At 36.9% G+C, this 71,696-nt stretch overlaps 4 protein-coding genes and 1 long non-coding RNA gene across 5 annotated transcripts; 3 read left to right on the top strand and 2 right to left on the bottom strand.

Annotated features, from left to right (window-relative positions):
- Positions 1-174: 174 nt before the first annotated feature.
- LOC126691788 (lipid phosphate phosphatase gamma) lies at positions 175-9,167 on the bottom strand. The gene is made up of 2 exons (XM_050386950.1): positions 8,177-9,167; positions 175-519 (listed from the first exon to the last, which is right to left on the bottom strand). The coding sequence occupies exon 1, from the start codon at positions 8,882-8,884 to the stop codon at positions 8,195-8,197; it is 690 nt and encodes a 229-aa protein (XP_050242907.1). The 5' UTR covers positions 8,885-9,167; the 3' UTR covers positions 175-519; positions 8,177-8,194.
- Positions 9,168-24,115: 14,948 nt separating this feature from the next.
- Positions 24,116-33,737, top strand: LOC126691787 (importin subunit alpha-9). The gene is made up of 11 exons (XM_050386949.1): positions 24,116-24,350; positions 24,931-25,156; positions 25,651-25,804; positions 26,118-26,220; positions 26,984-27,168; positions 27,665-27,744; positions 29,276-29,426; positions 29,977-30,058; positions 30,157-30,215; positions 30,293-30,598; positions 33,193-33,737. The coding sequence occupies exons 1-11, from the start codon at positions 24,299-24,301 to the stop codon at positions 33,355-33,357; spliced, it is 1,563 nt and encodes a 520-aa protein (XP_050242906.1). The 5' UTR covers positions 24,116-24,298; the 3' UTR covers positions 33,358-33,737.
- Positions 33,738-39,715: 5,978 nt separating this feature from the next.
- On the top strand, positions 39,716-44,354 carry LOC126691786 (DEAD-box ATP-dependent RNA helicase 57). Its single transcript, XM_050386948.1, has 12 exons — positions 39,716-39,892; positions 39,999-40,131; positions 40,237-40,370; positions 40,485-40,576; positions 41,167-41,263; positions 41,438-41,518; positions 41,598-41,830; positions 42,320-42,514; positions 42,624-42,714; positions 42,907-43,029; positions 43,318-43,468; positions 43,743-44,354. Exons 1-12 carry the CDS (start codon positions 39,812-39,814, stop codon positions 43,940-43,942), a joined length of 1,611 nt encoding a protein of 536 aa, XP_050242905.1. The 5' UTR covers positions 39,716-39,811; the 3' UTR covers positions 43,943-44,354.
- Positions 44,355-46,359: 2,005 nt separating this feature from the next.
- LOC126690787 (uncharacterized) lies at positions 46,360-52,157 on the bottom strand. Its single transcript, XR_007644739.1, has 3 exons — positions 51,915-52,157; positions 51,686-51,837; positions 46,360-46,618 (listed from the first exon to the last, which is right to left on the bottom strand). It is a non-coding gene; the product is annotated as an uncharacterized LOC126690787 (long non-coding RNA).
- A 15,050-nt stretch (positions 52,158-67,207) lies between these two features.
- LOC126691785 (elongation factor 1-alpha-like) lies at positions 67,208-70,635 on the top strand. Its single transcript, XM_050386947.1, has 3 exons — positions 67,208-67,370; positions 68,732-69,213; positions 69,287-70,635. The coding sequence occupies exons 2-3, from the start codon at positions 68,752-68,754 to the stop codon at positions 70,166-70,168; spliced, it is 1,344 nt and encodes a 447-aa protein (XP_050242904.1). The 5' UTR covers positions 67,208-67,370; positions 68,732-68,751; the 3' UTR covers positions 70,169-70,635.
- Positions 70,636-71,696: the final 1,061 nt, after the last annotated feature.

Here is a 71,696-nt window from a genome sequence, read left to right as displayed (position 1 = left end):
TATAGCTAGAATTACTTAATTTTCTATATACTTATGCTGTGATAGTCCAACTAGGCTTGCAAGAAATCTCGACACAAAATGAGTTTCACTGAGATGCAATACCAACCTACCTCATTTTGCTGCTGTAGCTAGTTACTGGATGCAGTTAAATTGATGACAAGAAATACATGCAACTGTTATCAACGACCAGGTTTATAGAACTCCTTGTAGCCAAAGTGTAATGAAAAAGATAATACCCAACCAAATACTTCCCTTCAATGAGTTGAAACAATTTTTGAACGATCCAAGTGATTGCTAAACATGTTAAATGTTGGAAGTTTCTACATGTATCCAAAAATATATATTTCTACAATACTTCTTCAGCATGGTAGAATTTATGCAAGTATTAGAATATGTGGTCTTTACAAACATAAAACAATCTAGACTCCAGTATTGATCCCTCAAACAGCTGCCTTTCCTCGCCCCCAAATGAAGATCAAACCAAAAGTAACATTTATTGAATCATGTCATTCAATTTACCTGACAAGAGAAACAAAGAACAGTGATTTCAATGATAAACATATATCAAGATCCAAAGAATTCTTTATCCTCAAACACATGGTACAACGGAAATTCATGAAATAGGAAAGACTTTTTCTTGAGAGCTTCAGAATAACAGGATCAATTTAACTTGTTACCCCTGCCATATATTAAAGGAACTAAAATAGTCAGATATTCTCCAAGCTTTCCATTGTTAGTTCTAGCTAAGTTGGGTTGTAATCAAGAAGAGGCTTTTGTATGTTATTCTAATCCTCCTTCAGTAATTCAACCTATTTGGATTTTGAAACCTCGGATGTAATAACTTCCCAAGTTATTCGGGGTTCTCTGTTTAGTCTCTATCCTTTTCTACCAAAAAATGGGGGACATAATATTGCCCAACCACAAAGTCAGTTAAAATAAATAAATTTTCACTTCGTTCTCATCTTGGATCTTATGTTTAGTTTAAAGCATTACTTATATCCTCAATCTAGTATAGTACCTTTAACTCAAAAAAAAAAATACATAAATATATATATATATATATATATATATGAAAATACTACTAATCTTTATATTAAATAGGACTATGATTTTTGAAAATACTACTAATCTATCCTCAATCAGCATTATCTATAACTAGTTAGAGGCACATGCTCTATTTATACTCATCTTGTTTCCCACATCCACTTCAACATCTGTCATCAAACTATGCTCTTTCCATAGATATGTTATTTCTTAACCGTCCAACACAGAGCATTAACCCAAAATTCTACTCATGCTTCTTCACCACATTTGCCCTTTACTGTTCACTCCATGAAAACGTCCTTCAAATGCTCTTGATAACACCCCCTCCCCCCCCCCCCCCCCCCCCCCAACCCCCACAAAAAAAAAAAAAAAAAAAAAAAAAAGTCCTTTCTTGTAGGATGGAAATGTTGCTTATTATCACCTTACTTTTTGGTATGGCATGAACTTGTTTATTTTTTTTATAGGTAAGAAACATCAATATTCAAAAAACTGCTAAGTGCAAAGAAGCACTAGTAGAACAAACGTACAAGAAAAGACAGAAAGGTACAAACATAAAAGAAGAAAAATACTAAGAACAAACGAGAAGAGAACTAAGGAAAAAAGGAAGAGAATCACTAGATGTGAGTCCCCAAGTCCTAGCCCAATCAAAAAGAGAACTGGAAAAGAGAGCGAGCATTTGGTCATCGGATCTATCCAAATCCTCAAATGTCCGCTGATTGCGTTCCCTCCAAATACACCACATCAAATACAATGGAACTAAATTTCAAATGTGAGATAAATGTTTCCCCAACCAATTCCACTAGCCAAAAAGAAGATCAGACACCCTACCAGAGGGGACCCAAGAAATCCCAAAGGTTCTATAGACAAAACACCACAGCCAATAAGCCTTACCACAATGTAACAACAAGTAATCCACTGTCTCCCCACAACAACGACACATAATACACCAATCAACGAAGTCAAAGCCCTTAAGCCTCAATTTATCTCCTATAAGAATCCTATCCCATGTCGCTGTCCAAACAAAGAAAGAGACACGCCAGGGTGCCTTAACTTTCTAAATACCTTTCCAAGGAAAAACGAAGGGACAAGAACCAAGTAACTTGTGATAATATGATTGGATAGTAAAATCCCCGTTCTTTGTCAAGTTCCATCTCATTCAATCACTGTCAGTGACAAGAGGAGAATTGGATTCCAAGAGACGGAAGAAATCATTCACCACATCTGCCTCCCAATCATTAGGACCCCGAATGAAACGAACATCCCAAGTTCTCCTATTCCCCGCTCCTTGGCACAACAAAGAAGATCCTACGGAAGCTTCTTTGTTTGCAGCAAAAGAGTACAGGATCAGAAAAACCAAATGTAGAGGAAGATCTCCACACTAACTGTCTATCCAAAATTTCACTCTATCCCCCACCCCCACCTTAAAGTGGACATTTTTGCGAAACACTTCCCATCCCATCCGAATACTTCTCCACAAACCACACCCATGAACACCCCTTCCCAACTTAGAGGTCCAACCCCAACCCCCCCCCAACCCCAACATTCTTCCCCAAATTTCAAGGCTACCACCCTCCTCCATAGCCTATTCTCCTCAATCCTAAAACACCATAGCCACTTTCCAAGTAAGGCTTTATTGAAAGTGGTCAACTTCCTAATACCCAACCCGCCATTAGCAATAGGCACACACACCTTATCCCAACCCAACAAATGTGTCTTAGTGTCACCCCACAAGAAGTCCCTTTGCAGCTTCTCAATTTTGTTCGCCACATGTGTAGGAATGGTGAAAAGAGATAAGAAATAAGTAGGGAGGCTAGAAAGTGTGCTTTTAAGCAATGTCAGTCTGCCACCTTTTGAGAAGTACAACTTCTTCCACCCTTCTAACTTTTTTTCAATTTTTTCTAATATAGGGTTCCAAATAGAGGGGGATGGCATGAACTTGTAAGAGGACAGAACACCCATTTTAATGCTTTGTACTGTAGTAGGCTTATTTCAATGATGCCATCAAACATTGAAAAGACCATATCTAGTAATACCATTTTTTAAGAGTAAGTTACACATGCACTAAGTGGTCTTGAGTGTTTACCTCATCCCCTTCCCCTACCCTGTTTTGGTATGTGAGGAGGAATTATTATTTGAACTACGACATGTTTACAATATCCAAAAGCACCAATTGAGCATAAAATCATATTATATATATATATATATATTAAATGAACATTAAATCATTCTTTAGATATTTGAGCCTTTCCATTTTAGCTACGACATAAATGGAAAAGGATCACCTAGAAGCAGTAGGAATGGTGAAAAGAGATAAGAAATAAGTAGGGAGGCTAGAAAGTGTGCTTTTAAGCAATGTCAGTCTGCCACCTTTTGAGAAGTACAACTTCTTCCACCCTTCTAACTTTTTTTCAATTTTTTCTAATATAGGGTTCCAAATAGAGGGGGATGGCATGAACTTGTAAGAGGACAGAACACCCATTTTAATGCTTTGTACTGCAGTAGGCTTATTTCAATGATGCCATCAAACATTGAAAAGACCATATCTAGTAATACCATTTTTTAAGAGCAAGTTACACATGCACTAAGTGGTCTTGAGTGTTTACCTCATCCCCTTCCCCTACCCTGTTTTGGTATGTGAGGAGGAATTATTATTTGAACTACGACATGTTTACAATATCCAAAAGCACCAATTGAGCATAAAATCATATTATATATATATATATATATATTAAATGAACATTAAATCATTCTTTAGATATTTGAGCCTTTCAGCCTTTCCATTTTAGCTACGACATAAATGGAAAAGGATCACCTAGAAGCAGTAGAAAAATTGAGGTGAGTTCAAGTTCCACCATAAGTAACTTCACAAGAGTTACACATTTTCTAGACCGTGGATTTCTATTAGAACTAATGGTTAGAAAAACACTGCTACCTATAAATATTTATTGTTTGCCACCTCAGCTAACCTATTTAATTTTACACAGAGAAAGTGATACCTTGCATTAGTTTTTTTTTTTTTTTTCCTTATTTATTTAGGGCTTATTAAATGTTCAAAGAGAAAAGGAGACCACGGGAATGGATTTAACCATGTCAAAAAAGGCAAGGATGAATGTCATGACCTGGAAGAGTGAAGACAATCCTGGTGAGCCAACGGGCATTGTGTTGAGCATTGCCTAGTCGGTTTGGCTGCCGGTCTATCTACAGAGACTCTGATTTTTTATGTGATGAGTGGCTCAAGAATGAGTGGGATAAATTAGCCAACGACATTTCCACGTAGGAGATGACCCATATTACCAAGGGCCAATATCACTGTTGAAATTAAACGTCAATTGCTCCCTTCTATGTGCTAGTGTAATTATCTCTTTCACTTGTCTCTTTGAAATTATTATTTTGAAATTATAAGTAATTTATGATTTCACTTATCAAAAAAAATATTAATTTGAAATTATCCTTTCAAAAGCAAGGATTGCAATGTCAAAAAAGAGAGGAATGGATTCGGCAATGTCTTATACAGCTACGTTGTCAAAGCTTGAAATGTGACTTAACAAAGATTGGTTTTGCAATATGAGAAGCCAGATATACAAGGAAAATTCTTCAAATCAAAGAAGCTGTTTATGAAAGAGGATGACAAGGAAGGTTGACATTGTTAAAAGCACACTCTTAGGTTTATCAACATATTATCTCTCCTTATTCATTATTCCCATTTTTGAGGTAAGTAAGTTCGAGAGATTACAGAGAAATTTCTTGTGAGGTGTACCTCAGAAGAGGAGTTCAAGTCCTCTTTGGTGGCATGGGATGTTGCTGTTCACCCAACGCTGCAGGTGTTGGGGGTTACAAAGATAGGGAGCTCTAATTAAGCCTTATTAGGGAAATAGTTATGGCGCTTTGGCCCTTTGGGAGAGAAGAACACTTATGGCAAAGAGTGATGACTACGAAGTATGGGGTGGAAGGGGTGGCGGCTGGATTTCAAAACCAATTAGAGGGTCTCATGGGTGTAGCCTATGGAAAAGTTTTATGACAGGTGAGGGCAGTTTCTTTGATGTGGGGCTGTGGGGGATGGCACACGAGTGAGGTTTTGGCATGATAAATGGTGTGCAAAATATTCTTTGAGGGACTTGTAGCCTTACTTATACGCTTGTTCAGTTGACAGAGATGGCTTTTTTCACTCAATTTTGGAAGGGGGGGGGGGGGTATGTGGTTATTTCTTTCCCTTGGAAGAGCATCTGGCATGTCAAGGCCCTTAAGAGGATCTCTTTTTTTGTTTAGACAGCAGCTTGGGGGAGGATTTTAACCTATGATAATCTTATCAAGAGAGGTTTCTCTTTAAAGGTTGGTGTTACATGTGCTCTGGTGTAGTGGGAAAACAGTGGACCATTTGTTGCTCCATTGTGAGATGTTGCTTACATTATGTGTAGTTTCTAGAGCTTTTGGATTTCATTGGGTGCTACCAAAGACGGTAGTTGATATTTCATTTAGGTGGAGGAATTGTTAGTTGACCTTCCTAGAAGCAACTCAACTTGAAACAAGATGAAGTGCCAGGATTAGGTTGTGCAAAGTCTTCAGGTTCAATAAAGTTCACATTGGTGTTCCTTTCTCTTTTTTTTTTCCCACCAAATGACCATGTATATGCAAAATGCAGAACCATGTTAAAGTAATTATAATCGATAGAGCTAATAGGCTCTAGCTCAATAGCACCTTCTCCACTTATAAGAGCAAGATGTAGGGTGAGATCATGGGTTCAAAGCCTCTAAATGCAAGCTAAAAAAAAACAAAGAAAAAAAGTTATTATTAATGAATGACGTGATCAGGTTGTGTTAAGATGTATTTACCTCTGTATTTTTTGTTTGTTTAGGTAATAAAGGTTGGACCTGCCTAACAGCATTCGCAAGCCCAGGTTTATCCCATCATCAATTAATTCTCTAACCCCCTATCCCAACACTATAATGATGTCTATGATTTGGGAGAAAAATAAAATATATTTATGAATTGACCCTTACTTTAAGACAGATACAAATCAAATAAAAAATTATTCAAGTTAGAATTGAGTTTGCTTCTCTAGGATGCTTCTCCTCAAAAGTCTCTACACTATTTTCTTGATTAGGGAAAAAACCATTCTTTCATTGCCGAACCAATATCTTCCAAAGTTCACATATACACAGGTATAGTAACAAGTAAGATAAATCAAAAAATAAAATATTCTTCTTTCACTGCTCATCTAACAACCCCAAAAGTTCCTAGGAATGGGGCATACACATTATGAAAAGGAGAAAACTCTAACACAGCCTTAATTATACCAAGAAATAAAGTAAGAGACTAATAAGAGGAAAAAAATTCCAAATCAGCAGTCATCCCAAAAAAAAAAAAAAAATCAAATCAATTAATCCTATGAGCACAAAAGCTAAATTATCGCATATATTAAAGTGAAAAGCATGCTTGGATTGTTGCAAATAAAGATGGAACGTTAAGGGGCAGGATGGGATAACCTAAGACCATACAAGTTTGTCAAAGTAGATGATCAAGCACCACCATAGGGATTTACAATCCTTCTATTTAACCCTTCACAAATATGACTTAATTCCCTCCATTTTACATTTTGGGATGAAAAGACGATAAACAATTTTCTGATGAGTAACTACAATAAACTATAAAAGAGTAATAGTCTACAACTTTGTTTGCTCAACAAATTACATGCCGCCTACAAAAAGCCAATTTTACCAAAAAAATGTGTACAATATTCATGAAGAATTTAATTATCAAAGAGGGAGAACATAATCAAAGTCATTTGTTATATTAATTTCTCTAAATATAGATCCCTTGAAGAACAGCTCAATGGCTAGGACAATTATGTTATTTGGTAGACACAGGCTGGGAATACTAAATGTAAGATATTTTCATTATATTTAGTTTCCATTTATGAGCTTCCTTTTCAAAGAACACTACCAAAAAGCTTCAAAACTGGATATGAGTTGAATAACACATTAGAAACAAGACTGCAGTGGAAAGGTCTTAACTGTTGGCGCATGATCATTGACATAATGAGAGCACCATTAGACAAGGATTAATTCAATTTGTAATTGAAGCTTATTTTTCTTAAGACAAACATAGGGAATCCTCTTTTGAATGCGGAAATAAGCAAAACCTACAGTTCTCAAAGAAACTAGAAAGCCAAAAGCAATATTATTGATAGTAAAATTCAAGCTATCCTGTCTTACAAAGTTGTCATAACTTCTATTTATTAGAAGATTGAACTATAAAACCTTGGTAACACTTTTTAAAGCTAAAAAGACTCAAATATCTTCAAGTGACCCCCCACCCCCCATCATACTCTTCCTGCATCAAACGTGCATGCTCAATAGTTTCAACCCAATGTGATACCCCCATCAACCCTAATTTTCTCTGTATTATTATGTATAGCTTTTCCCTCCCTATTGCATTGTTGTCATGAAACAATGCCAACCCAGATATGGAAATACTTCTATCATTAGTTATAGCACTCTAGACTGAATTCATTGTTGAACTAGACTAGCTAATGCACTCCCAAACAATTTGAAATTGAGATTCCACAACATCGGAGGATCTGCTTTTTGACCTTACTATAGCTGAACACTTGTCCCAAAAGTTTAAACTGGAAATGGTGAATTTAATCACTTAAACATCATCCTATTACCCCTTGATACGTGGGGCCCAACATGTGGGATTTTTTCCTTTTTTTCTTTTATAAATGGGAATTAGAGTGGAGACATAGTTTGACTACCGCTTGTCCCAAGCACTTAAGCTGTTAGGAAATGGTGAGTCTAATCACTCAACCATTATTCTAACAGATCATACCAATGAATTCGAACTCAAATGGCACATCTTCCCCTTGTAAGAGAAAGAAAAAAGTGGAGGATGAGGTTGTGTGTTCAAAACCATTAGGTGCCTATCTAATTACCAATCAATAAAAGAACTACAAGATCAAACACGATCAAATTCCCAAATAGGCCAACCTCATTGATTTATTCTAAACAAACAATATCCACCTACAGAATTTGAAACAAATCTAACACAAAACTAGCTTTAATCACACATGTAAACGTCCAATGTCTAGATTATCATTAAAAAAAGCGAAAGAAAGATTGAATTTCCAACATACCCAGATGAATTCCACAACTCAATTGTTCTTAGCAGCTATGTTTTTCCTAGCAGCTCTGGCATTATCGTACTCGAACTTCAACACATTGGGTATATGAGACGTGTCTTTAACATAGAACATCCTCCCAAACGCGCTTTCCTCAATGGCCGGAAAGTAAACAATGAGCACAGAATTCACAAACCAAAACCACACCGCCCCAAGAAAAGCTCCCAGAATAGCCCCAGCAAAGACCTGAGCAACTGTGTGGTAACCCAAATACACCCTCGAATACATGGTGAGAAACGCCATAGACCAAAGCCAGAAATGCACGGCCCACTTGCTCGTCGTGCGAAACAGCCCGTACCCTTTATAGGTCATGAGCGAGAAGTAAACTGAGAAGAAGAACATGTACTGAGAGTGACTCGAAGGCCAGCCGTGCGAGTCGCACATCTCGAGGAGAGCACAGGTCTCGGGCCGAGCTTGCTGTACGGAGGTTTTGATGAACTCGTTGACGAATTGGGAGATTATGAGGCCGAGAGCGAAGAACATGCCTTGGAGTTCGCGGCGGAAGATGAAGTGGGAGACGAAGCCGCCGAGGCTGATGAAAACTGGGACCAGGGAAACCCAGGCTAGGAAGTGACCCAGCTGATCTCCTCTCCGGTACCGCACGTGGACCAGTGTCACGGCCTTCAGTGGCGGTGGAGGCATCGTCGTGTGTGAATGGTGCATAATTCTGGGTTTCAATTCAGGTGGGGAAAATGGTGGTTGAGGAGGGAGGATTTTGGTTTTGATGGATTATTTTGTGGTGTTTGTTTCTCGGGAAAGCGTTGACGCTAAAAGGAAAAAAGAGGCTTTGTGAAAGACCTGCACTGTAAAGGGCCGTTCACATGAGGGCCGCGAGCCCACAACACAAGCGTGGTTTGCGTTAACGGCAGAACTGCCTGGTTATGAATTTTTTGATAATGAGTTGTTTCTTTTATTGTTTTGGTTCCGTTTTGATAAAAGAGGTTTTTTTCTTTTAGTTTAATCTTAATGTAACTATGTAAGTACTAGGGGGATGGATATTGGGTTCAACCTAGCATTAGCGGTACCAGTATATGCAAAAGATTCTTGTATGTTATAATAAAAACTTACTTTTCCCTATTTTACAATATTAATTTATAAAAACATTCGCGTTAAATTATTTATAATATATCCTTTTTTATTAAAATAATACATTTTCACTTTTTTTTATTTCTCTTACCTGACCCCACTACCTTACCTCGCTTCTCTAAAACACTCTCTCTTTCTTTTTCTCCTTTCGACATGCCTCTTTCTTCTTTTGCGTTTTTCTTCTTCAGCATCATCTTTCTTTCTTTTTCTTCTTCCTTTTCTTTTGCTGTAAGAACCAAGTGCAAGACTTCTGGGCCTTAGGTCACTTGGGCTCACAATTTATTTGTAGTGGGCTTAAGGATTTCCTACAATGGGTCGTTCTCGGCAGAGAGACTCAAAGAAACACTCAGTTGATACTCTCTCCTTGACTGTTTTCTCTCAATTTTTCTGAACCCCTTCTTCTCCCAACTTTCTTCTATTTATAGTTAAGGTTAGTGGGGAGATTATGATTACAGCCACCGTTAGTGCTACTGGAGGTCTAATATTATCTGATTGAAGTGGATGTTTAGGTGAAAGGGCGGTGCAGCATTTATGATCTTGGAACTTGGCTCCATCTTGACCGACTATGTTCGGCAACTCAGTTCCCTGGGAATATCACAATTTCCCGGGAACAGTTCGTATATTTGACCGGGAACGTTTGTCCGATCACCTCTCGGAATTCAATACCCTACGCCTGTTCGTACATGAAGGAAGCTCCAAGAAGGGCGCAGGACAACTGGACCTTTCTGCTGGACCTTTGCCCGAGGCTGGTATGGGACTCGGCCCAGGGCCTGTGTGGGATTGGGCCCAGGGCCTGTATGGGACTAGGCCCAGGGCCTGTGTGGGCCTAGGATTTCGGTGCCGTACAATAGCCCCCCCTTGATTCATACTCGGTCGCCAAGAAGAATCAAAGAGCTATTTGGGCCTCTTGACCTCGGGAACCTTCTTGTCTGGGACTTATAACTGTTACTTTTTACTAATATTCTCAAAAGACGCGCCGTCTCGCGGCGCCAGGCGCAGTCGTCATTATTGCTTGACGGTTCGTGGACCGAAGCGGCACGCGAATCGGTTACGTTTGGCAGCCGCTGGGTCGCTCGTAAATTGTGCCCATTTATTGCTTGAATAAACGTTTCTTCTCCCCCCACTTCTTTTTGGCCTTATAAATAGTCCCTCTCTGAACACCATTCAATTTTTCCTTCGCCTCTGATTTTTAGTGCTTACTCTCTGCCGACCACATTTCTGTGCGCTTGCTTGCTCAGTGTTCTTTTCCTCCTTAGAACCCAAAGTAAGTCTTTCTTCCCCTTCCTGTTCCTTCAGCTTTGTTTCTTTGAGTTCACTTTTGTAGTTTTAGGCTTTATAGATGGGTTACTCTTACCTTCTAGAATCCCCGGCTGCTTTGGCCACCTTTAGGAGTAAATTTAGTATTCCCGATGACATGGACGTGGCTTACTGCCATGAGAGTGATATGGAACTCCACCAAGGGCAGGGTACAGCTTTCTTTCCTTTGATGTCCATCTTAGAAGGTGGGGTCAGGTTCCCCGTAGATCTACTCTTGATAAGCACACTCACTTACTATGGGCTGTGCCCTGACCAGCTTCCCCCCAATTTTTACCGGGTAGTTAGTTGTGTCAGTAAGTTAAACCACACCTTTAACTTACAGTTAGACCACCATGATATTAACCAAATGTACAACCTCTGTGGGAGCAAATCCACCAATTATTACCTAAAGACAAGGGATGCTCGGGTACGGCTGATATCGTGCCTACCCGATTCGAACAGGAACTCCGCCGGGGAGTTTGTCAGGGTGCGCGGCAATTGGTTTGCCGGGGAGATCCCTTACCCCCTTACACGGCGTGAAGTGGGTTCGTACCATCCCCTTCATATAATTGCTTTCCACCGCCTCTTCTTTTCTTCTTATTGGAGTAAAAAAAATTTCATTGTTAAAGGCTAATGCGTCACCTGTTCTTTTGCAGACGGCAAAGTGTTTGTTCAGGACCTCAGAGCCGTCCACACCAGGGATTTAAACTTCGTCCTCCGTTCCGAGATATACGTGCATTGGGACGGGCAACTCCGGGCCTCACACTTAATCCTTGGAGTGGAGCCGGTTTATTCTACTTGGCAGCCTTTCAAGCAGGCGCTGATAGTTGACAGCCCCCTGCTATCGTACATAGACGTCCGGTACGTAAATTTTTTGCCGCCGAAGCTTACAACCGGGGAAGCGAGGGAATTTGGTCGGCGGTTCACTGCCTCAGACGAACTAGCTCCCCTGCGAGACGAGTCCGCGGAACGGGTATCTCAGCGCCTTAGAGAGAGAGCTCACGAAGCCATACAGCAAGGGGACCAAGCCCAAGAGCAGCCCCATCCCGAGAATCCGCCCGCCGAGAATCAACAGCAAGTGCTAGAAGCGACTGCCTTGCTAGCTGAAGCGATCCAACCCGGCGCAAGAATGGTGGCAAGGAGAGTCATGACCCTCGACCGGTTCGTGCCTGGTGCCTGGCAGCCCAACCAGCCCCCACCTACTTAGGGTCGGGGTCAAGCGTCTCAGCCTCCTCCCCCTTCGCAGTCCGAACGGGCCCGTAAGAAGCAGAAAGTAACCGAGCAACCTTCCACGGGCCCGGGGGATGCTGCAGTCCAGACTCCTCCCCGACCAACAGGTGGTATCGTTATCCGCGAGCCGCCAACCGAAGCTGGCACGGGGGGCGCGTCCTCCTCCCAAGTGGCTTCAGCGTGGGAGCCAAAGTTCCTTCTGGACGGCAAGCCATTGCCCTCAACTGCCTCTATTCGGATGTGGGATAAGGGCGAGGGCGGCCGTATTGCCCAAACTTTGGCTGAAGCTCTCCAACTCCCCGAGGACGTGCACGCTTTCGATGATGGGTCCGAGGAGTCTGTGGGGCGCCGGTTAGAGTGGCACGCCATTGCGGTAATCCTTTTGTCTATCTACTCCATATAGATTTCCTTTTGTTTCTTTGCTAACCTCCGTACTTGCTAGGCCGCTCAACTGGCTCACATTGTGGCTGCCCGGGCACGGGAGCTTGATGAGGAAAACGAGCGCGAGAAGGGGGCGCGGGAGTCAGCAGTGAAAACGGCTAAGGAAAAGCTGAAAATTGCTGAGGCTGCTGAGAAGAAGGCTGCTGCTGCGGAGAAGTTCCGGGCATTGGCCGAAAAAAGGAATGCAAAGCTCCTGACTAGGCCTGTTCAGCCATTGCCCGATACCGACGAAACCGCCCTTCACCGCACCGATCCGCCCGCCTCATGACTCAACAACAGGTTTCAGGCGCGGTGGTCGGCAGAGTTCTTCGAGTACCGACGCTGGCCGGTGCGGCGAGCGGTGGTGAGTTTTGCACACCGAGGAGAACCGCACCGCACCGATATATGTATATATAAACATAAATGAATATATGTGTGTTTGTGTTTGTGTTTTAGTATAAAAAAATACTGAGAAAGAGGTGATTTCCCAAGAGAGAGAGGAAATAGCACACCACACCAGTAGCAGAGAGAGAGAGAGAGCGGCGGGTGAAGCTTGAAGGAAGAAAACAATAGGCTTAAGTTTTTTTTTTTGAAGTTACAATAGGCTTAAGTTGATACGTGTAAAATGATGTAGTTTAGCTATTATATAAGTAAAAAAAAAAAAAAAAAAAAAAAAAAAAAAAAAAAAAAAAAAAAATTGATACTAAACGGCGCCGTTTTGAACTCAAATATTAATATTAATATTAACTTCAAAACTACGTCGTTTTTACTATTAGATTTATTTTATATAAAATAGTCAAACGACGTTGTTTTAACTCATTAGGTTTAGGTTAAACTTTTCAATTCTCATTTAGATCAGTCACTCTCTCTCTTCCGCCTCTCTCCCTCTCCTCTCTCAAGTCTCGTGTGAAACTAAAAATCTATCTCTCCTCTCCCTTTCCTCCTCCGCCTCTGTGTCCTCCTCCACCTGATTCGCCCTTGAAGTCTTCATTCTTCAAGGCGTAGCTATCTCAAAGTTTTTAGAGAAGGTTTTGATGTTCAAATCCTACTATGCTTTCTACCAAATTTGTATGTGCATTCTGTTCTTCTTTTTAAAATCTATTATGGGTTGTGTTTTGTTTTTTGTTTTTATTTGAGTCTCTGTGATTTGAATGGGATAGTTGACAGAAAGATAGTGAAATTGTTTTTTTTTTTTTTTGGGGAGAATATTTGGGATATTATAATGATTAATATGTAGTTTGGGGTGTTAATTTTATTCTGTTTGATGCCTGAGAAAATGGAGAAATAACCGAACTAACCGCACCGAACCGGTATGATGCACCGCACCTTCCATAGGCCGGTTTCCATTCTCCACATTTGAGGTGCGGTCAGACATGTAGAGAAACCGCCCCCTGCAGGTGCGGTGCAAAATAGCCCCTCAAAACCGGCCGCACCGCACCGTGTACAGCCCTACTCCTGACTAAGCAAAATGAAATGGAAGTCAAATTAGCCGAAGCCATCAGCCTTAACACTTCCAATGCCGAGGAGATAGCCGATCTCAGGGCAGGCTTGGCGGTCGCGGAATAAAAGTGGTATGACGTAGGTTTTGCCGACGCCGAGAATTCTGCAGAGCCGGTGGTGGCTCGGGCTCGGAATATGGGTTTCGAGGCCGGGTGGCTTGCTGCTCTTCAGGCAATGGGAGTTCCTGAAGATTCGCCGCTGAGAGACCCCGGCCAAATTCCATTTCCGAACCCCGTCCCTGCCGTCCAAGAGGCCCCGGCTGCTTTTGACGAGGAGGAGACGGCCAGTATGAGGGAGCTGGTTGAGCAAATCGATTCTCACGCCGAGCCCGAGGAAATGGAGGCCACGAGCATCCCGACTGTGCAGGAGCTTCTCGGTGAGGGCCAGCCTTTTCCCCTGACCGTCCAGCAGGAAGTGTCACCGCCAACCCAACCTCCCAGCTGATTTTACTTTTATTCACTAGCTTATTTTTATTTTATCGGTTTTATTTGCCTATGTCACCGGGATGTGGTGATTGAACAATTGCTTTAATTTATTGGTTTTATTTGCCTATGTCACCAGGATGTGGTGGCTAAACGATTGCCTTTTATTTGTTTAATTAGTAGTCCGTTTTCTTTTTCCGTTTCAATTCATTGAATGAATTTATATCTATTTGTGTTTTGCTTGAATTATACCAGTGTTATGGCCGCTTAATAGAACGGTACCCCCGAAAACCTGTTGTGCGGCGTTGTGGGCAATTTGAGAGCGCTATTGGACTTAGTATTTGTAAAAGGGTTAGGTTTTTATCAGGTTTTGGTTTAACCGAGAATTGCGTTTTCGTTCTTAGAGTATTTGTTTGTAAAGTTTCCACTTGTCCGGATATTTGATTTTAACCGAGAATCAAGTTTCTGTCCTTATAGATTTATTTGTAAGGTTCCCACCTGCTCGGCGATTTTAGTCGAGCCGAGGGTCAGGTTTCTGCCCTTAGGATTTATTTGTAAGGTTTTCACCTGCTCGGGGATATTGATCGAGCCGAGGGTCAGGTTTCTGTCCTTAGAATTTATTTGGAAGGTTTTCACCTGCTCGGCGATATTGATCGAGCCGAGGGTCAGGTTTCTGTCATTAGAATTTATTTGCAAGGTTTTCACCTGCTCGGCAATATTGATCGAGCCGAGGGTCAGGTTTCTGTTCTTAAAGATTTATTGGCGATTCTCTTGGTGTGCGGTTACAGAGTCAAAAGCAGCATAAAAAAAAATTCATCATGCTCTTAATCTTAATAGAATACAAGTTCTGGCTTACACCGACGATTATGCGTAGAATTTCTTCAGGTTGTTGGCGTTCCATGGTCGGGGGAGCGGTCTCTCGTCCAGGTCTTCCAAGTAGTAGGCCCCTGCACCTGCGATGGCTGTGACTCTGTATGGTCCCTCCCAACTCTGAGCAAGCTTCCCTGCAGCCATGTCCCGCATGTTCCCCACTACCCTTCTTAACACTAGTTCCCCGGCACGGAATTCCCTGGCCTTTACATTTCGGTTGTACCTTTGGGCCAGCTTCTGCTGATACTCGGCGAGACGCACGGTCGTGGCCTCCCTGCATTCTTCTAGCCAATCCAAATGCTCCATCATCAGGTCGGCGTTCTGTACGGGGTCAAACCCGGCTACCCGTGCACTGCATAAGCTCACCTCGGTTGGTATCACCGCTTCTACTCCGTATGCCAGAGAAAACGGGGTTTCCCCCGTGGATCTCCTGTGGGTCCTGCGGTAGGCCCATAAAACACTGGGTAGTTCTTCTGCCCATCTTCCTTTCGCTCCATCCAACCTTTTCTTGAGCCCGTTCAAAATAGTCTTGTTTACTGCTTCAGCTTGGCCGTTGCTTTGTGGGTATGCCGGGGTTGAATACTTGTTCTTGATGCCGAGCTCGCTGCAAAAGGTCCGAAAAGCGTTGCTGTCGAACTGTAGCCCATTGTCTGTCACTAGCGAATTCGGCACCCCAAACCTTGTAACTATGTTTTTCCATACAAATTTTTTCACGTCAGTATCCCGGATATTGGCCAAGGCTTCAGCTTCAGCCCACTTTGTGAAGTAATTTACAGCCACCAGTAAAAATCGGCGGTTCCCCGTTGCTCGGGGGAATGGCCCGAGGATGTCAAGCCCCCATTGTGCAAATGGCCACGGGCTGCTGACAGGATTTAGACGTCCTGCCGGCTGATGGATCATTGGGGCGTGCTTTTGACATTGTTCGCAACTCCGAACATATTCGGCGGCATCCTTCTGCATATGTGGCCACCAAAACCCCTGCGTCATTGCTCTGTGTGCTAAAGATCGTCCCCTAGCATGCCCGCCGCACACTCCTTCATGCAGCTCGGTCAGAAGCTCCTTGACTCTTTCAGGATGCAGGCACAAGAGGTAAGGGCCCGCGAAGGACCTTCTGTACAACTTTCGGTCTGAAGACAACCAGTACCTGGGAGCCATTCGTCGAATCTTGTTGGCCTCGGCCTCATCCTCTGGAACTTTATCTTCGGAAAGGAAGTCTATGATCGGGTTCATCCAGCATGGTCCGGCTACCTCCACCTGCGCAACCTCTACTCCGACCTGGTCGAAAGCAGTCTTCACACAGATGCTTGGCTCCCTTATAAGTTCTATTGTGATAAGCCTCGGAGTGTCCTCGGTAGCCGATGAGGCTAACGTGGCAAGAAAGTCAGCATGCTTGTTTTGTGACCGGGCTACCTGGGATATCTTTACCGTTCCAAACTGACCGATAATTTGCTTTGCCATACTTAAATAAGCTTTCATTCGGGGGTCCCGAGCCTCGAAATCCCCAGTGATCTGATAAACAACCAGCCGAGAGTCCGAGTAGATCTCCACGTCCTTTGCGCCCAGATGCAATACTGCCCTCAACCCGGCCAGTAGGGTTTCATATTCGGCTTCGTTGTTCGAGGCTTTGAACCCCAATCTGAAGGAGTGTTCCAGTCGAATACCTTCAACGGTGATTATGACAATACCAGCCCCGGCCCCCATAGCATTTGATGCGCCGTCCACAAATAACCTCCACGGGCGAATTTTCGCACTACAGATTACCTTGCCTTCATTCTTGGGTGTAAATTCTGCGATGAAATCGGCGAGAACCTGTCCCTTCACCGAGTTTCTAGGTCGGTATCTTATGTCAAACGATCCCAACCGAGTCCCCCATTTAGCAATCCGTCCTGTGAAGTCGGATCTCTTCAACAGTGATTGCAATGGATACTCGGTGAGGACGAACACTGTGTGTGCCTGGAAGTAGTGTGGTAACTTCCTCGTGGCGTGCACCAGGGCCAAAACCAACTTTTCAAGAGGCAGGTACCTTGTCTCGGCATCGACCAAGGTTTTGCTCACGTAATACACCGGCATTTGCACTCCCTGGTCCCTTAGTAACACAGCACTTACGGCATGATCGGTGACTGCAAGATACATAAACAGATCCTCCCCGGGCTTCGGGGCCGTCAACCTCGGCGCCTTCGCCAAATATTCCTTTAGTTCTCGAAAAGCTTCATCGCAGCTCTCGTCCCATTGAAACCCCTTCCATTTCTTCAGAAGTTGATAGAATGGCCGGCAGCAATCGGCAAACTTGGAGATGAATCGGTTCAGGGCGGCCAACATTCCAGTGAGCACTTGCACCTCCTTAGGATTGCTCGGTGGTTTGAGGCGATTGACGGCCTCTATTTGGTCGGGGTTAGCCTCTATTCCCCGAGAGGAGATCAGATAACCCAGGAACTTGCCAGCCCCCACTCCGAAAGTGCACTTTTCGGCATTCAGGCGCAGTTTGTGCCGTCGTAGTATCTCGAATACTCCCCGAAGGTCTTCAGTATGCAGCGACTCTTTTCTGCTTTTTACCACCATGTCGTCGATATAAACTTCAACCGTGCATCCAATTTTTTCTCGGAACATCCTTGTCATCATACGCTGGTAGGTGGCCCCGGCATTCTTCAATCCAAACGGCATGACCTCGTAGTGATAGTTTGCGTTCGGGGATATAAATGCTGTCTTCTCTCGGTCCTCGGGCGCCAAGACAATCTGGTGGTAGCCTTGGAAGGCGTCCAGGAAGCTCATTCTCGGGTGCCCGTACGTAGCATCTACTAGCTGATCAATCTTAGGCATCGGGAATGGGTCCTTAGGACACGCTCTGTTCAAATTTGTGAAGTCCACACAAACTCTCCATTTACCGCTCTTCTTCTTCACCACGACAGTATGTGCTAGCCATCTCGGGAAGAATATTTCTTTTATGACCCCGGCTTCCTTCAGTCGCTGGACCTCCAGGTTTACTGCATCGACGTGTTCCTTTGATGCTCTTCTCGGCTTCTGCTTCTTCGAGGGAAATGATGGGTCCACGTTGAGTTTGTGAACAATGAACTCGGGGTCTACGCCGGGCACTTCATACGGGTTCCATGCGAAGACATCTATGTTCTGCAACAGGAACAACAACATCTCTACCCTTTCCCGGTCATTCATGCTTGTGCCTATCTGGAAATATTTGTCACTATCTGGGAGAATTCTTACCTTCAGTACCTCCTCGGCAACGTCCGCCCCAGTTTCCCGGGGTTTCTGTAATTGCTATGCAGTCTCTTGCTCGGCGTGCTCAGCTTGACCGAGCTGTTGCTTTTCCCACCGGACCGCGGCTACAAGGCATTGCTTCGCCACTTGTTGATTCCCCCTTACCTCTGCAACTCCATACTCAGTAGGAAATTTTACTTTCACGTGAAGGGTGGACGGAACAGCCCCCATAGCGTGAATCCACGGCCTCCCCAGGATTGCGGTGTAAGGTGCGAATGATCGGACTACTATGAATGTAACTATAACTTCCTTGCCTTCCATGTCCACTGGGAGAGAGATTTGCCCTTCGGGAATCACAACTCTCCCGTCAAACGAGACCAATGGCGTGTCATACTTCGCCAAATCCTGGGTCTTTAACTCGAGCCCTTCGAAGAGGTCCGGGTACATGACGTCAGCCCCACTACCTTGATCAATCATCACCCTCTTCACCAAGAATCCGCCTATCCGGGCTGTCACCACCAAAGCGTCATCGTGAGGTTGGATCGTCCCTTCCAAATCATCTTCTCCGAACGAGATGACCAACCGTCCAACTTTCTTTTTCTTCTTGGATGATTCTCCCTCCGCGCAAGCCACTGTCCTTACCCTTTTTGCTGCTGCTGCTCTTCTCGGTGCGGCATGAATGACGTCGATTACCCCTAGGGGTGGTGGAAGGGGGTTCCTCTTCTGTTGGGCGCCCTGCCCGGGCTCCCGGTCAATGGAATCTGCTACAAACTCTTTCAGGTGCCCTGCCTTCACTAACTGTCCGAGATGATCTTTTAATACCCTACACTGCTCGGTGGTGTGCCCCTTGTCTCTGTGATAGGTGCAGTATAGGTTTTGGTTCCTCCGAGATGGGTCGCCCCCCATTTTGTTCGGCCATCTGAAGAATGGCTCGTTCCTTATCCGTTCCAAGATTTTGTGCACGGGCTCTTTAAACACCACATTAACCCCTTCGATCTGCACCTCTGGTTCCTGCATTCTGAAGTCCCTTTTCGGCTTTGGCGGCAAGATGCTTTGCCGAGATCTCCCCGTAAAATGAGCTTTCCCCCTGCTTTGCAGCCGGTCATCCTCCAGGCGTTTGTACTCCTCTATGCGTCTCATCAGTTGCCTCATATCCTCTAGGGGTCTTCTTGTCAGCGACTCCCGCAATTCAGAATCTTCGGGGAGCCCCATCCTGAAGGTGCTAACCGCAATTTTCTCGTTTCCTCCACCAATCTCGTTGTAGAGTTCCCAGTATCGACTGGCATAACTCCGAAGGGTTTCCCCGACCCTCATTTTCATGGAAAGCAATGCGTCGACCGGCTGTTGCACTCGGCTGCATGTTACGAACCTGCTGCCGAATTCCTGAATCAGCTCGGCGAAGCTGTGTATAGAGCCTTTCCGCAACCCATTGAACCATCTCAGTGCAGTAGAGCCGAGACTAGAGGGGAATACTTTACACATCAATGCATCGTTGTGCGCATGCAAAGACATCATGTGGATGTAATGACTGACATGCTCCACGGGGTCTGTCCTCCCCTCATAGGAATTGAATGGTGGTCGCGTGAATCTGCTCGGCATGGGTGCTCGTTCAATCTCATCGGAGAACGGAGACCGAGCTGCCATCCGCAAGGCTCTGCTCATGGCGTCCATTGCGGCGTTGTGGTGCCGCCGTTCCTCTGGCGACTCTGATCCTTGGTTATCATATCCATGCGATCGGGAACGGTCCCGTCTACGACGCGTCTCCCGGGAGTGTCGATGTGACTCTTGAGAACGTGATCGGTCTCGGTATTGCTGCGTAACAGATCGGCTGGAACCCTCCTCGCCACGGTTTCTCCTGGGTTGGGGGTTGTGGTTCCTTTCGTGGCGCCGACCCCTTGCTTCCAGCTCTAAGTCCATTACCAATCTGCGTAACCGCTCCAGCTCTAGGTCTCTATCATCATGTTGCCGATGTGCTGAGACGCCTGAAATTGTCCGGTGTGTCTGGGTCGATCCTTCTCCCAATCCGGACCTTTCCTCTCCTCTTGGATGCTCCCTATCCTCCAGCCGTTTCTGCCTTCTCTCCCTCCACGTCGATCCCCGAGAAGATCCTGCGGAATTGCTCGAAACATGCCCCCCTGAACGCTCCTCAGACATCTCTCTTACTTGAGTCTCACTCGAACCACAGTTTCGTAGGAGGGCCCCACGGTGGGCGCCAATTGTAAGAACCAAGTGCAAGACTTTTGGGCCTTAGGTCACTTGGGCTCACAATTTATTTGTAGTGGGCTTAAGGATTTCCTACAATGGGTCGTTCTCGGCAGAGAGACTCAAAGAAACACTCAGTTGATACTCTCTCCTTGACTGTTTTCTCTCAATTTTTCTGAACCCCTTCTTCTCCCAACTTTCTTCTATTTATAGCTAAGGTTAGTGGGGAGATTATGATTACAACCACCGTTAGTGCTACTGGAGGTCCAATATTATCTGATTGAAGTGGATGTTTAGGTGAAAGGGCGGTGCAACATTTATGATCTTGGAACTTGGCTCCATCTTGACCGACTATGTTCGGCAACTCAGTTCCCTGGGAATATCACAATTTCCCGGGAACAGTTCGTATATTTGACCGGGAACGTTTGTCCGATCACCTCTCGGAATTCAATACCCTACGCCTGTTCGTACATGAAGGAAGCTCCAAGAAGGGCGCAGGACAACTGGACCTTTCTGCTGGACCTTTGCCCGAGGCTGGTATGGGACTCGGCCCAGGGCCTGTGTGGGATTGGGCCCAGGGCCTGTATGGGACTAGGCCCAGGGCCTGTGTGGGCCTAGGATTTCGGTGCCGTACATTTGCTATTCTTTCTTTCTTCTTCTTCTTTTTCATTTCAAAAAAATAATTCTTTCTCTTTCTCTATCAAATCAGTGTTCTCTTCAAATCTTAAAAAAAAAAAAAAAAAAAACTCTACCAAGCTTCCATGGCTCAATACACTTACACTCTCTCTCTCATGGCGGCAGTAAGTTTGGGTTTTGGGTTGATTTGTATTTTGCCAAAATGAATTTTCTGTTGTGTTTTATTTTGAATTGATTTTAAGTTGGGTTTGTGATGATTTTCATTAATTTTAAGTTGATTGTGTTTGGATTAAATTGATGTTGTAATGGGTTGGTGGTGGTGGTGGGTTAGTTGTGATGGTCAACAGCTTCTTTTTCTTCTTCTTCTTGGCATTGAAGAGTGGGTGAGAGAGAGTCTAAGAAAGCACGGGAGAGGAGAGAGAAAAAACATAAAATAATAGATAGGAGAGTTGCAGTAACCGTACATATAATTGTACGTAAATGCATAATTTTATATCCACTGATGTGGGTGTTTTTTCTGCTCAAAATGTGTAAAATGAGTAACTTCTTTTATTTTGCAAGACTTTATACATACTGAAGTTAATGCTCTAATATCAAGGCATCATAAAGAGTGTCATTTCTACTAATATAATTTTATAGTATTATGTTAATGACATCAAGAAAGTGGAATCTCTAGAATGAAAAATTATGACACTAAACAATAAAAAATAAAAATAAAGCCTCATTATACGCACATAACACATATGATGAGGATAGTTTCTTTTATTGTTTTGATTCCGTTGATAAAATAACAAATGTTTTTTTTTTTTAAATTAATTATAATCTAACTATGTTAGTACTAGGGGAGGGAAATTTGGAGGAACTACTAATGTTGAGGCACCATGACTCATTTTTACTAAATTGTTACATGAAATATAGAACAAAAAATTATTGAATATTATGTTTTTTAATTTTTTTTTTTTTAAACATAGACAATAACATAAGAATATGAAATAGTCTAATCCGCACCTCAATCTTGGTTCATGTAAACCATTTTTTGTGGTATAACTTATCATATCTCCAACAAAAAATTGTATATAGTAAGTTAAAAGGGGGGGGGGGGGGGGCTTGATAGAGATTGAGGCATGAATCTGATCACTCTCTTGAGACAATTCACACCCTCTCAGCAGTATTATTGGTATATGTTATTTGACACGTCATTCCCAAGATACAACAAGCCCAGACACTAGCTATATAACTTACAAAATCGCACAAATTTATAAAGTAGAAACTCCACAAATAATAAGGTTTTTATTATTATTTTATTTTATGAATGGAAGGTAGTAGGAGTGTTGGTGGCTATGGAAGGAGTTTAGGAAGAAGCTTGCCCTTTTGGTGATGAGAAGAAGTCATGTAGTTGTGCTATTTATATGCCTAGTAGGAAGGAAAGAAACCTAAACCTTTTCAACCAAAAATATAAACCTATGTCTCAACATAAAGTTTCTTATGCATTGGCGTATGTAACATCTTTCTCGCAAGCTCGTATCAAGAAAAAGAAGAAAAAAAATTACAAATCATGTGCATATATGATTTATAACTTACAAGCATGAATCCCACAAACACATAAAAGAAGTTCTATATTCAGTTTATGCAAATAAATAGGACAAAACTTGGATCCAGTGCCTTTAGTGCACCCAATCCATTTACAACAATGACATGTGGTCAAATTTAGACATCACAATAGGATAATGAACCAAAGACAAGTTCTACATTATATAATACCTTATAAAGTGTATTAATGGTACATTATATAATGCCTCATGTCTTATAACTTCAAGTCTTCGACCACTCTTCTACTTTATTATTATTATTATTATTATTATTATTATTATTTTTTCATCTTTTGTGTTTGTAGTTTGACTTCATTTCACCCAAATCCCTAGATCAAGTGGTCTTAAATACATTTCTAAAAAATCTACTATAATTTTCTTTTCCTTAAAAACCCCATGAGAATTATATTGAAAATGAAAATTGGATTATGTATTTAACATGTGATCAACAATATTTGAGGTATTAAATTTAATTCTCGAAGGAAGATATTGTAATTCCACTTGTACTATTCAAGTCTTAGAAACTAACGCAACGAATTAAAAACCAACTTTGCCCAATGCCTATTATTAGTTTTTTTTTTCTTATTATTTTTAAAATGAAAATTCCAAACCTAATGAGCTGTAATTGAAACATCACTTTTATATTGACTTATCATTATCGTTACTTTTATATGTATCAATCTTCAATCATAACACGTGGCAGTAATAGTTGTGGGAATTTTAGCCAAGAGGCCTATAGTTCAACTAGCACTTTATAGTTAGGGTTCAAATAATCAATTCTCCATTATAACTACTTAATTATTTTAAAAAGTGTTTTTTTTTTTAATTTATAAATTTGTATTTTTTATAATTCAATAGTTGGAAGTGAGGGGTATTTGTACATTATATGTCATTGTTTAAAGCACTAAAATGTGTCAACCAGTTAAGTTACAGACTTACAGTACACTTCGCAAACTGAAGCAGATAAAAAGGAAAAAGAAGTGATCCTAGTCTTCCTAGAGTCATTATTTTCACTTTTCATAGTGTCTCTAACCACTAGGTAGGGTGTTTATATTGCCAAGGGCCTTGTAGGGGAAATGATTCTAGCTGCATGTTAGAAAAAAGGATTTAACTAATGTGTGCCTTAAGGGCACACATTAATTTTCATTTTTTGAAAAAATTTTATCAAGAATTGAAAAAGTAATGATAATTTTTTCAATTTCTGAGAAAATGTTTCCAAAAATAAAAAGTTTAATGTGTTGCCTTAGACCCTTAACTGGACCCAAAAAGGATTTTACTAATGTAATTATTTCTATTAAAAAAAAAAAAAAAAAGAGTAGGTTGCTTCTTGTAATATCAAGAAACCACAGGGGAGTTTTTTCGAATTTACCATAATAGAGAACAATCCATCACGGTCATACGGTCATAGTACTAAGTACTAACGGCGAACATTGGCGCTTGCCCCGCGTGAGACCTATAAATTAAAATCGCTCCCAAAAAATAAAATTTCCCAATCTCACAGATTTTTCCGTCACGTTCAAAATCAAAAACCCCCCACCAAAACTTTACATTTCTCCGCTCGAACATTTTCAAAGTTACTCTCAAAGGTCAAAGCTGTTTTTTTTTTTCTCTCTACAATGGCCGATGAAAGCTTGGCTTTTCACAGAAGAGACCCTATAAAGTCCTCAGGTACACATATTAGGTTATCGTTTTGCTCTACTTTTAACCGTTGAAGAAATTAGCTCTTAAACCCTCTTCGTTTTCACACTCTCTCAGCATTCAAACGAGCTATTAATCAATTAATTGTTCAAGGAAATAACAAACACCGAATTAGGTTTGTTTAATAAATTTATTTGATTGTTGAATAAGCATGTAATATTTGTCTAAGGGGTTGTTTGGCATGTAATTGGTTTTTATTGTTTTTTGTTTGGAATGGTTCAAAAAAATCGAACTAGACATGTTAAAAAAAAAACTAGTCTATTTTTTTTTTTTTTGTTATTTCAAATATTCATTCCCTCCACCATTGTGTTTTCAAAAATTTGAAAAATTTTCATGTTTGTTAAATTGGTTCTGATATGATTTTAGACAAACTTGATATAAAATAAAACGAATTTCAAATTTGAAATGGTTTTATTTTTGGTGCAGCTTGTGTATGAACTGGTTTATAAATTTGTAATTTACGAAACACCCCGAAATAGTTTACCTTATTATAATATGAGGCTGTGATGTTTGCATGTGAAAATTGCTAATTTATGTATCTGGTGGTTAGTTGGGAATGTTGCTGCTAATCGAAGACGGCAAAATGCGGTTACTGTGGGAAAAGAAAGGAGGGAATCATTGGTGCGGGCAAAGCGGTTATGCAGAGTGGGGATTAGCGGCGATGCTGATGCTGATGTTTCTCTTGATAGTGAAATGATGATTGATGAAGAACAATCAATTTTGGAGGCTCAAACTTCTTCGGCAGTGGAAGGGTTGAAGTCTGCTGTGGCATACCAGTATGTCTATCTTAGATTTTGCTTGAATAATATGTCAACCTTTTTATTTTTATTTTTTTTTATGATAAGTAATAATATGCAAACAAATTTAAGTTCTTATTCTGTACTGATTTGAATATGTCCAGTGTTAAGCTTTGGTCTACTTGTATGTTTTCGCTATGGCTTTAATTGAGAAATGAAATTGGCATGAGTTGGAATTGTCTGAAGTTTTTATTGGGAAAAAAGAAAAAAGAGACTAGGAATTGTCTGAAGATTTTTTAGCATAAATCATATTCTATCGTATGATATAACAGTTGGTTCCTCATGAAATTTAATGAAATGTGAGTATTTTTACTACTTCTCCACCTTGCTTAGTTGTTTCCCAAATCCTATACATCTTTTCATATTCTTGTGTTTCATCTATGTTTCTTTGTCTATATGCATGCAGAAGTTCAGGCTTCTGGCAGTGTCCACTTTATTATAGAAAATGACCAAATATGTTGTATGATTGCTAGGGGGAAAGGTGCAATGCAGAAGAGAGTGGGTGCCCTTCGTGATTTAAGGCGTTTATTGTCAAAATCTGAATTCCCTCCTGTTGAAGCTGCTCTTAAAGCTGGAGCAATACCCATACTAGTGCAGTGTCTTTCATTTGGTTCTCAGGATGAGCAGGTCTATCTCATTCCACTTTTATATATTTTTTGCATCAAAATATAATGCTAACCAGTATCAAGTTGAAAGGAAAAGGGAAGAAGAAAATCCAAATCTCTATTACTGTTAGGTTCTAATTATCTAGTAGTGAGCCTTTCCAAATTTCAAGTGTTGAAATGATGTTCAGTTGTTTTTAGGACATGTAATATTTGCTTATAAATTTTTCTGCGAAAGTAGTGCATCAACCATGGATGCGCCATTAAGGATGGGTGACTGAGTAATGAAATTTGGAAGTAAACATACTGATTATTCTGCCCTCTTTGTTATATTGCAGTTGCTTGAGGCTGCTTGGTGCCTCACAAACATTGCAGCAGGAAAACCTGAAGAAACAGAAGCTTTATTACCTGCATTGCCTTTACTTATTGCTCATCTCGGAGGTTGGCAAGGACCTTATACATTCCTTTTGATGTCAGAGAATGTTTTCTTCTCTTTTCTTACAAAACACAATAACAAAAATTGTGAAAGGAACTTTTGATCCCGTGGTTTGTAAGCATTGTGGGATGATGAAGTGATTGTGAATACCATATATTAACTTTGAATATAGAAACCATGAGATTTGAACATTGGTAATTCATGAAAAACGTTGTGCCATAGATTGTTACTTCACATCTGCAATGGTTCTAGCAACACTGGCAGTTGATTGTCTAGGTTGTTTATTTGTAACTGCTTGAGCTTAGTCAGCAATTGTGGATGGCTGGATGCTGCTAACTTGGAGCACATAGAATCACTCTGGCCTGAAAATCATGGTCTGAGTTGTTTAAAAAAGAAAAGCTGCTAATATGAATCAGAGCAGTTTTCATCTAGAATTTCAAAGTGAGAGAAATAATGGCGATCTGTATACTTCTTTAGTTCCATTTTCACTTTTAGTGTTCCAGAGTATACTCTGTTAGTGCTTTTATGGTTGAATCTGCCACTGTATAAAGATCTAAGATAAATAATTGTGGTAGTGGCTGGTCCTTGTTCTGTTCAAGGACCAGTGTCTTTCTCAAAGACATTCTTTATTGTCTCCTCTTTTAGTGATTCTGCTTATTGTTTATCTACTATATGTGTATGATTTGTTTGTATATTTAATCATGCTTGAAACTGTTTTAAATCATTTGCTGCTTTTGGTTCTGAATTTATAATGTGTTGATGGTGCAGAAAAGAGCTCCTTGTCTGTTGCTGAGCAGTGTGCATGGGCATTAGGAAATGTTGCTGGTGAAGGAGAGAAGCTGAGAAGTGTCTTGCTATCACAAGGGGCCTTACTACCTCTTGCAAGAATGATGCTGCCAAACAAGGGTTCAACCGTCAGAACATCTGCTTGGGCATTGTCAAATCTAATCAAGGTTTTAAACCTTCACAGAATGACAAACATCATGCATGCCTACATACATACATATATCAAAGACATTTTTTGCAGGCCACACTCTTTGTGTACACATATATACATGCTAAATATAGGAGATATTCTTTGCAGTCACCACTCTTTAGTGTTGGAGATGGCAATGACCTGGCTGCCCATTTGCCTTGTTGATCATTCTGCCTGCCTCACCCGCCTCTTTCTAATCATTCTTATTAAAAGTTTGACAGTATTTTTGATATTTTGATTTTGTTTTCATACTGGATTCACCATTCTGATGCATTTTTGACATTTCATTCTTCTCAAGCAAATGTGGTTTGACTTTCTACATTATATGAATACAAAGGCTCCGTATATGTATTACTTTCATAGTTGTTCATTATGGAAAATATTTAGTGTGCATGGGTGTGGGTGGGCGTGTAAGTGTGAGCTCTTTTTCTCAAATTTCATTTACATCATGACTTCAGTCTGCTTGAGTGTAGGGACCAGATCCTAAAGCTGCAACAGAACTCATCAGAATTGATGGAGTGCTGGATGCGATTGTTCGGCACTTGAAAAAAGCGTAAGTGGAGGTTTATCTCTTTTGCAGTTTTCTTAGTGAATTAGAGTCTTCTGGCTTTTATGTTATGAAAGACGGTGCAAGCGCATATTCTTCATTTCATAGGTAATTAAAACAGATGCTTCCAAGGCCCTAAATTTTATATAAAAAAATTGTCCAGTCAGTCCTTTGATTTGTTTATGAATACAAAATGGGCTGGTTGCTGACCAGTTCAATTTAGTTGTAACCCTTTTTAATGGTCACCTTCTTACTTGTTGGTATCACCATGTTGTTGCACTACGTAATAATAGAAATTGAACACACAATATAATTCAAAAAAGAAGAAGTTTAATAAAACATTATTGCTTCTGCTTCATGCTCCTTAGCATACACATTCTTTTGCATAAAAAAATACCAATAGGGATTTCCTGCCAAAAAATGGCTAGTTATCAGTGCCTATTTGTTATGATTTATTGGTTAGCTTATTAAGTATAAGTTTTTGAAGCCTTTATTTAAAATATACAAAACAAATTAAGCTAAAATGGACACTAATGAAGTGTTTGGTTTGGGGAATCTAACGTGCCCTCTGGCATCTAGATTCCTAGGAATGTGATGCCAGGGGATTTGGATGGCTGGGAATGTAATTATGTCCATGTTTGGTTTAATTATGAATATGATAAGATTTTCAGAAATATGAGATCCACGTGTTTGGTTTATTCTTAGGAATCCTATAGGAGTTATTTATTCTTTCTAAAATATCCTTAGATTTGTTAAAAGTTAAAACTGAAAACAATTTCAAGCTTATTATAATCACTTTTATGTGGCTTCTTACTAATGAATAATGAGAAAAATAATATGAGCCATAAATCAAGTCAAATCTCCCAAAATGATAGACTAGTATTTCCAAGTGACACATACAAGACCAAAATAATTATTTTAATTTCTTTTTGTTCATGGTTTATTAGGACATCATACCCTGTCAATTAATATTATTTATTTTCTTCAAACATTAAAATGGTTCCAAGTACAAGATAAAAATAAAATCCTCTTTGTGGGTGTTCCAAATGTGAAGAGAGCAAAGAGATAGAGGAGAGGTATTTGATTAGAAACTAGTGTTGTTTTAGTTAGTCAAAGGGTATTAATTTAGGGAGTATAATGGTCACTTCAAAAAAGTACTACTTTTCCAAGCCATGGAAATGTGGAAACCCACCTTTTTAAGAGGGAATTCGCATTCCCACAAAAGTGAGATTATATAGGAATTTGGATGCTTGTGGACATTTGGATTCCCTTGAGCTATTTGCAACCAAACATGAGAATTTGAGGGATTCCAGAGAATTCAAAAATATTACTTGAACCAATCAACTGGGAAGTCTTCATTCCTCTTGGTGATATTATTATGCAACTTTCACAGAAAATTTTGTCATGTGTCATCACTTTGCATTGAAATAAGGTTATCTCATTGCTCCTGAAAATCTTATTTTCTTGGATTATTATTATTATTTTGGGTTGAAAAGGACAGATATCTAATTGTAATTCAATTCCTTCTCAAATTCAGGGATGATGAGTTGGCAACTGAAGTAGCATGGGTAGTTGTGTATCTCTCAGCCCTTTCAAACGTCGCTACCAGTATGCTGGTGAAAAATGATGTCCTTCAACTGCTTGTTGATAGATTGGCAACATCAAATAGCTTGCAATTGCTCATTCCGGTAGTAAAATAATGCTTTATTTGTTTGAACTTATTCTTTCTGCAAATAATGCATTAATTATTTATTTGGAAACAGCTCAGGAATGTTCATTATATGATGGTTAATGGTTTATATTCATATCACGTTTTTCATGCACTTTCTAGTCTATACTTGTCCAAGATTCTCATATGGTAGCTATTTCTTGTGTTCTCAGTCTCATGGTACGTATTTGATAGTACAACATGAATTTGTATTGGCTACATGAATGTGGATGGGGAAATGAATGAGAATGAATGGAATTGACTTAATTTGAGGTAGTCACCCTCCAAGAAGAAGAGAAAAGGGAGAGAAGAGAATTTGAGAGGAAAAAGTGAGAAAGTTTGATCTTATTTCCTCAATGATGAAATGCTATGTATTACAAGCTTAATGATGCACATTTTTTTTTAACAATCATCTCTTCAAGATTTGAAAGTAAGCTTTGAGTGGTACATCTAGCTATATTGATTAAATGATTTCTAAAGTGGTTGTTGTCTTGTTGCGGATTAACATTGACAAATTGTATTTCATTTAGGTGCTGCGAAGTCTAGGTAATCTTGTGGCTGGTGATTCCCACACAATTTATGCTGTTCTTGTTCCTGGACATGATATTACAGGTTAGTGAGTCATGTTTTCTGCTTGTTGGTAAACCTCACCATCTATTTCGTGCAAAAATACTTGCGTTTATTCTTATTATTATTTTACATCATTTCAGACAGTGTCATAATAGTCCTAGTAAAATGTTTGAGGAGTGAACACCGGGTCCTGAAAAAGGTATGTTAGTTTGTGTTAATTTTTATGATTCTACCTTAAATCACTCGTTCTAAGTGGAAGCTCTATCATTTATGCAGGAAGCAGCGTGGGTGCTTTCTAATATAGCTGCTAGTTCTGTTGAACACAAGCGGTTGATTAATTCTAGTGAGGCAGTGCCTTTGCTATTGCGCCTTCTTTCCACAGCACCATTTGACATAAGAAAGGAAGTAGCATATGTACTGGGCAACCTATGTGTTGCCCCCACTGAAGGTGATGGAAAACCAAATTTGATCCTGGAGCACTTGGTTTCACTTGTTAGTGGAGGATGCCTGCCTGGTTTTATTGATTTGGTTAGATCTGCTGATACCGAGGCTGCAAGAGTAGGACTTCAATTCATGGAGCTGGTAAGCAATCTGATTGAGCATCTATCAATTTAGTGTTTGTTAGAGGATCTTGTTTATCTGCTATCTAGGATAATTGTTTTCTATGTATTTTGGTTTTATTTTATTAGTGTTATTAAGGCTTATAAATCATGTAGATTGAGAAAAATTAGTTTTCTGTTGCTTAATAATTTGGACTCTTTTTATTGATAAGAAATAATAATTTGGACTCTTTTTCCTTGTTTTGTGAACACGGTACATGCATGCACTAGCACCACAGTCATGAACTTAGAGAGTTACATTTATTTGTAGTCTTGATTTTGCATATTGCTTTGAGTTGGCAAAATGTGAAATGATTATTCTACAAATGGATCAAATTGGCACATTTTTACAAAAAGTTTATGATTTAATTTATTCTTAGCAGACGATCTGTCAGACACATCTGCATTTGCCTGTGGTTTAACATAGAATTTTGAGGAGCTAGGCCTGGTGGAATTGACATAAGGAGATGGGCCAGATGGCTCCATATTCCCTGATCATCTTGTGTTAATCTTTATGCGAGGTAGGGTTTGCTATATAACCTTGGGAGCTGACATATGGGAATGGTTGATGGAAGGGGTACCTTACCCATAGAGGAAGGGTTGCTCACTTCTTTTCTATGGGTGTTTTTGTGGGCAAAAGGCAGAAGGATTCACTAAACTTTGAACCATTTTCAAACAGACCACCTGTAGTTTCAATTTTGTGTTATTCACTCACGAGGTTAGGGAATTGGTAAAGTTGATCCTTTCGTCTCACTTCAATTAATTGAAGAGGGGAGAGAATGATCACATGCAGGGCACCCGGTCACTTTATCATATAGTATGCATTTTAAATAATGTTAGCTCTAGGAATTGGGTCTTATCGATCTACTTTATTTCATTTGATTACTCATGTTTTTTCAAAAGAATTGTTGTTTTTAGGATCCTGATCAATCATCCATCCATTGAAAATTTTCATTTAAAAAAAAAAATTATTGCAGGTGATCACTTTATTATATAGAATTCATTTTAAAATAAAATTTTCATTTTTAAAAATCATCCTCCTCCTCCTCTGTCCATATATTCCCTCTCTTACACAGGCTCACATGGGCATGGCCAGCTTTGACCCATTCCTCACCAAGCTTCCTTATTTCCCCTCACTGATCTCCTTCCCCCACATCTAACTAATTGTTACTGCAGCAGCAGATATTCTGGTGTGTGATTCTTAACCAAAAAAAAAACTTTAATTTGAAAAGAAAAACCATTAATCCCTAATTTGTTGGAACCTTAATTACTTTGCCCAAATGATAATTTTCTTCCAACCTCATCCCCTTCTCGATCTATTATAATTTCAAAGCCCATCACAACTACATAACCCTATGCTACTCAATTTATATCCCCACCACCCATGTATCGCAGCTGAATTCCCTATCAGTTCAGTCCAAAATCATTCGTTTAAAACTATCAAATCAATTCAGCCCTAGATCCCACAACAATTCAATATTATGCCCCAATCTTAATTCCATGGGCTCTTCTTCTTTAACCCTGTCTCCATGGCCACAGACGCCACCGCCAAGTTCCATAAAGCACACTTCTGCCTGATCCCACAGCCCCCAGATTTTCACCCCGAGCTCACTGTCTCAACATCATGGCCATGCTGCGGATCAACACCATTAAGTCCCATATGCAAGCTCTTCGGTCATGCTTGATTGAGTCAGTGTTCTAGTGAGCCCATGGGTGTGAGAGAGAGAGAGAGAGAGAGAGAGAGAGAGAGAGAGAGAGAGAGAGAGAGAGAGAGAGAGAGGATAAGAAGGCAGAATGGGTCAAAAAGAGGGTGATTTTGGTGCGTTACTAGTGAGAGAAGAAGAAAAATGAAAGAATAATAAATTATGTTACATTTTATTTTAAAATCATTTTTATATAATAAACTGATAATATGCTAAGGAAGTAATAGAGAGTATGATTTCGAATATAATAGAATGACAAAAAAGAATACTTGTGGCCAACTCCCAAAAAACTGGACTATGGTTTGATTGTAGTTGTAAACTGATTACGTGTAATGCACATGATCACTTGCTGTCCATTTCAGTTCACTGAAGTGAGGTGGAAAGGATCAATTTTACCATTTTCTTAAAAACACTTAATTGAAACTTCATAATTTTGAAAATGGCTCATAGTTCAAGGGGTCTTTTTGCATTTTACCCCTTTTTTGGGGGCTGGGTAGGCAAGGTTCAGAAAGATGTTGCATGATTACTCAACAAGGATGATCACTGTCATTTTTTCCCTTTTTGCTACATTAAGTTGGGGGTGGGTATCAAACATTGGATGTCATCATTGGAAATGTCAGGAGGTACCAAGAACTAAGGGATCATTGGTTGCTCACGGGCATATTTTGTTACTTGTAGTCTCCTTTTTTAATGTGTTTTGTTTCATTGATAAACACTTTTTTCCTGTTACGATGTTTGATGTTTCAAATATTGTTTTACCAAATCAATATTTGGGTGAATTGTTGTATAAGAATAGTGATTGCTTTTTTATGCTTTTGCTCTTGACAATTTCAAAAAAATTACAAGCCTGATGACATATTTATCATGCAAGCAGGTTTTGAGAGGCATGCCAAATGGTGAGGGCCCAAAACTTGTTGAACGGGAGGATGGGATTGATGCAATGGAAAGATTTCAGTTTCATGAAAATGAAGACTTGAGAAATATGGCAAATGGTCTGGTTGATAAGTACTTCGGGGAAGACTATGGGCTTGATGAGTAGGGCAAGTGACGTGGTGATACAAGAGCGAAAAAAAGGGGCAAGCGTCTCCCATGACTTCTGGCTATCATCTTCTGTCCCTGTATGCTACACATCCTCTGAGGATTCTTTGCCAATCCTCTCTCTGCAAATTATGAGTTGGCTTAAGAATTTATTGTCCAAGTGAATAGAATTTGGCCGGGATATGGGTTGGTTTAAACATGTAATATAATGTGTGTTTATCACCAATAAAAAAAAAATGTAATGGGTGTGTAGCTGTGTGGCCTCTGTTTGTCATTGTTGTAAGGAACCTGTTGTTCTAGATGTTATATTTTCACATGTATCTTGTATGGGTAAATTGTTTTGGATTGCTGCATTAGAGATGATTATTTCATTCTGATAGAGCTCATTGAGTTATTTTTTTCTTTTTCATTTTTTTTGCCACTTCCTTTTCCCAGAGGATTTCAGGGTTTTGTTTATCCGTTGATGGTATGTTAATTTCGGGACATGGACCATTGTATTTCGAAAAATACTTTTTTCTTAAAATATATATATATATATATATATATATCTTATCTTGGTAGTTGGTAATAATGACAACACATTATGGTGGATGTCTCTTGTAAATTGCTCTCATAGAGATGGGTTTCTTCATTCTTTTCTTCATCAATTCTAAATATACATAAGTGAACAAACTTATTAAAAAAAAATTGTAAAATATGAACGATGACCATATTTTTTGGTCAGTTAAATAAGGTGGTTGGTTTGGGATTCAAAAAACATTTCCAAAAGAAATGGTTGTAGGGTGACTTAAAATTACAAAGTTAATTGTACTCTAGTATAAATCAGTATTAGAATTCGTAGATGTTATTCTACATTTTTACATCTATGAAAAATTAACTTTTTACTATAAAATTGACAATTTGGGGTTCGTCTTCCAAACTATGTTTTCTAATTAGGTGTGGGGCTTACGTGTCAATGAGACATATGTCTCATGCGGTAGTTTGGAGTTTAATGGTCATAACAAAGTGCAACAAATTTTTATCTTATACAATTATATACATTTTTCTAAAATCCTTACAAGAAAATATGTTGTCTCTTTTATTTTTTATTTTTTATTCTATAGAATCATTGTAAAACCCAACTAAAGTAGAGAGGAGATGATAATGCGTTTTTTTTTTTTTTTTTTTTGAGAAACTTAAGTAGGAAAAGGAATTTGTTTGGATTAAAAAAGACTTAGAACTGGTAAAACAAATTAGAGTTAAATAGGAAAAAGAAATTGTTTGAATTAAAAAACACTTAGAATTGGTAAAACAAATAAAAAAAATTAGAAGGTTTCCTTGAGGTTACAAGAAGCTAGCCGATAATTTGTAAGTTTTGTGAATTTCAATTAATTGAAAAAGTTTCTTATTGTGTCAATTGAAATAAAATTTCTTGTAATCGGTCAAATAATGGACCCATTATCGAATTTATCCTACATTAAAAGAAATTCATTAATATCTTAACTTGATGGTAAAGAATAATAAATTAATCTGCAAATAAACAAGTTTTCTTGCCATTTTGATCAACTTTATCTAATGTAAAAAGCAATATAATAATAATAAGTTTTATGATAACTACTTTTTATCATCAAATTACGAGCTTGATAAATTTTTTTTTCTTGTACGAGATTTAAACCTCAAGGTTAGACCCTTTATAGTGGTACTTTGGTTATGTAATATATATATATATATATAACTGAAGCCTCTGAAACTCTCACAATTTTCCACATCATCACAATATTTAAATTAAATTATCATTTTATTTAAATAAAATTATTTTTGTTTAGTCCAAACTTAATAAGGAGTGAAATTCTATCTCTCTAATAAGTCCAACTTAAATTCAAACTCATCATTATCATTTTTTTCAAACAAAATTATTTTTGTTTAATCCAAACTTAACAATCAAAATAATAATAATCCCTTAAATTAAAATTTGATAGGTTTTTTAAAAGAAAAATTAGAAAGGGATAATGATAAGTTAATGAATAATAATCATAACCTAAAAAATAAAACTAGGCAAAAAAATTAATGAATTTTGTAGGGAAAAAGTAATGAATAATTTCATGATGGTTTTCATTTCAAATTATATAGATTTGATAAATTTCAAATTAAAATGTTACCAAAAATGATAACCTTGGGAGATTTAAAAAATAAAGTGGTTGAGAATTTGAAAAATATAATTGCTAGAAATGAATAAATGAAAAATATTTACAAAAAAGAAAAAGAAAAAAATTTACCCAGTACTTGATTCCTTGAAAATAAAGTACCATACAAAAAGATAAAGATAAATCACTACACAGTCCACACTCTAAATACTAATTACTATTTTAAATATTTATAATCCACTTAATAGTATAAAATTTACAAAAGAAAAAAAAAGTGAAAAAAAAAATTTACCCAATACTTGATTTCTTGAAAGTAAAGCACCGTACAAAAAGAAAAAAGGTAAAGATAAATTATTCCACATTCCACAATTTAAATACTAATTACTATCTTAAATATTTATAATCCACTTAATAATATAAGATTTACAAAAAAAAAAAGTGAAAATAAATTTACCTAGTACTTTATTTCTTGAAAGTAAAGTATTATACAAAAACTAAAAATTTATATTTAAATAAAATTATCATTTTATTTAAAAAAAAAAATTATTTTTGTTTAGTCCAAACTTAATAAGGAGTGGAACTCTATATCTCTAATAAGTCCAACTTAAACTCAAACTCATCATTATCATTTTTTTAAAACAAAATTATTTTTGTTTAATCCAAACTTAACAATCAAAATAATGATAATAATCCCTTAAATTAAGATTTGATAGGTTTTTTAAAAGAAAAAAATAGAAGGGGATAATGATAAGTTAATGAATAATAATCATAACCTAAAAAACTAAAACTAGGAAAAAAAATTAATGATTTTTATAGAGAAAAAGTAATGAATAATTTAATGATGGTTTTCATTCCAAATTATATAGATTTGATAAATTTCAAATTAAAATGTTACCAAAAATGATAACCTTGGAAGATTTAAAAAATACAGTGGTTGAGAATTTGAAAAATATAGTTTCTAAAAATGAATAAATGAAAACAATTTACAAAATAAAAAAAAATTACCCAGTACTTGATTTATTGAAAGTAAAGTATCATACAAAAGGAAAAAGATAAAGATAAATCACTCCACAGTCCACGTTCTAAATGCTAATTACTATCTTAAATATTTATAATCCACTTAATAATATAAAATTTACAAAAGTAAAAAAAAAAAAAAAAAAAAAACGATAAAGATGAATCACTCCATAATCTATAATCTAATTACTAATTACTATTTTAAATATTTATAATACACTTAATAATATAAAATTTACAAAAAAAAAGTGAAAAACAAATTTACCTAGTACTTGATTTCTTGAAAGTAAAGTACCATACAAAAACCAAAAAGTTTATATTTAAATAAAATTATCATTTTATTTAAATAAAATTATTTATTTTAGTCTAAACTTAATAAGGAGTGAAACTCCATCTCTCTAACAAGTTCGAGTTTAAGTTCGACTTAAACTCAAACTCATCATTATCATTTTTTTAAACAAAATTATTTTTGTTTAATCCAAACTTAACAATCAAAATAATAATAATCCCTTAAATTAAAATTTGATAGGCTTTTTAAAAGAAAAATTAGAAGGGGATAATGATAAGTTAATGAATAATAATAATAACCTAAAATACAAAACTAGGAAAAAAATTAATGAATTTTGTAGGGGAAAAGTAATGAATAATTTCATGATGGTTTTCATTCCAAATTATATAGATTTGATAAATTTCAAATTAAAATGTTACCAAAAATGATAACTGTGGGGGGCAATTCGATCAATAGGCTCATTAAGGTCAGGATTGTTGGGCCTGTGGCCCATCCGAGGATGCGTATTCGTCCGAGGAGGCCATGTCCAGTCATAAGGTAATTACTGAAGGAGGTGGTAATCAATATCACGAGGGTGAGGTGCTGTATTCGACCGAGGACGCCATACTCCTCGGCACTGTGCGTCCGAGGACGAATAGGGCGCGGCCTTGTGGCAGCCAGGCCTCAGAATCATGTCACCAATACAGATAGGATCACAGACCAAGGGTAAAAGGGAAAAGATAAACAAAATATCTGTAACCACAGCTGCCTCCGCATTAATGACTTCTCAACCAACTCTCTGGCCGCATTAATGTGGAGGTGATACCTGAACAGTAAAGAGGCAGCTAAGTTCTAGGAGGTGCTGGATGGGACAGAAAGGAATCCTCCGAACCCAACCTACACGTGTGCGGTGAGGATGGAAGGCAAAGGGTGGTATATAAACTAAAAGAAGAACATGCAAGGGAGAGATCGGAACAGAAAAAGAAAAGAGAGAAAAGCACAGACAAAAGGGAAGAGAGCAAAAGTAGAGAAAAGGAATTGTATTGGTCGCTAAAGAAAACGATCGTTGTACAAACTTTAGACCTTTAATATACGTGAGGGTGAATCTTTTTAAGGGACCACAGTTAACCTAGTTCTTGACACCCACGCTCTACAAATCATATTGTCTGGGCCTTTTTACGTGCGAACCCAACACTGTTACGGTTCGTTACGAATCATGTCCTTACAATAACGTTGGGAGATTTAAAAAATATAGTGGTTGGGAATTTGAAAAATAATTGCTAGAAACGAATAAATGAAAAAAATTTATAAAATAAAATAAAAAATTTACCCAGTATTTGATTTCTTAAAAGTAAAGTACTATACAAAAAGAAAAAAGGAAAAAAAAAAAAGATAAAGATAAATCATTTCACAGTCCATACTCTAAATACTAATTACTATCTTAAATATTTATAATCCACTTAATAATATAAAATTTACAAAAGAAAAAAAGTGAAAAAAAAAAAAATTTACCCAATACTTGATTTCTTGAAAGTAAAATACCATACAAAAAGAAAAAAAAGAAAAGATAAAGATAAATCACTCTACAGTTCACAATCTAAATACTAATTACTATCTTAAATCTTTCTCAAAAAATTACTATCTTAAATATTTATTATCCACTTAATAACATAAAATTTACAAAAAAAAAAAAGTGATAAAAAAATTTACTTAATACTTGATTTATTGAAAGTAAAATTCCATACAAAAATAAAAAACTTTATATTTAAATAAAATTATCATTTTATTTAAATAAATTTATTTTTGTTTAGTCCAAATTTAATAAGGAGTGAAACTTTATCTCTCTAACAAGTTCAACTTAACTCAAACTCATCATTATCATTTTTTTAAAACAAAATTATTGTTGTTTAATCTAAACTTAACAATCAAAATAATAATAATCCCTTAGATTAAAATTTGATTGGTTTTTTAAAAGAAAAGTTAAAAAGGGATAATGATAAGTTAATGAATAATAATCGTAACCTAAAAAATAAAACTAGTAAAAAAATTAATGAATTTTGTTGGAAAAAAGTAATGAATAATTTCATGATGGTTTTCATTCCAAATTATATTGATTTGATAAATTTCAAATTAAAATGTTACCAAAAATGATAACCTTGGGAGATTTAAAAAATACAGTGGTTGAGAATTTGAAAAATATAGTTGCTAGAAATGAATAAATGAAAAAAATTTACAGAAGAAAAAAAAATTTACCTAGTACTTGATTTTTTTTTACCCAGTACTTGATTTCTTAAACGTAAAGTACCATACAAAAAGAAAAAATATATATAGATAAATCATTTTGTAATCTATACTCTAAATACTAATTATTATCTTAAATATTTATAATTCACTTAATAATATAAAATTTACAAAAAAAAAATGAATTTTTTTTTTACTCGATACTTGATTTCTTGAAAGTAAAATACCATACAAAAAAAAAAAAAAGATAAATAATTCCACAATCCACCATCTAAATACTAATTACTATCTTAAATATTTATAACCCATTTAATAATATAAAATTTACAAATAAAAGTAAAAAATAAATTTACCTAATACTTGATTTCTTGAAAGTAAAGTACCATACAAAAACAAAAAAGTTTAGAAATAATGAATATAAAAAATTTTAAAAATATGGACAATTTACATTTTCTACCAAATAATATTCTTACAAGACTTTTTAAAGAATTAAAAATTTGATTATTAATAATATTTATATTATATAAGTAAGAACTATCTTATACATTTTAATATATAACTATATATATTAAGTATATTTATGTATATGCATGGTTAAAAACAAACAAATTTAATCCAAAAGTCTGGTAAGAGAAAAAAGTTTCTCTTAAAATAAAATTAAAAAGAAAATTCTTTTAACCAATAAAATAAATAAGAAAAGAAAAGAGTAAAGAGCAATCACATAATAGAAATTGCGTAGCTCTAAAACCTCTGAGAAACCCTAACGAGCAAAACTTTGAGAGATCTTCTCGTCCTCAAACTCAATCATGGAAAAAGACCCATCTTTCTTGTTCTCTGGAATTCACTTCAACAAGAAGAAGTTCTCCAACGATTTCGCCAAGTTCCAGGTAATTATTAATTCTTATATATATATTATTACCGTTTACTGTTCCCTGTTTGGTTTCTGAGAAAGTTGGGGATGATAAATCTTTTAACATTGTGTGTTTCATTTAGGAGAAGAAAGGGAGTGATATAAACGAAAGTGAAGAACCGAGAGAGGATTCAAGTTTCATTGAAAGTGGAAAATCCGAAGAGAAGGAAGGAAAGCTCTCTGTCAAGAAGCGGAAACGAAAGTCTGTGGGTTCTGGTAATATTTTTCCTTAATTTTCTCATCTGGGTTTGATTTGAAATGCATTCAAATTAGCGTTATAAGCTAATTTTTTTTGTTTTTTGTTGGATTTTGTGTTGGCAGGGGAAACGGTACAAGGATTTGATGTCTTTAAGAGTTCAAAATCAGCTGTAAAATCTGTAGAAGTGAATGAAGAGAACGATGAAGCCGAAAATGGGCCCTCTAAAAAACTAAAGGAATTGAATAGGCAACTAGAGGTTTCTTCTTATTCTATGTTCATTCGCTGCTTCTTTTGGTGATTATGTCTATTTTATTTTCTTTCTTTGGTTTTGAAGTCCTGTTATAATTTTGACTTCTTTATTGTTTTTCAGCGGGATTCGTTGTCGCGTAAGAAGTACAACATTCATGTTTCTGGGAATAATGTAGCCACCCCACTTCAGAATTTTGATGAATTAAGCTCGAGGTATTCTTTATTATTTATTTTATAGATGTTGTCGCGGTTTATGTTTGCTGCACAAAGTTACCAGCTTTCTTCTTTCTTGCTATCATCATTGTTACTCGTACAAATATGTTAATGTCCTTGTTCTTAATTTCTTTTTATTATTTTATGAGTGAGTTTGGCCTCTGGAGGAGGGTGAAGGGGAAGGTTTAAACCTGTAACTCTGCTTCATGAGACTTGGTTTGCAACCAAGTGTGCTAGGAAAATCACCATTTTTTTTGGGGGGGGGGGGGTGTCTGTCAAATTTTACCTCATACAAGTAAATTACCATTGTAATATGTTATATAGAAAATCTTAGTTTTGTGTACCTCTCCCTCCCTCCCTCTCTCTCTCTCTCTCTCTCTCTCTCTCTCTCTATATATATATATATATATATATTAATGCCACTTCCATTTCTTACAGCATTAGGTGTTCTGAAGGGCATTCTGTTTCCAATTACATAAATGTTTAAAAAGTATTATTATTGCAGTTACTTTGTATTTTGTTTTTCTTTATGCAAATTGTTGTTGTTATAACTATTACTTAAAATAAGAATATATGTGGTTTGTTTGCAGATTTGGGTGTGAGCCCTATTTGTTACGCAATTTGAAAGAACAAGGATTTAAAGAGCCAACACCAATCCAAAGGCAGGCTATTCCGATCCTTTTATCTGTATGGTCCTCTATTTTCGCTATCTTTCACTTTGGCTAATTTGCCTTCTTCTTTTTCTTTAACTTTTGGTTATATACAAAATTAAGTGTGTAACATAAGCTTCATTAAACTTGATGAGTTGATGACTTGGTTGTTCTGACTGTTGTTAGCTCTCTTGTCATAACTTCATGTTAGGGCCGGGATTGCTTTGCGTGTGCTCCAACTGGATCTGGTAAAACACTGGCTTTTGCATGTCCCATGCTTATGAAACTTAAGGTATTGTTTTATGCCTTTTAACAACTTTTTCAAGAGATGATTTTGGAGTTTCCCTAATGAGCTTTATTCATATTATCAGCATGCGTCTACTGATGGCATCCGAGCTGTTATCCTCTGTCCTACCCGAGAGTTAGCTGCTCAGACAACCAGAGAGTGCAAGAAATTGGCTAAAGGGAAAAAATTTCGCATCAAATTAATGACAAAACAGCTAGTAGGAAAAGCTGATTTGTCAAAGTTGCCTTGTGATATACTCATATCAACACCACTTAGGTTAAGATTGGCTATTCGGAAAAAAAAGATCAACTTAAGTAGGTGTGTGATGTTGATATCTTGTTTATGCTTACTAATTCATGCTTTTAGATGGTTTGGTAAAAAAATCCTTGGACTAGTTTAATGTAACCTTTAAATGCCCTCCAATGTGGCCAATTAGCTCTAGCTCAAATGGCACTTCAGGACCCTTAATAATGGGATGGAGAATAAGGTTTTAGATAAGACTTGTAGGGTGCGTGTGTAATTTTCTAATAAAAATATAAACTGCTTCTAATGTGAAGAAGATTCCTCTCTTTTGACACTATGAAGGCTTGAAACAAAAATAACAGATTTAATGTTAGTTCAGTTGAGAAAATGATGGATGTTTTATTTCTCCCTGCTGATTTTCTGTTTAAATATTAAAAGATAAAAGGAACATGGGTGGAATTTTTTACTATAGAGCAATTTTATAGGAAATTATACATTGTAGACATCTATCAGTTGTAAAAAGAACGGTTTGAAATGCTTTCAATTGATTTTGGTGACATGCAGGGTTGAGTATCTTGTCCTGGATGAGTCTGATAAGCTATTTGAGCTTGGTATGTTGAAGCAGATTGATTCTGTGGTCAAAGCTTGCTCAAATCCTTCAATAATACAGTCCCTGTTTAGTGCTACATTGCCTGACTCTGTTGAGGAGCTTGCACGCACAAGAATGCATGATGCTGTTCGAGTTATTATTGGCAGGAAGTAAGATTGACCTACTTTATTATGAAGCTGTGGAGGATTCTTTGAAATGCATCTCTGTTAGTTTCCCTAATAATTGATATATATACTACTTTTTTGAAAATATGAACAGGAACACTGCTTCAGAATTGATTAAACAGAAATTGGTTTTTGCTGGAAGTGAAGAAGGGAAACTTCTTGCTCTTCATCAAAGCTTTGCAGAGGTATGCCACATTCTGCTTTATCTCTCAGCATGTTTAGTATCTTTAAGAATGTTCTTTGCTTAAAAATGATGATTTTTTTCAAAAATTAAACAAAATTTGACTTAAAATGCCTATTAAGGCAGCAGATTGTTCAACAAGAGTATTTTGATCTTCCTGACCAAACTGCTTGTTGTATCTTGTGCTTGTCAGTAGAGTTTGAATCCGCCCATATTAATCTTTGTTCAAAGCAAGGAGCGGGCAAAGGAACTATATGGTGAACTGGCATATGATAAAATCAGAGTTGATGTAATCCATTCTGATTTGTCCCAATTGCAGGTAAAATCCTATTCCCATTATTTTGTTATAAGATATAACTTGTACGCATTCCTAAACTCCCTTGTCATTCTCTTTATAACTGTTTCACTCTACTGGGGCTTTGTGTCTTCTTTTTCTGTAACCTACTAGAATGGCCTGAGAAGTCATTAAACTACATTTTGGTGCTGAAGTCACATAGAACAGAATTTCCTCTTTTCTTTTTTAAGTAATCATGTTTTTGAGTTGTAGATTCTTTTATGTTCCAACAGTCATAGTAGACTTAATACTAATTTCTTAAACTTAATACAGCGAGATAATGTTGTTGATGACTTCAGAGCTGGCAAAACATGGGTTTTGATTGCCACTGATGTTATTGCCCGGGGTGTGGATTTTAAAGGTGTCAACTGCGTGATCAATTATGATTTTCCGGACTCTTATAACGCATATATTCACAGGATTGGTATGTGGCTTATCTCACTGCTCCTAGCTGTGATACTACTAATCTATGTGTATGGTTATGATGATGATTGTCAATAAACATTGCCCTTACTTCATGCACTTTTCAAATAATTCCTTAGCCCTTAGATCTATTACTTACACGTGATATGACGAAATGCTTATCACTAGAATTGTAAGATTGCTTTGAAATGATTGAAAAAGTTGCATGCCTCTGTGTTGGGGGCAAATGACTTTTTTGTGGTCCCCATGACCAACTTTATCACTCTTCCATATAGGTCGGACAGGCAGAGCAGGGAGGACAGGAGAAGCTATTACTTTTTACACTGAGGCAGATCTTCCCTTTCTGCGGAACATAGCTAATTCGATGAAATCCTCAGGTTGTGAAGTGCCATCTTGGATCATGGCATTGCCCAAACTGAAATGGAAGAAGCACCGTCCACGAAGAGATTCAATATCAACCCAATCGAAAGATTAGGAAGAATAAAGAAATATCTCAAGGAGTTATCATTTGTTCATGGTTTCAAAATTCTAACATACGGAAGATTTTCCAAATTTTGTATTTGCAGCTTCTTCCAAATTTTGTATTTGTAGCTTGATATCTTCAGAAGCGTTTATCTTTTATCAATTAATTTTGGTTATGACAGGGAATGATATTTATATCTTTGTTTCATTGAAGAGATGAAAACTATGTACAATAATATGATTTTTTTTTTTTAATACTTATTAATAAAACCATATTATTGTTCCTTCTGATGGAATCAATGGTTTGATGCACAATAGTTAACCCCTGTAGCAGGGCCGGTTTTTTATTGGATAATTTGGGGTACTCCACATGGAAATATTAAATAAATATTTCTAAATTTAGATGATGTTTATGATCATCATTATCAATATTTGTTTTTAGGCAAATAAAAGCTAACCTCTATGATTGCAGTGTATGCATCTGAACTATAATTCTATAAGTTTCTTCATGGTCGTGTTGTTGGACCCCTAATGCCTATTACCTAACACTGGCGAATTAAAATCCCCACCCCCTTATTTGCTGTGAAGCAGCCGAAAATGATGTTTCATTTTTCATTGGGTTTGGATTATTGAGTTTTAGTGCCGAGACAGAATTCTGCTACCCCTTGGAAAAAAGGATGCATCAATTAGTGTGTAGTTGTTCTTGATTCTTATTTAGTTCTGCACCCTGACTAGATTGTATTGGCAGAAACCATAAGGCTAACTAGGTCCTCTTCATTGCACTGAGGTTGAGGATTCAGATAACCCACTTAGTGCTAAGACTAGAGAAGCCCTTCTTGCTATCACAAAGGCAACTGACCTGGGTTTCAAGTAACCTTTGCTTGAAGGTGATGCCTTATATGTGATTACCCCATTGGACGATTGAAACCTGTATTGCAAAAGTTAGATCACGTTTATCTTCCTGTACTTTTTGGCAAGCCAATCAAGTAGTAACATTCAAATTATTTCTCTCGCGACAAGGTTTCTCTCCAAATTAAGTGGCAAATGGGCTGATTGTAATTGGGTAGGAAGTAGGAACTATCCTCATCTCGGCTATCTCTAGTGTGGTGCTGGATGCTGTTGCTGTTGCTGTTGATGGGGATAGCCGGATAGATCCTATCCTTTTTGTGCAATAAAGCTCCTCATTATTATTTAATCGAAAAAAAAAAAGAAAAAAAGAAGAAGAAGAAGCTTTCTATTACCCAACCTTCCAATTTGCCAAAAGAATGAAAGATAAGTATACAGTAGACTGATAGTTGTTGGATTGAGAGCCTTGTGACCATTTTATGGTTTAAAGCTTGAAGTTTGACTAGGACTGGAGCTTGGGCCTAAATGGGTAGATAATTGAGGGATTGTGAGAGTTGGGCTAAAAATCCGCTGCTTTCGGCCTTGCAAATTTTGACCCTTCTAGTTCAAGAGTCTAGACGAACGAGTTTCTCTACCATGGCATTCTGTGAATATTGCCAATTGATTAAAGCAAAGAAACGAAACCTTAAAATCCAAAACAATTAGGTAGGTCCATTGGGGTTGGAATTGGTTTTTTTTTTTTTTTTACCGTTTAGTTATTTTTGCGTGCATGTGTGGCCTTAGTATCTCTATGCGTCAAGGCAACATGCCAAAGCTAACAAGGTCAGGACTACAATCTAGGACCTAAAAAGGGATCATTAGGCCTTAATTCAGCTTTGGGCTTTCAGACATATAACAAAATTCAGGGAAAGTCACATTGTGATTGTTATAAAACTAAAAAGGAGCTTTATTTCAAGAGCTTTATTCTTAGAATTTGTAATAGGTGAATTCGAATTGCGGCTCATGTACAATATACTGTAGAAGACTGGGAATAATTTGACTAAAAAGAGTGGCTTCGAATGCAAGGCTATGAGATTTTTTTGTTAACAGTGGCAAGCGTGAACCTGAGCTTTATTAGTCCAGTGTGCACAAGCCCTAGCATAGCTCCCTTTTAGGCCTAATTTTAGCCCAAATTAGCTTAACAATATAAAAAAATCCAGCCTATTACAATCTTACATAAATCTTCACCCACCCCCTTAGAATATTCTTTTGGGCCCACCTTGCAAAAAAGACACAATCATTTGCGCAAAAAAAAAGAAAAAAAGAAGAAGAAGAAGAAGAAGAAGAAGAAGGAAATGCTATATCTACAATATTTTCATAACATTTTCACAACAAATCCTAAATGGTAGGTTGTTATTGATTGTTATAAGTGGGTAAAAAACTAATTTAAGTTGTAGATTCAAATTAGAACCAATAACAACTTACCACTTATGATTTGTTATGAAAATATTGTGGACATAGCACATATAAAAAAAAAAAACCCACAATCCGTGATAAAAATTAGCCAATTTGATGAACACAAATGGTTTGGTCATACACATAATCAATGATAAAAAAGTTTCTTTTATTAAGACTTAAGCCACACACTCCAGAAAATTACAAAGTTTTTCAAGTCAACATGTTACAAAACAAGAAGCAGGGTTGCCAATCTCACATATCAAATTTTATTCAACACAACAAAACCACAATACAAACCATACAATATACACACACAAGATGAAGCCATAGGGAAACACATGCAGTCTTTAGATCACACCTCCAACAGTCACCAAATTATTTCATTGAGAGAGTCCACTGCACTAATCTGAAAATGGTGGAAAAAGGGGGTGAGCTAACAATTGAACAAGAGACTACATCACATGATATTGTCAAGTGAAAATACACATTATAATTAGGGGTGGCAAATGGGTGGGTTTGGGCTGGGCATAATTGGGTTGGGCATATAAAACTCATTTACCCATTTAAATCCCATTTAACTAATTGTTTCTAACCCAAGTCCAACCCAACCCAATTATTATGGGTAAACCCCAACCCACCCAATTACCCAATTATCAAAATTACCAAAATGTCACAAAAGTGAAAATGACTAAAGTACTCTAAAATCTTCAAAAATGACCAAAATACCCCCACAACCCAAAAAATGTCCAAAATACCCCCTAAAACCCAAAAAATGACCAAAATACCCCAAAAACCTAAAAATGACCAAAATACCCCCAGAAACCCAAAAAAATGACCAAAATACTCTTGAAACCCAAAAAATTACCAAAATACTCCCGAAATCCAAAAAATTGCCAAAATACCCCTGAAACCCAAATGACCAACGTACCCCTGAAACCTAAAAATTACCAAAATACCCCCAAAACCTAAAAAAGGACCAAAATACACCCAAAACCCAAAAAATTACCAAAATACCCCCAAAACCCAAAAAATGACCGAAATACCCCTGAAACCAAAATACCCAAAAAATGACCAAAATACCCTAAAAACCTTAAAATGACCAAAATACCCCTAATACCTAAAAATTACCAAAATAATCACAAAACCTACAAAATGATCAAATACCCCCCAGGAATCCAAAAAATGACCAAAATACCCCCCGAAACATAGAAAATGACCAAAATACCCCCAAAACCCAAAAAATGTCCAAAATACTCCCGAAACCTAAAAAATTACCAAAATAATCTCGAAGTCTAAAAATTAACCAAAATAACACCGAAACGTAAAAATGACCAAAATACCCCCGAAACCTTAAAAATGGCCAAAATAACCTCAAAGCCAAAAAATTGACCAAAATAACCTAGAAACCAAAAAATGATCAAAATACCCTCGAAACCTAAAAAATGATCGAAATACCCTCGAAAACCAAAAATTAACTGAAATACCCCTTGAAACCTAAAAAATGACCAAAATAACCCCTAAACCTTAAAATGACCAAAATATTCTCGAAATCTAAAAAATGACCAAAATACCTTGAAACCTATAAAATGACAAAAATGCCTCTTAAACCTATAAGTCGATAAAAATACACCCTAAATCTAAAAAAATTACCCAAATCCCTCCTAAAACTAAAAAGTGACCAAAATACTCCCTAAACATAAAAAATGACCAAAATGCCCCCTAAACCTAAAAATGACTAAGATAGCTCGAAAACCTAAAGAATGATTCAAATATTCCCAAAACCTAAAAAGTTATTAAACAACCTCCAAAACCTAGAAAATTACAAAAAAATGGCCCCAAAATCTAAAAGTTAACGAAACACCCCAAAAACCTAAAAAATTAGTGACATTCCCTCAAAACCTACAAAATGACTGAAATACTCTTAGAACCTTTAATTTAATGAAAATACCCTCGAAACATCCAAAATACCCCAAACCCCTATTTTGGTAATTTTAGAGGCTTCGGGTGTATTTTGTTCATCTTATAGGATTACTGGTATGTTGGTCATTTTAGATATTTTGAGGGGTATTTGGTCATTTTATAGGTTTAGATGTATTTTGGTCGTTTTAGGGGTTTCAGGGTATTTTTGGTAATTTTAGAGGTTTCAGATTGTTTATGGCCATTTTAGAGGTTTTGGGTTTATTTGGGCCATTTCAAAGTTTTAGGGGTATTTTCGCCACTTTATAGGTTTGAGAGTATTTTGGTCATTTTTTAAGTTTCATGGGTACTTTAGTAATTTTTTAGGTTTAGGGGGTATTTTGTTCATTTTATAGTTTTAGGGGGGTATTTTGGTCATTTTTAGGTTTCTAGATTATTTTGATCAATTTTTAGGCTTCGGGGTTATTTTGGCCTTTTTTAGGTTTCAAGGGTATTTTTGTCATTTTTTAGGTTTCGGGGATATTTTGGTCATTTTTTAGGTTTTGAGGTTATTTTGGTCATTTTTTAGGCTTTGGGGATATTTTGCCCATTTTTTAGGTTTTAGAGGGATTTTGGTAATTTTTAGGTTTTGGGGGTATTTTGGTCATTTTTACGTTTTAGGGGTATTTTGGTCATTTTTTGGATTTCAAGGGTATTTTAGTAATTTTTAGGTTTCAGGGGTATTTTGGTAATTTTTTGGGTGTCGGGGGTATTTTGGTCATTTTTTGGGTTTTAGGGGGTATTTTGGTCATTTTTTGGGTTTTGGGGGTATTTTGGTAATTTTTAGGTTTTAGGGGGTATTTTGGTCATTTTTTGGGTTGAGGGGGCATTTTGGTCATTTTGAAGGTTTTGGAGTTATTTTGGTAATTTTTAGGCTTTAGGGGTATTTTGGTAATTTTTTGGGTTTTGGAGGTATTTTAGTAATTTTTAGGTTTTGAGGGTATTTTGGTCATTTTTTGGGGTTTGGAGGTATTTTGGTCATTTTTTGGGTTTTGGGAGGTATTTTGGAAATTTTTAGGTTTTGGAGGTATTTTGTTAATTTTCAGGTTTGGGGGGTATTTTGGTCAATTTTATGGTTTTGGGGGTATTTTGGTTATTTTTAAGTTTTGAGGGTATTTTGGTAATTTTTAAAGTTTAAGGGGTATTTTGGTCTTTTTTTAGGTTTTAGGGGTATTTTGGTCTTTTTATAGGTTTTAGGGGTATTTTGGTCATTTTTAGGTTTAGGTGTTATTTTGGTCATTTTTTAGGTTGAGGGGGGTATTTTGGTTATTTTAGTGGTTTTGGGGCATTTTAGAGTTAGGTGATTTGTAGAAATGATAGTTGGATCATAATTGGGTCAATTGGTTACCCAATTAAAACCCAATAAACATTAATGTTAATTGGGTTTAATTAGGTTAATACCCATTTAACCCAATTAATAATTGGGTGGGTTTGAGTCTAATTTAAGTGGGTGGGTTTGGGTGGACAAATGAGTTTGGGTTGATTTTGCCACCCCTAATTATAATAGACAATGTATTAAATTTTACAAAATATTTATCAATAGTATGAAAGTAATTTAGTAGAAACAATGAAACCTATTTTGGACGTGAACATTTAACTGTACAGTAAAAAACATAAAACTTGTTAAATAAACAAATGCTTTCTTAAAAGATTTACCCAATTTCAATAAGCCATAGTTCAATTATAGGAACATTACTTCATCATTGGTTAAACTACTTATAATAACAGATAGTAATACACTTAAAGGGTAAAGTTGTTTTTGACAAACAATTTGTCAATAACAATAAACAAATAGTGTATAAAATATTAACCATCGAAGACATTCTTAATAGTCAGTAGGTGAATCTCATGGCAAACAATAACCTCAATGAGGTAACATATAACAATAACTCAGGGGAGCAAATAATAACAATGGTTTTGAAGAGCAAACAATAACAATAACAATGCACCACTCCGCAATAAACAATATTTTATCCAAAGACCAAATCTTAGCATTGTGTTGTCAAAGATTAAAGTCTAGACAGTTATTAGAAAATGTTTTCTTTTCCTTTAACAATATCATAATATATATATATATATATATATATATATATGATAAAATAGATAACTATGTATGGAAAGAACTTTTACACAAAAGATTCACTATTTAGCAAATCTTCTTTTCAATTATACATATATATAATATAATTTCTTGAGAGGAATCATTATCTAAACCATCAAATATCAGTAATGAAACACATCATGGCTCTCAAAATAAAGTTCTTTTTAAGCCTAAAACCAAACACTGCGTGACCCAACAAATTTGGCCTAACATAATTGATTTCCTCATCACTTTGGCTTTAAATTTAAAATAACTAAAAATTTCCAAAAATTATGATCTTCTTTAGGTTTTAAGTTCTATGTATTAACTAAATTCACCCCAAATTTCATGCTAATCTCAAGTTATGATAAAATTAAGTCAGTATATCCAAATCTGAAATGAAGAGAACATGCATATCTCAAATTATGTAACTCTTTGGGATGAATGAGAATAAATTTTATTCTAACATAACAAGAAAACCACAATACAAGCTACACAATTGACAATACACACTAAATGAAGCCATCAGAAAGGACATAGCACAACAAAGGATCTAGTTGAGAAGATCAGGAACAAAGCCCAGTTTTGGGCCCATAGTACTTAACAATCAGGACTGAAATGCACTACTTAGTCAAGTTTGCACAAGCCCTAAATTACCTCCCCTTTCTGACCCAATCCTAGCCCAAATTTAATTCAGACTTAAAAAGATGACAAAATCTAGCAACTACCTTACAATCTTACATAAATCTTAGCCCTTCAAAAATTTTCTTTTGGGGTCCACTTTACAAAAAGAAAAACCAAAATCTTTTGCAAAATAAAAATTAATAATTAAAAAAAAAAAACCAATCCGTAATAGAACTTTGCCAATTTAGATCAATTCAAATGGACTGGGCATACACTAGCACAATAATCCAATAATATATATTGGCATGCATACATGATAAAAACATTATTTTTATTAGGAATTAAGCCACACGCAGCTAAAAACAAAAACATTACAAAACAAGAAGTGATTTTTTTTTTTTTTTTTGGTTGAGAAATTTACAAAACAAAAAGTAGATCCACCAATCTCACATCTCAATTTTATTTTTCTTTTTTTGGATAGGGATGAATGAGATTAAATTTTAATCAACATAACGAACACAACACAAACCATAAAAAGGACCGACTGAGAAGATCAGGAACAAAGCCCATTATTGGGCCCATAGTACTACATCTACCAGGAAAGTATAACGGCCCCAAGAAAAACTCGTCTCCCTGTCAAAAAAACACCTCACCATGCTACCTTATTGAACTGAGTTTAGAAGGAAAAAAAGAAAAAGAAAAAAGAAGCAGCATGGAATTCTAAGTAATAGTAAGAAAGAGTACTATATGCTCCATTTCTAGCAGATGTAGAAGCTTCAACAGAGGCTACAATAGAGTTGTAAGATTCAGTACCCATTTTGTTGTTGGTAGTGCCGTCACCGCCGTCTTGCTGCCAACCACCTCTTCTGAAATATCTTATACACTCGCGGAGTTCAGCAATGAGTTTAAGAATAAGAATCAGGAGGGTCACGATTTCCGTAACATCTTTAACGCTCAAACGCAAGCTGTTGCAAAAAGAAATTGTGTCAATGTTACAGGAAAAGGAATTCACACACATATAACTTTAGCTAGCTAGTGTTACCTTGCCATAGGAGGAGACGATTGCCTAGAATTGTCAAAGTATAGGAATTAGGAAGAGCGAGGGACGTTGTGCAAAACCTGTAAACCGTGTGAGGAGGAGGAGAAGGAAGGAAGCAGATTGAGGATCCGAGTGATGCGTGAGATGCATTTATATGATTTGGACCTCTCCATTTCATATTATAGAGCGGAGAGACTACTCCTCAAAGAAAGAAAGAAAGAGGGGGTGTGAAGTATTCACGGCCAGGATTGATTTATAATAAATAAAAGGCTAGGATGTGTCCCACTTCTATTTCTATTTCGGAGAGACTACTCCTCAGAGAAAGAAAGAAAGAAAGAAAGAGCGGGTGTGAAGTATTCACGGCCAGGATTGATTTATAATAAATGAAAGGCTAGGATGTGTCCCACTTCTATTTCTATTTAATTTATAGTAAATGAAAATCCCACTTCTATTTTTATTTAATTTATAGTAAATGAAAGTCTAGGATGTGTCCCACTTCTACTTCTATTTCTATTCCTAGTCCTATATCCTAACTCTGTCACAGCCACGGTCCCACACAGCTGTGGGACCCAGCTGCTGTGAGGGAGTTTTTTTTTTTTTTTTTTGAGAATGTTCTGCTGTGACTCTGTGAGGGAGCTATATCTTGTTTCTGGCGTATATGCCATTTAACTCTCTCACAGCCACGGTCCCACCCAGCTGTGGGACCCAGCTGCTGTGAGGCAGTTTTTTTTTTTTTTTTTTCAACCGATTTTATTTGTGCTTTTCGTTTTTTTGTCTCTATATTATAGGATTCGGACCTCTCCATTTCCCGTGGAAATAGACACTGCATTTCATGGCCAGGATTGATTTGTAATAAATGAAAGGCTAGGATGTGTGCCACTTCTATTTCTATTTCTATTAACTATGTGCAAAGAGTCCGTCCCATCTACCGTGATTTTGGTTTAGTTAACCCGCACTGTGCTTCATTGCTTTGGGCCTTTTTTTTTTTTTTTTTTTTAACCGGTTTTATTTGTGCTTTTTGTTTTTTTGTCTCTATATTATAGGATTTGGACCTCTCCATTTCCCATGGGAATAGAGACACTCCATTTCATGGTCAGGATTGATTTGTAATAAATGAAAGGCTGGGATGTGTGCCACATCTATTTCTATTTCTATTAACTATATGCAAAGAGCCCGTCCCATCTACAGTGATTTTGGTTTATTTAACCCGCACTGTGCTTCACTGCTTTGGGGCTTTTTTTTTTTTTTTTTTTTTTTAACCGGTTTTATTTGTGCTTTTTTTTTTCTTTTCTTTTAAATATTTATTATTTATATGTACATATTAAATTACACTGACTTAATAAATTCTTACAATATTTTCATAATTATTTGACAATCTACTCTGTTCATAGGCCTCTTTTTCTTTTCTTTTCTTTTCTTTTTTCCATTCGTATGCCGGTTTTGCTTGTGCTCTTTTTGTCTTTTCTTATAAATATTTATATGTGCATACATAGTTACACTAATACAACACATTTTTACAATATTTTCATAATTATTAAAATGTCAATTTTTTAAAGGTCAAAATAAAATAATAAAATAAGAGACTGAGAATTACAACTATCTAAAACTCAAAATACATGAAGAAAATTTTGGGGATGTTAAATTTAGTGAGAGTATTTTAGACATTACACAATAAATATTTTAAGAATCATAAGCTTTTGTTAAGGTTTAACTGAGAGAATAACAATACTGCATATTTGCTATTTTCCAAAATATTAAGGGAAAAATTGTTTGATTTTAAAATTTAAGGAGTAATGCTATGTCCATAACATTTTCACAATAATTTCACAACAAATTTTATGTGGCAATGTATTTTTTATGGATAAAAAAAGTGATATCAATTGTGAGCTCAGTTTAAAATTAATAACAACTTGTCATTTAGAATTTGTTCTAAAAATATTATGGATGTAGCATTTCTCTCAAATAAAATAAAAAATATCTCTTCGGATCCTAAAAATGAAAGTATTGTGAAAATGTTGTAATATTTTGTTGTATTCTTAGACTTCTTTTTTAATATAGTCAAATTGGGTGAGCCAAAATTCACGGTTTCACACACAATTTTCTTGTGTTGTCTTTTTGATTGTTTGTTTTTAATGTATAATTTTAAAACTAGTAATAATTTTTCACCTAAGATTTGTTATGAAAATGCTGTGGACGTAAAAAATAAAATAATAATATCCAACTGAGACCTACCACAGCTGGGAATAAAAATAATTGTGACATTTTGTTGTGTTCCTAGGATTCTTTTTTGTGTGACATTTTGTTTTCTTCCTAGGCTTCTTTTTTTGTTTAGTCAAATTCGGTAAGCCAAATTCATTGTTTTAGGCACAATTTTCTTCACTTGGCTTTTTATTTGTTATTTGTTATTTTTTTTTTAATGCACGGTCAAAAGTGGTTAGCCTAATTTAAAACCAGTAACAATTTACCACCTAGAATTTATTATGAAAATATTGTGGAAGTAACATTACTCTAAAATAAAATAATAAAATATTAGACCAAAACCCACCATAGGTAGAAATAAAGGCATTGTAAAAATATTGTGACATTTTGTTGTGTTCCTAGACTTCGTTTTTGGTTTAGTCAATTTGTTGAACCAAAATTCATTGTCTTATGCATAATTTTTTTAGGTTGATTTTTTTAACACATTGTTTCAAGTTAAAAAAAAAAAAAAAAAAAAAAAAAAAAAAAAAAAAAAAAAACATTGTTTTACACACACACAAATTGACGAAGTAGCACTTTTCTCCTTTATGTTTGGGGTAGTTTCATTTCCCCCTAAATTAAAATTGAATAATTTCCTCCTTTATATTTTGTAAATGAGCATATACTCCTACTGTTACTCTCTTAGTTAAACCCTAACGAAATCTTATAATTCCTAAAATTTCCATTATGCAATGTCTAAAATACTCCTACTAAATTTTAATGTCCCAAAATTTTCTTCTTGTATTTTGAATATTATGTAGTAGACTGGTAGTCATGCTTGGAAAGTTAGAATGATGATATATAGTGTTTTATTTGTTACCTAGAGAACACTAATTTATTAGGTTTAAATCTTCTATATTTATAATTTTATTTAATAGAAACTTTGATGATAGATGTCTTTTGTTATTTTGTTATTTTTTTTAATTTCTTTTCCTACTTAAAAGGGTGTTCATTAAAAATAAGTAAGCTAAACATCGTAATTAGACTCATAAAATAAGATGATAAAGAATGAAGTATGAATAACAAAATCTTCATTGTAGATGGTTGCAAATATTTAGTTTGATGAAGATTTTCAAAAAAATTGTAGCATATATCATCATTCATTGCAAAAATTTAAATATTGTGGAAATATGATAACACTCATTATCATTCTTTGTAGCATTTTTTGGTGAGTAGATATTACATTTAGTAAATAGGTTCTAAGAAATTGTCATAGTAAATACTAAATAGATATTTAAATAGCTATTTTAAATTTAAATACATAATTTCGTATTTCTTAAACAAAAGAAAAAAAAAAATCTATATTAATTCTTTCACTAAAGGGGCAGCATGTTGCACGTGCAACCCACATTAGTTATTTAAAAAGATACAAAGACACTACTAATGTGGGGCATGACATGCATAAAGCAAAATAGATTCCCAGTTACCTCCAAAGATGCAACCTTTTTTTCTCTCTAGGCTTTGGTGAAGCCTGGGGGTGAAACTTCTTTGCCTTTAGGCAATTTCTTTCTCCGCTCTGTCGGTGGAATCTAGAGATTAAGCACGAATGGATGCAATCACAAACAAGTGTGCGAACCTTAAACTCTCGGAGAGGGAAGGAAGCGAAGTAGATCTAGCCCTTCAAGGGGTAGACCAAGGTTTGGTGCTGGCTGGGAAGTTTTGTACCAAACGGAGAGTGTACTTAGAAGCTATAGGGCGGGCATTACGATCAGTGTGGAGAACACAGAGAGACTTTGAGGTTAGTGATATGGGAGAGAATAGAGTTCTATTTTTGTTTCAGGAGAAGGAAGATTTGGACAAGTTTCTATTACAATGGCCGTGGTCCTTTGACAAGTACATTCTCCTGTTGCATAAGCTAGAGGTGGGCGAGTCAGTCTCAACTCTAACCTTTCACGAAGCTGTCTTTTGGGTTCAGATTCATGGCTTACCAACCTTGAGCCAGACAAGGGAGGCAGGTTTACATATTGGAGGAATTTTGGGCAAGGTAGAAAAGGTGGATATAGGGGATAAAGGATTTAGTCTGGGTTGTTATCTGAGGATTAGAGTAACACTGGATATCTCGCAATCGTTAAGCTGCGGAAGGATAGTGCGTATGGGGGGTTCGAATTCACGATGGGTTGAGTTCAAGTATGAACGTCTACCTGTATTTTGCTACTTGTGTGGTAGAATGGACCGTGATGAGAAGGAGTGCATAGATTGGCTCCGCAATGCAGGTTCGATAAACGCAGAGGACAAGCAAAATGGTCCTTGGCTACATGCAATCCCAGACCGACTACAGAAAACGCCTATGGTGCTTGGGCAGCGAACTAAGGAGAGAGCAAGTCCTGGGCAGTTGGGGACGAGGTTGACGAAACGCGAGCTGCAGCCTGGACTGCAAACGGCAGCCTCTGTTGTGCACCGTCAATCCCATGGAGTAGCGGAGACTAACATTGATAGGGCTGACATGGAAAGTTTGAAACTGGAAAGCAAGAGAATCAAGGAAAAGCTGACAGGGGAAAAAGGAAAACCAGATTTCGAGGAGCAGTTGAGAGAGCTTGACGTCGAGATTTCAAGTAAAGCTAACACAAGATGTAATGTGGAGAACGTTCTCAAGGCATGGGCACTGGAATCCGAGATGAAGGTGTCAGCGAACAAGAAGGAAGATAGGGGAGGTGAAGATTCAACACATGGACTTGGGTGTAAGCTACATAGTAGTGGGCCGCATGGTGTTTTGGGCCGAACTAAAGCTGATGCTGGGCTTGTTGAATTAAAAAATCCACTTGCTCAAGTGATGGAGCCACAATTATTCCAAGTTGGGCCTAAGATACTAGGTGCAACTGAATGAGGAAGTAATAAAAAAGTTAAGAGCCCAAATCGAAAAAAGCTTCATGCACATGCAAATAAGACTGGGAAAGAAAACGTGGGGGTGGCTACGTCCAATTTGCAGAAGGCGAACGCCGTGAAGGAGATAACCCGTATGGAGGTGGAGGAGGTAGATTTGGGTCCAAAACGAAAGACATGGGCTCCCCTGGAAGAAATTATGGAGAATGCTGAGGTAGGGAAGAGACCCAAGCTAGAAGAGGAAGTTGCAACTTTTGGTAAGTTGTTGGCCACACAAATGGGATCGGCAGCGACTGCGGTGCAGCTTCGCCAGGAACAATGAGTGTTATATGTTGGAACTGTCAAGGGCTTGGGAACCCTCGGACAGTTGGCACTCTGTAAAAAACAATTTTTGAGGAAGATCCCACCTTGGTTTTCCTCATGGAAACCAAGTTTAATGTGGAGAAAATGGTCGAGATTAAGCGTAAGTTGGAAAGAAGCCAAAGCATGATAGTTCCTAGTGTTTGTTAGAGTGGGGGTTTAGCCCTTTTATGGAAGGATTCATTGTTAGTAGAGGTGCAAACTTTCTCTCCTAGACACATAGATGCGATTATTATAGAGGATGGAGGGAATAAGAAATGGCACTTTACAGGATTTTATGGCCACCCTGAAATCAGCAAAAGAGAAGAGTCTTGGGCGTTGCTAGTGAACTTGAGCACAAGGAGTGTGCTACCTTAGGTTTGCATGGGAGATTTCAACAAGATAAGCCATAGGGGAGAAAAGGTAGGTGGAGGGGAGAAACCTGAATGGTAGATGAGGGCCTTCTCTTCAGCTATCAACAAAGCAAACTTAGAGGCAATGGCTTCATGGGTCCAGATTTCACTTGGAGTAGGCGGTTAAGGGACATGGGTGGGTCCGTGAGAGATTAGACCGGGCTTTGGTCTCTACAAATTGGGCTTCTTTGTTTCCTCGGGTAAGGCTTTACAATGTGGCCACTTGCTCATCAGACCACAACATGCTGATACTTAAAGCTCTCACACCAAAGAGTAGGAATAAAAAAAGGCAACGTTTGTTTAGGTTTGAGGCCATGTGGATTAAGGAGGAAGAATGTGATGGGGTAGTGAAGGAGGCTTGAGAGAGAGGCCGAATTCCGGGGAGCCAAAACCAATTTGGGCGGTGCATGAATGAGTGTCGTAGCTCTCTGCAAAGCTGGAACAGTACAAACTTTGGCCATGTAGGCCGAAAAATAGCTTCACTTACGAAGAAGCTTCAATAGCTTGAGTGCTTACCAGGGGGTGGGGCCAACATGGAAGAGATTCATGCGACAAAAGTGGAGCTAAAAAAGTTGTTTTCAGCGGAGGAAGAGATGTGGAAGCAACAGTCAAGGAATTGTTGGCTACAGTCAGGGGATAGCAACACTTCTTTCCTTCATGAGAAAGCCTCAAAAAGGCATCAACGGAACACCATTACTAGGCTACCGGATTCTAATGGTAACTAGCAGGATGGGGAAGAGACCATGGGTCATATTCTTGTAGAGTATTTCCAAGAGCTGTTTACTTCTTCATGCCCAACAGTTAGTGAAGAATTGTTGGAAGCTATACTCCCTAAAGTTACTAACAGAATAAATGAGGTTCTATTGCAGGATTTTCGGGCGGTCAAGGTTGAGAAAGCCCTTAAGCAGATGCATCCGTTGAAGGTGCTAGGTCCTAAGGGTATGCCTCCTTTATTTTTTCAACATTCTTGGCCTACTGTAAATTTTTTTGTCATACAAACTGTAGTTGACTTTCTCAATCATGGTGTGGCCCCCCCTAAGTTTCATGAAACCCACATTGTGCTCATTCCTAAGACAAAAACCCCCTCTAGAGTCACTGTCTACAGGCCTATAAGTTTGTGTAATGTGGCATATAAGCTTGCTTCCAAGGTGGTGGCCAACTGAATGAAGGTTGTTTTAAAGCATATAGTATGTGAAAACCAAAGTGCTTTTGTGTCAGAAAGGCTCATCATAGGCAATGTTCTTGTGGCACATGAATTAATGAACCATATTCACAGGAAGAGGAAAGGCAAGGATAGTGAAATGGCATTGAAGTTAGACATGAGTAAGGCTTATGACCGAGTGGAATGGAGGTGTTTGCAAAAAATAATGGAGAAGTTGGGGTTTCATGAGCGGTGGATTTGTATAGTAATGGCATGTTTCTCCTTTGTTACATATGCTATTAGACTCAATGGCCAACCTTGTAGGATGATCACACCAACCCACGGCCTTCGACAAGGAGATCCACTCTCTCCATATCTCTTCCTACTTTGTGTGGAAGGTTTGTTGGCTCTATTGCACAAGGCATTGCTGAGGAATGAATTGAAAGGAGTGGCTGCCTCGGCTAAGGGTCCACGAATTTCACACTTATTCTTTACGGATGATAGTTTGATATTTTGTAAGGCAATGGAGAAGGAAGGGGCTGAAGTATAAAAAATTTTGCAAGTCTATGAGTCCTCTTCGGGTCAACAACTGAATAGAAACAAGACGACACTCTTCTTTAACCGAAATACCCCCACACGCACACAGGATGCCATCAAGTCCATGTTTGGTGCCCAGGTTATCAAACCCCATGAATCCTACCTAGGACTACCTTCGTTGATTGGTAAGTCAAAGAAGAACACATTTGTTCAACTGAAACATAAACTAGTATCCAAACTTGTGGGTTGGAAGGAAAAGCTTTTTTTAAATGCAGAGAAGGAAGTCTTGATTAAGGCAATTGCATAGGCCGTTCCTTCTTATACCACGAGCTACTTCAAGCTCCCAACGGGCTTTGTGAGGAGATGACTGGAATGGTGAGACAATTTTGGTGGGGACAAGTGAAGAATGAGAAGAAGGTGGCTTGGATGAGCTGGGAAAGAATGTGCCTTCTGAAGGAAAAAGGGGGGATGGGTTTTAGAGACTTGAAGTCCTTCAATCTTACCCTATTAGCTAAATAGGGGTGGCGACTTCAAACTAATTCCTCTTCCCTTTTTTCTTGGGTTTATAAGGTTAAATACTTCCCTAATGGGGATTTCGTAGATGCTAAGGTAGGCAAGAAAGCTTCCTTTGCTTGGAGGAGCATAATGGCAGCCCAACACCTAGTTAAACGGGGTTTGAGATGGTAGGTAGGAGATGGTCGTAGTATACGGGTATGGTAAGATTAGTGGCTCACTACCCAGAGCACTTATAGGGTTGTCATTCTAGAAAGGCCTGGAAACCAAATTAAAATGGTTTGGGACTTGCTAAAAGATGAAGGAATGGAGTGGGACATAGAACTGGTGAGGGGTCTTTTTCTACCCCAGGATGTAGAGGCAATCCTTAGTATCCCCATCAGTGAATCGGTTACAAAAGATAGAATGGTATGGACTGAAGATAAGAAAGGTAAATTTACCGTTAGGAATGCATATAGGCTAGCTCGAGAAATAGAGGTAGAGGGTGGTAACACCGGTTGCTTGGACCCAACGAAAATGCATGGAGTGTGGCGAGGGGTGCGGAGTATGAACCTACCAAACAAAATCAAGCACTTTTCTTGGAAGGCATGCAATGGTATCTTGCCCACTAAAAACTCTCTCTTTCGTCGAAAGATCACGGACAATAATATATGTGAAGATTGTGGTAGGCAGGTAGAAACAACCATGCACATGCTTTGTTTTTGTAGTTGAGGAACAGAGGTTTGGAGTGCAAGCAAGCTTTCTCTGCCTTGCAATGTTCAAGAGTCATGGAGCTTCGTGGACACATTTAGTAGACTTCGAATTAACTGGGAGGCCCAGCAGGGGCTGTTGGAGAGGTGGGTCATGATCTGTTGGGGTATTTGGAAGAGCAGGAATGAGGTTCGGCATGGAGGAAAGAGGCGACCTGGTCTTGTAATAGTGAGAAGCTCGCTGAAATTATTGGAGGATTTTCAATCAACCAATGAGAAGCTGAGCCGACCGAGAACAAAAAACTAGAACAGAGCTGCCTGGAAGCCACCACCGCCGAGTTCCTTCAAGGTCAATGTAGATGGTGCACTATTCTCAAATTCAAAGTTGTCCGGCATAGGCCCTAGAGATTGGGGTGAAATTTGCCGAGGAGGTGGGGCTTAGGGACGTGGTGTTTGAAGGAGACTCACAGTTGATAATCAACGCTGTCCACGGTATTGGAGAGGTAGAGGCTTCAGTTCAGAACATTATCCAAGGCGTGCTGTAGAAAGCCCAGAGCTTTAGGACGTTTGATTTTTTACATATTAAAAGGCAGGGAAATATCCCTGCCCACTTGTTAGCTCAGCATGCTTAAAATGTTGGAACGTGGTTGTATGGCTGAAGGACTGTCCCAGTTAAGTGGCACATGCGTGTGCACATGATGTATCTGTTTTACAACGTATTGAATGAAGGTTTGAGTATTTCCCATTTTAAAAAAAAAAAAAAAAAAACAGATTCCCAATTAAGCTATCTTGCGTTGGTAGTCCATTATGCTCCACTTGTTTGTGTGCTATCTTGCGCCAAGGCAAAAAGACAATAGTAGCTAGTCCAAGTTATCTTGCGCTGGTAATCCATTGCGCTAATTTATGTGCCATTTTGCGCTGGGGCAAAAAGATGATAGTGGCTAGTCCAAGATGGCGTAAAGGTTTGCTCTCGTTTGTTTTCCCAATTGTTAGGGTTATAAACGAACTGGGTTTTGTCAAGTAGTACATATTTAAGTTTGGCTCGTCAGGAAAAGTTAAAAGCTCAAGTTTGGTTTGAGCTTGTGACAAGCCTAAAAATAATGTTTTAACACCCCATTTTGCAACCTACATTTAACTTCACATGGAGGGTAAAAGGGTAATTTCACATTGGAAATATGCATATTGATTCTTGTCACTAGATCCTTAATCTCATTTCACCAAAATGATCTTGATATTATAACGATCAAATCGATTGGTCATAAGCCCTAATCGGACCATTAGATTGAAAGTTATCATCAATTCAAGTTCTAATAGCTGAGATGCATTATCACAAATTGAGTCCAACTATATGTGATTATGAATAATTGATTTCAATTGGTTATAAGTATAATCAATTTGAGAACGATGATGTGTCATCATTTGATTGGTTAGAACTACATTCTATGGTAGGGTTTCACACACCTAATTAACTAGATAGTTAAACATTAATTATTCAATGAGTAATTTGTGCAATTATCTTTTAATTAGGGTAAATTTGGAACCAATTAAGTCTGGAATGGGAGTGATTGGAGCCATTTAATGTTAATTGGGAGCTAATTTGAGACCTATTAATGTTAATTGTGCTGAAATCATTTTCTAACAAATGACATTTGCTCACCATTTCATCGATATCTCTTAGAATATTTTGAATCTGTGAATGAGGTTAATTTTCCCAGAAACTAGACATCCGGGGCTTCAATTTGAGTACAAGAACGAGATAATTACGATCAGAATTGAGTCAGATATGATTATTCGAAGTTAGCTCTATAGGCTGTTACAGTAGCTACGGGAAAACCGAATTTTGGCTTGCTCCTTACTCCCACCAATCTTTCCATTTAATGTACCAGATTTCCCCCAAGGCTAAAATGAGGTCTAGGTTCATGATTCTTTTTCAACTCTCATTAAATGGCATTCCATTTATATTTCCTCCACCACTACCATATAAACCTCCCCTCTCCTTCATTTCAAAGACACAAAAACCCCCTCTCTTTAGTTCTAGTGAAGTTGAGTAATCTTGTCATATCTTGGTCTTCCTGAGACTTAAGATATTGAGTGAGACTCACTCTTTCTCTCCTAACTCTTCTTTTCCTCCACCCTTAAGACCTCTACCAAGAGCCTCCTCCATCATATGGATCTTGCATGAAGGTATAATCCCTTAACTTTTTTTTTTTTTGTTGCCATGATGAGAATTTAGGATTAAAGCATGATAGTAACTATTTAAATTCTTTTGAATATGTTTGAATGTTCTTAAATGTTCCTATGTGTTATTCATATGTTCTTAGTTGTTTATCACATGTTCATGCATAACACTAGTTTCGATCTTAATTCCACATAAAAAACATGAAAAAGATGTTTATTTAATAATTCTTTTAAATTCTTAAATTTAGGATATCACCATTCACACACATTCACTATAATTTATTTTTCAATCCAAATGAAATGTTTAATAAATTGAATTAGGGTTTATCATATGCACACACTTTAAATTCAACATGCAAATTGATTGATAATATATTGGATTATGTGATATGAATATTGACCACCACAAATGCATCCCCCACTAGTTTCTCCATTGTTTCTTTTTAACTCTATATAAAAGTACAGTTTACACTCTCAAAATAAGGATTGCTTTTAAATCAATCCATCAAATTTCAAAACTTGCAATTTACAAGTTGATATTATAATGATATCAATATGCCCATTTTGTTATGACATGTAACATTTTCACCACTAGTCCATCCAAAAAAGATGTGTTTCTAATTTCTATTCAAAATGTTATTATAATGGATGTTGACAAAAGGGACACTTTTGATATGTATATTCTATATTTATCTATCTCTATCTCTATTTATATCTATTTTATATTTTTTTAAAAATCTATATTTATTTCTAATATAAAATGTTTTTTTTTTTTTTTAATATTGTCATCTAAACTTTTAATGCTCATTAATTTTTTTGGTCATTTGTAGGAGTAATATATATATGTACGTACGTGTGTGTGTGTGTTGGGAGGGGGGGGGGGGGGGTTATTTCAAATTGTATAAGAATTCCCTGTAGAATAAATAATGTCATATATAAAGGTTATTTCAAATTGTATAAGAATTCCCTGTAGAATAAATAATGTCATATATAAACAAAATCATAAGAAATCAAAAGTTTTGTAACTAAGTAGAATTATGTATCGTAAGAATCATAATTCGAATTCCCCTTACCCATCCTTATAACCATCAAATTATATAAATATATATATATATATATATATATATAATCCTAAAAAAATCTATATAATAATTATTAAAATCCATAAAGAAGATCATATTTTGACTAGTTGATATAACAGCGGGGATATAAATTGCAATTTTTCTTTATCAGACGTGGAAGGAATCTAAAATTGCAAGACTTGATGAAAAATGAAAAAAAAAGAAAGCTTCAAGTTTCAAACCCTTAGAAACTTTATATATTTCTTAGGAGATACATATAAAAAACTAAAGACTAATATTTATAAATTTAAATATAAAAAAATTCTGGTCTGATTTGGTCTTATTCAGTGCACTATGGTCCTATTCGGTCCACTTTGGTCATGTTTGGTCCACTCAGTTCTATTCAGTCGTCAAATTCTGTCCACTTTGGTTATATTTGGTCCACATTAGTACTACTCGTTCCACTTCGGTCTTATTTGGTCCATTCTTTTCACTTTGGTCTTATTCAGTCCTATTCAATCATCTTCAGTCCTATTCGGTCCATGTTAGTCTTATTTAATCCACTTCAGTCCAATTTGGTCCTATTCAGTCCATTCAGTCTACTTTGGCCTTAATTAGTCCTTTTCAGTCTATTTGTTTACTTTGGTCTTCTTCGGTCTAATTTAGTCCTCTACGGTCCATTTCGGTTTTATACGATCCATTCTATCCATTTTAGTCTTATTCGGTCCTATTCAATCAACTGCGGTTCACTTTGGTCCTATTCGGCCCAATTTGGTTCCTATTTCGTCCATTCTATCCACTTTGGTTTTTTTCGATCTTATTCAGTCATTTTTGGTCCTTTTTCATCCATGTTAGTCCATTTGATCCAAGTCGTTCTATTTTTGGACACTTCAATGCATTAAGTCTATTTTTTATGCACTTACATAATGGGAAACACATCCAAATTTGTTTTTAAAAATATAAAACTCAAACTCATAATGTTTACCGTAGAATTTTGGTCCATTTCAATTCGGCTAAATTTAAGTGAAAATTTTTCTAAACATAAATGCAATGAATATGCAAATGTAATTTTTAAACCAATTACTCATTTATTTAAATCTCATTACTTTTTTTTTTCTTTTTTACAAAAAAGTCATCACTTTTAAATGAATTGCATGATATTGATTAAACCTTAAGCCATATATATATAATTTGGGCTTAGAAGTTGTGGTTGTGCCAAGTGGTTGCTCTCATTAATTAGTAAATTAATTATATATTTTTCGTTAGGATGTATTTCCTTGATTAAGGGATAATATTTAACAATTGTTTAATTAGGTAAAAATTTATCATTTAAAATTTTTTTTTTGATGAAATTGTAATGTAGAGGTATTGGGCCTCAGAGACTGTCATTTATGTGTGTCTTGGGCCCAAGGCCCAAGCCAAGGACTAAAGACCAGCCGGGGAGGGGAGAGCACCATTAAGGGGACCCGTGCTAATGGGTGATGAGGTCAACTTTAGCCATCATGGCACAAGAGGGTAGGCCGAGGACAGATGTCACCTTGGACTGATAATGCCAAGGTCTAAATAGGTAGTCTACCATTCAGAGAGGTACTCCCGGAAGTTCTACGAGCACGAACAAGCATTGCAAAAACAAAGTACGGACAGAAGCCCTAAAATATCTGAGAAGGAATCCACTATCACCGCATTTAAGGCTCTGCAGCTAATTTTTTGGCTGTATTAATGTGGAGAAGACTCCTGAACAGGGCTATGTTGGGCGTCCTAATGCACAAGGTAGTTTAAGGGGGTGTCCGATGAGACAGGCACTCAAGTAAGGGAATGGATGGCCAACAAGTGGAAGGCCAAGATCGTTTAAAGGGGACTGTATAATAGGAGAAACTCCCCATAAAAGGGGGACGGGAGAAAAAAGAAAAAGAGAAGTACTATAGCAATTAAGAACAAAACTTGTAATCATACTTGCAAGGAATATATAAGAGCTAACCTCCTTGGACTCGCGCCGAGGACTGTTTTTCTAAACTCAATCCAACCATCTTCTTAGTTCCTGTGAGTTGAGCCTACTTCACTTGCGATTCAATTCACTTTGACCCAGTTTTACAACACACACTCTCTATAAATTCATGTTCTGGGCTTTTTGGGCCTCACTCCATTCGATCCTGGGTTGGGCTCCAAATTTGGCCCTTACAAGTAATACTTATTAGAACACACAAACACAAAAGTAATATACAGAGTTTTTTAAACAGACTTATAATATATTATATAACCAGAATACCACTATAAAAGGGCCTAACCTTTGCAGTAGTAGTATTGGGTTATAAATTCTATTCAAACTAAAAAGTTTATTATAAAAAATTTCTAAACTTGAATCTTACACAATAACTCACATTCTCTTTCTTAAAAAAAAAAAAAAAAAAAAAAAAAAACTGTTTTGACTAAGGGATAAGATTTAACAATAATTTAAATTCTATTCAAACTAAAAGTCTATTATCAAAATTTTATAAACTTAAATCCCACACGACCCATGTTTTTGTTTTTGTTTTTTTCCTCAAGTTGCATGATTCAACAATAATTTAAAGCAAATTTAAATTCTATTCAAACTAAAAGTCTTTTCTTAACTAATAAATCATCCTTATAATTAAATCTCACACAATACACCCCACGTTGTTGTATCTATTTTTTTTTCAAAGAGCAACTTATGCTTGTGTTTTAATATAATAAATTCATCTTACTTATTGTTCTTTACTTATGAATTTGCATACAGAACATAATGCCAAAGGAAGTTTACTATAAAGAAGCAAAACAATGGACACCCATTTAAGTTATTGGTTTTTTTATGTAAGTTTTTATTTATTTTTTATATTCTCAAATTTTGAACTATTTTTTTTGTATGTTTTGATTTTTGGTTCTGATTATTGTATTTATTTTGTGAATGTGTTAATTTTTTCAATTAGATTATCACTAGGAAAAAATTGGTATTGAGGAATTATTTTGTTTATTATTATTTGTGCTTACTAGGTAATAGATTAAACATAACTTAAATAGAAATGATCAAACTTATTCTGTATCTCGTATTAAACAATTAACACAAAACACAAAGAAAATTTTAAAATATAAAAATAGACAAACACTAGTAAAATTTAAAGTCTAAACAATCAAAACTTAAAGTAATTTTTTTATTAAAATTATTTAATTATTTTATAATTTATTTAATAATTTAGTTTTAATTATTTTAAAAATTTTGAGCTTATAAATTTTTATCAAGTCATTCGCACAGAAATAATACTAGTCCTAGTATATATATAAAGCTTCAAGACTTCATAAAAAAAGAAAAAAGAAAAAAGAAAAAGGGTTTCAAGTTTCAACGGCTGAGACGAAGAGTTTGGTTTGGCCACAGGATTAGATAATCCAACGGCTAAAGAGAAACCCTAATCGCACATAGAATAAGAATAAGAGAAAAGATTTTACTACTTAAACCAAAGTAGGCCAAATAACTCTTCCTCTTTCGCTTTCGCTCTTCACTCCCTTCTTAGCTACTGGTATAATCTCTTGCTCTCTCTCTGTGCTCACAGTTCTGTTATTTCGTATTTTTATTTTGTGCTTAACTGTGATTATTGATTGTGATTATCTAATAATTGGTTAAAAATATTGATCTGCTTCACCATCTGTGTTTTTTTCAATTGACTGCCTAACTTTTCAGCAATCCATGCCTTAAGTCTTCTAAGTGGTTTTTTTAGATAAAAAAGAAAAGAAAAATTGAAGGGGGTTTATTTTTATTTTTAGAATTTATCATGAAGTTTGAAGAGAATTACTGTACTCAAAAGTCAAAGATAAGAAATCTTTAGCTGAATATATTTAGAACAAGGTTTCTTGTAATCAAACGGTTGGATTGCATGTTTTCTATGTTTTTAACAGGCACCCATGTCAAATTTCGTTCAAATCAGATATTATTTAGATCAATAACTTATAAAACATAGTTTTATACCCAAAAACTTATAATTTAAATATTTGATTGATGGCATAGTGGTTGATCTTGAAATGTTATAAGCATGGAGGATATAATAAGAACATGCAATTTAATGGTTAGATTATCAAAATTCACATCCAATAAAAGGATATAGAGAGAGCTTGAAGGGGTTTCTCTTTTTCTAAAATATTAGGAGAGAAATGGTAGATTTTCTATGCAAAAGAAGTCTATAGAGATGGTAGATTTTCTATGCAGAAGAAGTCTATTCTCTCAAGTAAAGGTTTTCCTTATTTATTCCGTTGTCGTCCAGCGGTTAGGATATCTGGCTTTCACCAGGAGACCCGGGTTCGATTCCCGGCAATGGAATTATTTTATATGTTGAAGTTCTATTTTTGATTTCCAAAACTCATTAGGATCTTCCATATAATTGTTTGTGATTTTAATACTTTGTGTTCATCACGGTGAACACAAAAATCTTTCTATTTCTCAATAAAAGTTCATACTTATATTAAAAAAGGTTTTCCCTGGTACCTGTTAGATGTTCTAGTATTTGTATTTTAAGTTTGTAGAGCTTTTGTTCTAAAATCTTTTTTGGAGAAACATTTCTTGAACAGGAATTCTTTTTTGTGGATAAATCTGCTTGTTCAAGGATGTTATGAGAGGCAATTTTTATTTTGTGTTTAATTGTATTATCTTATAGAATTTTTGTTGTTGTTGTTGTTGGTATAATAATGGTAATTGTGCTTTTTTTGGAGTGATATCATGCATTAGATTTTAGTTAGCTAGTAATTGATCTAGGATTTAATCTTTTAAATAACCTTGTATTTATTAGAAATTAAATTTTATTTGTTTCATTTATTGATACATGATAATTTAATATGTTCCTTGCTTGCTATTTGTTCTGATGAATTAACTTTTTGCTATTTACTTTAGCTTCTTGCTCAGATTTTAGAATGGGTAAGGAGAAGGTTCACATTAGCATTGTGGTCATTGGCCATGTCGACTCTGGAAAGTCGACCACCACTGGACATTTGATTTACAAGCTTGGAGGGATTGACAAGCGTGTAATTGAGAGGTTTGAGAAGGAGGCTGCTGAGATGAACAAAAGGTCATTCAAGTATGCATGGGTTTTGGACAAGCTCAAGGCTGAGCGGGAGCGTGGTATTACCATTGACATTGCACTGTGGAAGTTTGAGACTACTAAATATTACTGCACTGTCATTGATGCTCCTGGACATCGTGATTTTATCAAGAACATGATTACTGGTACCTCACAGGCTGATTGTGCTGTCCTTATTATTGACTCCACTACTGGTGGATTTGAAGCAGGTATTTCCAAGGATGGTCAGACTCGTGAGCATGCTTTGCTTGCCTTCACCCTTGGTGTCAAGCAAATGATCTGCTGTTGCAACAAGGTAAATTTCTTACCTTGTAATTTCATACGTAGCAATAAGTTCTCTACTGATTTTTATTTTGTCTTCGTGTTAGATGGATGCAACAACCCCAAAATACTCTAAGGCAAGGTATGAAGAAATCGTAAAGGAAGTTTCTTCCTATCTTAAGAAAGTAGGATATAACCCTGACAAGATCCCCTTTGTTCCTATTTCTGGGTTTGAGGGTGATAACATGATTGAGAGGTCAACCAACCTTGACTGGTACAAGGGCCCTACCCTTCTTGAGGCTCTTGACTTGATTTTGGAGCCAAAGAGGCCCTCAGACAAGCCTCTCCGACTCCCACTTCAGGATGTCTACAAGATTGGTGGTATTGGAACTGTCCCTGTGGGGCGTGTTGAAACGGGTGTGCTCAAACCAGGTATTGTTGTTACTTTTGGCCCTACTGGGCTGACAACTGAAGTTAAGTCAGTTGAGATGCATCACGAGTCTCTCCTAGAGGCTTTGCCTGGTGACAATGTTGGTTTCAATGTGAAAAATGTTGCCGTCAAGGATCTCAAACGTGGGTTTGTGGCATCCAACTCAAAGGATGATCCTGCAAAGGAAGCTGCTAACTTCACCGCCCAGGTCATTATCATGAACCATCCTGGCCAGATTGGCAATGGTTATGCCCCAGTACTTGACTGCCACACCTCCCACATTGCTGTGAAATTTTCTGAAATTTTGACCAAGATTGATAGGAGGTCGGGCAAGGAGCTTGAGAAGGAGCCCAAATTTTTGAAGAATGGAGATGCTGGTTTTGTTAAGATGATTCCCACCAAGCCTATGGTGGTGGAGACTTTCTCTGAGTACCCACCGCTTGGACGATTTGCTGTGAGGGACATGCGTCAAACTGTGGCTGTTGGTGTTGTCAAGAGTGTGGAGAAGAAGGATCCAAGTGGTGCCAAGGTCACCAAGTCTGCTGCTAAAAAGAAATGAGTGTTTTATTTTAGGAAGTCAATAGCAAAAGAAATGGGTTGGTTTTGTGGCTTTTGTTATTGCAGCCTCTTATATAGGGGCCTTGACTGCCTGGTGGTTTTGAGCACCCAGGCCACCTGGGTGGCTTGACCGTCGGTGGCAAAAGCTGCATCTATCTGCTTGATGCTGTTTTTAGTAGTATAGAGCTTCATAGTTGCAAGTGAGAGAACAAATTGGCATTTAATTTGATTTCCAAATTGTTGGTTTTTAAATGTATTTATGAGACTCAAATATTTTACGTTTGAAATGTCACCCCTAAGTAGTGGTGATATCTCATATCTGTGGGGACTTTTTGTTTTGTTTTGTTTTTTCCTTCCAAAAAAGGAAAGAAAAAAAAAACAATATTGTTTCTCTTTCGGTTTTTGGGCTTTGCATTATTTCAATAAGAGGGTTCATACGTTTCTGAGGGCAGAATTCTGTCCAATTAATTAGGCACGCGGGCTCATATACTATGGAAATTGTAAAATTTTCTAGTAGGAGACTGTGTTCCCTTTGTTAGGAGCTACACAGGGAATGTTTACTTAAGGAACTAGATTGCAAGGTCTACCATAATTTATGTCCTGTAATTCAATAATTTGCGTCCTCTACAAGGTCCATATCTGCTCTAGGCAAGAGTTTTATGGCCGTTAGCCATTTCATTTTTGCAGTCCCCCCCCCCCCCCCACACCCCAGCAGCCAGACATCTTTTCTATGTTGAGAAGGATTAGAAAGGCGATCATCTGTTCATGTACGGTGAAGTGATTCGGGGTCTACAAACAGTCGCCAATCTGGTGATGTCATTTCTTCAAACAGTTGCCAATGGCCAATTCGATTGACATCTATTGCACCCTGTTGTCAGGTGGTTGGTTGAACATCCAAAGGGTGACATCTTGCCATGAATGGAAGTGATGAAACAATCTACGAGCAAATCCTTAGAAACAGATTTGCAAAAAAAAATTGTGGTAGACTGTCTTGAAGCTCGATGTGGGGTTGGGTTGGGGGGGTTGGTTGGGAAGAGGAGAGGTTGACCTTGCCTTGCTATCTTCGGTGAGCGCCAAGGACAATTTAATTAAATGTAATACTGTGTTGCTCGACGCATTTTCGTCACCTTAGCTAGGTGGAGAGGTGAGTGCCAAGAACAATCTAATTAAACGTAATGCTGCATTGCTCGACGCATTTAGCAAGGTGGAGAGGTCGAGGTGTTGAGCAATGCAATATTATCTTTCACTAGATTGTCTTTGGCACTCGCAGCAGACAATAAGGTTAAGGTCCGTCACATTAAATTTCAAAACCGTGTCATCATTATTTTTTGTAAAGAGTAATATTAGAGAAATTACAAACTACATAAAGCTTAGATACTAACATGTTACCAATCACAAAAAAGTTATTTATTATGTTATTTAAATGGCACCGACTATATTCTAGACAGAATGGTTTATAAGATTTTTGTAGCACAATAAGGTATTCTAGAATTCTAACCAAACTTTCAGTCTCAATTAAACTATAAAAT

The sequence above is a fragment of the Quercus robur genome, chromosome 7, assembly GCF_932294415.1.
Source record: "Quercus robur chromosome 7, dhQueRobu3.1, whole genome shotgun sequence".
Taxonomy (NCBI): domain Eukaryota; kingdom Viridiplantae; phylum Streptophyta; class Magnoliopsida; order Fagales; family Fagaceae; genus Quercus; species Quercus robur.
This window is presented reverse-complemented; position numbering and strand designations above follow the sequence as displayed.

What these genes read in the sequence shown, in the direction of transcription:
- LOC126691787 (XM_050386949.1), top strand. Translation starts at nt 24,299, where the DNA reads ATGGCCGATGAAAGCTTGGCTTTTCACAGAAGAGACCCTATAAAGTCC. An exon ending in AGACCCTATAAAGTCCTCAG is followed by an intron (nt 24,351 to 24,930) that starts GTACACATATTA and finishes TCTGGTGGTTAG; the next exon opens with TTGGGAATGTTGCTGCTAAT. An exon ending in GCTTGCAATTGCTCATTCCG is followed by an intron (nt 29,427 to 29,976) that starts GTAGTAAAATAA and finishes TATTTCATTTAG; the next exon opens with GTGCTGCGAAGTCTAGGTAA.
- LOC126691786 (XM_050386948.1), top strand. Translation starts at nt 39,812, where the DNA reads ATGGAAAAAGACCCATCTTTCTTGTTCTCTGGAATTCACTTCAACAAG. An exon ending in ACGAAAGTCTGTGGGTTCTG is followed by an intron (nt 40,132 to 40,236) that starts GTAATATTTTTC and finishes TTGTGTTGGCAG; the next exon opens with GGGAAACGGTACAAGGATTT. An exon ending in AAAAAGATCAACTTAAGTAG is followed by an intron (nt 41,831 to 42,319) that starts GTGTGTGATGTT and finishes GGTGACATGCAG; the next exon opens with GGTTGAGTATCTTGTCCTGG.
- LOC126691788 (XM_050386950.1), bottom strand. Translation starts at nt 8,884, where the DNA reads ATGCACCATTCACACACGACGATGCCTCCACCGCCACTGAAGGCCGTG.
- LOC126691785 (XM_050386947.1), top strand. Translation starts at nt 68,752, where the DNA reads ATGGGTAAGGAGAAGGTTCACATTAGCATTGTGGTCATTGGCCATGTC. An exon ending in TGATCTGCTGTTGCAACAAG is followed by an intron (nt 69,214 to 69,286) that starts GTAAATTTCTTA and finishes TCTTCGTGTTAG; the next exon opens with ATGGATGCAACAACCCCAAA.